This window comes from Eulemur rufifrons, chromosome 15 (assembly GCF_041146395.1).
Source record: "Eulemur rufifrons isolate Redbay chromosome 15, OSU_ERuf_1, whole genome shotgun sequence".
Lineage (NCBI taxonomy): Eukaryota > Metazoa > Chordata > Mammalia > Primates > Lemuridae > Eulemur > Eulemur rufifrons.
The window spans coordinates 83,423,687-83,495,775 of NC_090997.1; the positions used below are offsets into that span (position 1 = coordinate 83,423,687).

The 72,089-nt window shown below is 39.7% G+C and overlaps 1 protein-coding gene across 8 annotated transcripts; it reads left to right on the forward strand.

Moving 5' to 3' along the window:
- The first annotated feature begins 23,555 nt into the window (after positions 1-23,555).
- MYB (MYB proto-oncogene, transcription factor) lies at positions 23,556-57,249 on the forward strand. 8 transcript variants are annotated; one of them, XM_069487421.1, is made up of 16 exons: positions 23,556-23,792; positions 28,014-28,131; positions 29,928-29,999; positions 31,532-31,624; positions 31,873-32,093; positions 33,775-34,009; positions 35,406-35,486; positions 35,925-36,029; positions 37,336-37,590; positions 38,508-38,870; positions 41,071-41,213; positions 42,154-42,268; positions 42,360-42,485; positions 43,089-43,199; positions 44,359-44,466; positions 55,931-57,249. In XM_069487421.1, exons 1-16 carry the CDS (start codon positions 23,770-23,772, stop codon positions 56,045-56,047), a joined length of 2,286 nt encoding a protein of 761 aa, XP_069343522.1. In that variant the 5' UTR covers positions 23,556-23,769; the 3' UTR covers positions 56,048-57,249. The 8 variants fall into 8 exon arrangements, with proteins under 8 accessions (XP_069343522.1, XP_069343525.1, XP_069343524.1 ...); XM_069487424.1 differs by having other exon boundaries at positions 37,336-37,542; XM_069487423.1 differs by having other exon boundaries at positions 35,925-36,020.
- Positions 57,250-72,089: the final 14,840 nt, after the last annotated feature.

Below are 72,089 nucleotides of genomic sequence, written 5' to 3' on the forward strand. Positions count from 1 at the left end.
TCAGAATGGGAGACTGCTGACAATCTTTGTTAATTGTGCAGACAGTTCTGGCTGAGTACCCAATGGGTACAATTGCATCTGCAAACACATGTGGTGGTGGTGGTGGTAATAGAGTTGTCCTATGGTTCACTTAATTCCTGAGTATATAATTAATACCAATTGTAACTACAAAGAAGTACTGGAGCCACTCCTCTGCAGAAAACAGGGATGTTTTTCCCTTAAGCCCATTCATTACCAGGTCTCAGTGAGCAAAGAGAAGGGACTGGTAGGGTGGCCTAGGATAAGACAGCTTGGCCTATCCTGTGGCCAAGGCAATGCCTACGCACACCACCTCTGTGAAGAGATCATATAAATCTGTATTCAGAAATTTTCTTAAATAAAAACTTTTTAATTACTATGCATATTTGCAGAAAGTTATAATAAATCCAATCATCACAGTGTTTTATGTAAAACATAGTATTTATGTAAAATTGTTTCACTGTTCTGTATTACCTCTAGAACGAAATCCAAACTGCCGATATAAGGAAAGAACGTCTTTTATAAACCATCTCCAACCTATCTCTCCACCTTTATCTTCCTCCACTCTCTACCAGCCCTCTCACCCCTCAGAACACACCGCTGCTTTTGCTACCCAGAACTATCTTCAGAGTGCATTACTGGCCAAGACTGCCAGCTAGAGGTCCACGGGTCCATCCATCCTTCAGACATGTGTTGTTTGGGCCTTAGAGTATTTAAAAAGATTTTCGTTTGAACATTTTACAGAACTTGTATCTTTTTTGTGAAAAATGGAAGATTCCCCAACATGGGGCCCACGCACCTGCAACGCCGCAGCCAGTCGAAGCTGAGTAATGGCGTTCTGCTTTAGAGTGTGTGGTGTGTGCTCTAATTCTCCATAGTCCCCCACCCCTTTCCCCTGCATCACTCCTAACCTGGTCATTCATTTTCTTTATCTGACTTGTCCCTGTAGGACCACACACTTACACTTCCATATTTTTCCCTTATGCTAGTTCCTCTTTGGGGAATGTTCCTCTGAGTTTCTTACGTAGACTTCCACTCGTGCCAATTCAATGTCTCTTCCTCTGTGAAGTCCCTCATTTGTCTCCTTCATCTGTGATCCCTCATACACACTGTTATCATAGGACTGAGCACAATCTATTAAAGTTCATTATAAGCATCAACTCCCTGACTACTGGTCTCCCCAAGTATAAGAACCTGGTACTATTGATGTCTGTATTGCCAGTATTGAGCACAGATATTGTTGGATGAATAAATGTCCGAGAAAGTCATAACAGGGTATAGAAAAGAGTGAACTAACTCCCATGACATTGATAAGAGAGTGACTTTTTTTCTGAGTCAGGTGTCAGTTGTGTTAACAGAGGTTGAAAGTGGAGCAAAAAAGTAGGGTAGCAAAAAAGTTAAGAACGCAAGTAGAATCCTTGCTGAAGAACAAATTCAGAAAGCAGGACACATAATGATACATACTCTTCAAATACAGGTAGGTATATAAGAAGAAGAAGAAGAAAAAGGAGAAGACTAGGACAACTTGAGGCAAACTGCAAAGGAGACATATAGACATGAGAATATTTGTACTTACATTCTCTAGCTAGAAACATTTTCAAATGTAGTCACATTGTTCTTCCAATTAAGGAAGGGCAATTTCAGGAATTGTTTATAAACCTATAAAGAGAGGTAAAAGGTTCAAACTACTAAATATCTGTTGTGGAAGAGAAAACAAAAACAAGGAGAAAGCAACTCTCATTTTTTTTTGGTTTTTGTTTTTTTGTTTTTTTGACCCTTTCACTAAAGAATGAAGGTGGGGGCAGGGGAAGGGGGAAATAATGAATTCATTAACATCTGAAAGGTTTGACTCCTAGGGACACCAGAGGTCAACTGTATTTCTGCAAAGCAGCAATTACCATTACTTGGCCTTTAAATCTCTTATCCTTGTATCTTAAGTTAATTCTGGGGAGCAGTAAAAATATAGAGAAACAGTTGAACAGTTTTGACTGAATGAGGCATATGAAAAGTAAACATTATTTACATATATCATAGCAGCAAAACTAATACCCTGTGCCAATAACAATAGTCTGGTTTGTGTAAAGAAGCATCCTTTCTTACTATAAGAGGCACACATGCTCTCTTACATAATTCTTGGAGCACCACTTCCTTTAGCTTCTGAGGCACTCTGACAAATGTGCACTTGCGTGCGTTTACATTTACCCTTTATATCACCTACTGTTAATCTACTCCTACTTATTTTCTATAACATTAACTGCTTAAAAAGGAAGAAGAAACAAGCATGTAGCACTTGACCTAGAAAGACAAGTTGCCAATTTTTAAATGAGAGAAAGGAAGTGTAGTGTCTGTAAGATGACAAGTTTATGTGGGAGGGTTATTTTGAATGACTTCAAGGAACCTCATATTTTTCTGGTATAACATCAAGTTAGTGGTGTGCTCCTAGTTTTCTTAAAAAAGTTTTCTCTCTGTTACAAAATCCTGTTGAAAAAAATATACTCATCTAAGCATAAGATACTAATTTCCTCAAGTATCTTCTATGGAGTTACAAAACTCATGATGAAATAACAGCCTCTTTAAACACTGTGTTTAATATCTCTGATTCAGTTTGTGCCGTTAGAAGGTCCCCAGTGTCTGAACATTTGTTCTCAATCCTATGCCCCCTGCCCCCAACACCTTTGCTCTATAAGCAAATAAGAAGGTAGAAATGTAAGAAGAAGAACTGAAATGTCTTCTGGGAGGAAGAAAGTATGTCTCCACATTATCATTCTAAACCATCTATTATCATGGTCAAATCCTTTCCTGTCACCAGTTTTTAAAATGAAATGTTTTATTTTACTTGAATGAACAGCAAAATGTATAGACTTCCAAGTCAATAAACATATTAAAAAACTAGTTTCTTGAATCCACTTTCTTGATCCTAGGGAGTTAAATTGCTTCCTTTGGAGAAAACTAGCTAAAATTTCACCAGGATGGTTAAGACAAAGTGACATTAATTATAGCCTTATCTCTTAGAGTTATAGTTTTAGAGTTAACTTATTAGTTATAGTCTTCTTTTTCTGTTCTTTGCCAGAAGAGAAATTGACCTTCGACTTTTAAGAGTACAAAGTCCCTTATCTCTTTTTCAGTAAATTAGTCAGTGTGAGATCTCACCTATCATTTTCCATTGAAATGAACCACCTTGCAAGTATAGCAGTGCCTACCATAATTCAACTTTCCTAACTGAGCTTGTGTTTTTAATAGAATGCTTTGTTTTGTCTTTGTAGCTTTATTCTGTATTTGGGCTCATTACATTGCCTGTTAACATGTGGTCTGAACCATTTGCAAGTAGCCCCATTTTTACACATGGATATATATCAAATATAGATCTCATTTATCTTTTAAGAGGACCGTTCTGGCTGCTGTGTTGAGGATAGACTGAAGGCAGCCAGTTAGAAGAACAATTATAATATCATAGGTGAGAGAAAACCGTGGCCAGTAATAACAGGAACAATGGACATGGTAGGGTGTGGTCAGATTCTGGATATGTTTTAAAAGGTAGAGCCAACAAAATTTCTCAATGGATTATAAAGAGAGAAATCAAGGATAATCACTAAGTTTTACAACTGGAAGGCTGAAGTTACCATTTACCAAGAAAGGAAAGACTTAGACGGAGCCAGGTGAGAGAGAAGGGGTGAGAGAAGTGGACCAGGCATTTAGCTATGTGAGTCTAGAGTTCAGGAGAGAGAAATCATAAGTATATAAAAGGTATTTTAAGCCATTTGTAAGAAGCTCTAAAAAACGGGGTAAAAACCTACAACATACTTTGAGCAAGTACAGCAGAGGCTCACAGAGGAAAAGATCATAGGAAAGGGCTGGGTAATGATGGTGCGCTGTCAGGGGCTTTGGGGCCAAGGGTGCCAGGCACAGCCCCCTGTGACAGGAAACTGGTCATGGGGGCAGAGCTGTGAAGGCAGATGAGCAATTCTGCCTCTTGGTGCAGCCCAGGGCCCTTACCGTCAGTCCTACACCTCAGCCTGCCCTCCACGGTCATGGGACACCTGCTTCACTACTTAACCTTAACTTAATTTTTCTATTAAAAAGATAACAATAACTTGCTAAAGGACTTACTGTATAAAAAATAATGTAAAAGTTTAGAAAGGAAATGTGTATCTACCCATTTCATAGGCAAAGAAAATATCATATTTAAATTGCTATTTGGTTGTGCATGTTAGGAATCATTCCTATGGATTTGTTAAAGCAGGATCTTTGAGTGGCCCATCCTCAGTTATCACAACTCATGGCCTATGCTCCTTGGGGACACCTGCGCTCCTTGGGCTTTTCTGCCCATACTCTGCCCTTTTCTAGTTTTGCCTTTCTCACCCCAGGAGCTCTGTTCTCGCCCCTTCCCCTTTCCATCCTGCACATTCTCTCTCTCTCTCTGTCTCTCTCTGGGAGCTCAAACAGCTCATGTGACCCCTCCCATATCTGTGGATGCTCCTCCTTTTGTCATTTCTTAGTACTAAGCCCATGAAAATGATGCTTCACCAGCATCTCCCATCTCTCACAAGCATCTCAGAAGCTACACATCTTAAACCATTAATTTTTCCTCAAACCTTCTCCTCCTGATCCAGAACTCCCTCCCCAACAAGCTGCATCATCATTTATGACATCTCTAGGGCCAGAAACCCAGAAGTGATCCTAGACTCCTTCATCTCCCTCCTCCTCAACCCAACATCCAATTAGTCTTGTCAATTCTACGATTTAAATATTACCACCTCCCTATACCACTTCTGTGTCTTCTGCATACTTTCATCATTTCATATATCAAAAAATTTAGCAATTATTTATGTATATGTCTGTGTCCTCTATAAGACTGTGAATTCCTTGAGGGGAGGTTATTGTATCTTATTGTGGAGGTGAATTGACTAATTCCAGATTTCAGCAGAGTAAAACCAATTGGTAAGGGTAAGGATATAGACATCAGTGGCTGCAGCAAGAGGTACTGGAGAAGAAAAAGGTGGATATTTTATAACAGCAAAAAGCCTTGCAAAGTTGGTATTGGATGGCACCCTGAAAACTCATGTATACATAGCCTGAACAACCATATGCAGAGGTCCTGTTAAACATACTTGAGTTGGAAAGAATGTGCTGTATGCCTGATATGTAACCAACACCGTGATAGGCACCGGTGGGGAATTAAGAAGAATCAGACACAGCTCCTGCTCTCCAGGAGTTTCCATCTAGCTGGAGAGAAAGTTGGATGCACAATACATGAGAGTATAGAATGGATTGATTTTCATGGTAACTATAGACCAGCGGCCCCCAAGCTTTTTGGCACCAGGGACCGGTTTCATGGAAGACAATTTTTCCATGGATGGGGGTGGGAGGCGAGACAGAGCTCAGGTGGTGATACACTGCCTGGTTCCTAACAGACCGTGGATGGGCACTGGGCCTCAGCCTGGGGTTTGGGGACCACAGCTGTAGACAATAGCCTGGAAGAGAAAAATCAACGAGACTAGTGGCAAAAGGCTTCTTACAGGAGATGAATTTAAGAAGGTCCTCAAAAATAGGTACAATCCAGTAGAAAGGGAAACTGAGATAAGTAAATAAACACATGGGTTCAGGAATGTGTTCACAGGACAGTCAGGAGTCTGGCCTGAGTGAAGGAGCGGCTCATGTTGTAGGATATTGGGAAATAAGGTAGAGCAGGTGAAAGACAGAAAAGCTGGGCAGAGGATGAATGTGCAAGCCTATAAGAGTCATTGATTTGAGCAAACTGTAATTAAAATTTGAGTCTACACTCTAACTAAGGTTGATATTTCTTTTGGCCAGTTGGCTTTCCTTAGGTCTTCCTACACAAGAAGCACAATGATATGAATCCATAATTGCAAAGTAAAGGAAGGGACAGCATGTGCCTGACGTCAATCAATGGAGACACACCAGCTGATTAAGGAGGTGTGTCTCCATCATTTCACTTTAGAACGAGGTTCTTGCTTCTTCCTGGGAACTAAAGGGCTGATCACTTCAATGGGAAAGGCAACACCAAAAGGACTTGAGCAGTAGGCAACCTAAGTTAGAACTCCACAGTAGAATATCAATTACAGAGTCTACAAATATGTATTTAACTGCAGAAAGAGCACTTAGAAGCTGGTCCAAAGAAACATCTTTGTGCATGAGTGTGATAGAAACAGAAGATATCAGTTAAAGCAAAGACAAGAAAGGAAATGAAAGAGAGGTGTGAGATTTGTCAACCTTTTCCCTAAGCACCCTCTCCAATTCTCAGTGAAGTGCAGTGTAACTACCCAACATTACAAAAAAACTCATCGTGAAACTCGAGCCAGTGGCAAAGCAGAATGAGCAGTTTCATAGCACAACAACTGACATGAGGTCTGCAACAGAACTACAAAAAACAGAGAAAAGTTAGCTGTTAAACCTCCAACAGTTATGTTCTGCCTGGCTTAGGAACAACAAAATTTAGAAGTCATTAGAGTCTGAAATTTAATTCCAAAATGTAAATGTTTTCCTTTATAAGCTTGCTTAGAAACTGAACTCCCCAGACTACAGGAGACTTTTTTTTTCTGTAATTTGTTGTGCATTATCAGCTATTTACATAATTACTCTAATTAAACTAGTTACAGCAGTTCCTGTAAATATGTGAATGATCACTGAAACATGTAATTATGTCCTTATATCATTAATTAAACTATATCAGCTGGGAAAATTACTATAAATATGTCTGGAGGTGTCATTAGTCTGTGTAATGGAGACATAGAATTCTTTATTGAACTATAATAAAGTGCTCTGCACTAATAATTCATTTAAAACACCACTTGTGATTTTTAAAGTTCCAGATCTCAGTGTAAAAGAAATATGTATCTTTCACCCCACAATAGTTTGAAAAACAAATACAGGTTTTAGGCTTTATTATAAACTTGGATAGAATGCAAGTTGACAAGCGGGCCCAGCTCCCTAGTGGTCATTCCTGGCATTGCAGCAGGAGCAGGTAGTGCCTGTGCTGTGAGGTCTTCCCTCCGGGAGCGGCAAAGCCAAGGTCCATGCAGGGAGGAGTCCAAGGAGAGCATGGCTGCCCCTCACACTGGACCGGCCCCAGCGGCTCTCTCCTGGGTTCTCATACACCTACCAACCAACCTCATGTCTCAGCATTTATGTGTAAATAGATGTCCCAATGCCCCTAGCCAACATATTAGACTTATAATAGCAGCATTTCCAGGTGAGACTGCTTTTTAAAGGACACACACATTGGAAGAGTAGAAAAATCTCAAAGTAATACATTTTTAAAGACAGAGTTTCAGACACTGAGTCTAAGCGCGACTGAGAATCTAGTGTTTCATCCCTTCAGACCAGTCAGTTTCTGTCTCCTCCTGAGGCAGGCCCTGTAGTCAGCACTTGGAGGTACCTCAAGCCTCATGCCAGGAAACAGCGCCCTGATTCAGTCAATAAAAAAATGCAGCTCCCTCTGCCAGGAGATGGCAAATGGTGGCCGCAGAAGCCCTCATTGGTTCAAAGGATGCTCACTATAAAGGAAAAGGTGCCTAGGACCAAAAAGATGAGGGGATCCCCAGTGCTTCAGAAAGACACATAGGAAACCCCCTCCTTCAGAAAATAACAAACAGAGAAAGCTTTCAGTTCTTCAAGTGCAAAAATAAAAGCTTATGACTAGAATTCTGATTCTGCTTAGTTTAGTGTGTATTTCTGGGGAGAGGAAAAGGTTAACTTTGTTCTTAGACCAAAACTTTACACAGGTTTTCATCTTTTTTGGAAAACAACGTCTACATCTTAAAAGTAAATTCTTTGAAACAGAAGTTTCTAAGTTTTGGAAGAAAGCACATGATTTTATTTTTAGTAATTATAAAATACAATACTTCATTTGTCTCTAATCTTTGTATGTACCAAATAACATACTTGACTACAGTTCCATCAAAATCATATTTATGAACCAAATAGTTCCTTAAAAACTAGACTGGGATTAGAGTTTCTGCCTCCTTTTAACTTCATTTTGTAAGGCAGAATTAAACTCATTCTGTAAAATGACACATAATAATATACCAGTGACTCCTCAATTTTGGGGTTCACCAATGACTTCATGAATCTAATGAATACTATGGACATTCTCTCCCTTAAAAAAATCAAAACTTGATTATATTCATTGTATTTTATATACAATTTTAAACATTCCCTAAAGTCTAGTCACAAACCCGGGTTACCCCTAAAATACACTTTGAATTTTTAATTTGTATTAGACTGTGAGTGTTCTCCTCTCTGTCAGGAGCTCTGGAGTAGAGTGAACACTTAATTAAAAACCTTTAATGAAAGAAAATCATGACTGATAATAATACGCCATATAGAATACTGGCAAGATTTCAATGTAAGCACTGGTCAGGAAATTAGACAAACTTTTGGTACACAAACACTACAAATACTGCTAGTTCTACTTCCTTGTTCTTCCTTCCTTCAATTAATTTTTCTATAGGTTCATAATATTATACGTATATAAGACATAAGCTATTTCCCAACATATGCCTGAGTAACATTGTCTTTCCGATTCTGCAGTGTTGTCATCGCTGACTCCTCAAAGTGAAGCAGCCTCAGTAGATCTATCAGCAGGCTCCGGATTGTCAGGTGGTGGCTTGACTTCAGGATTCACCTAACTTCAGGAGCAATCTGGTCTTCTCAAGGTGAAGGATCACTCAGAAGGTAGGTTCCTTTCCACAACACCCTAGCAAAGGCAGATGGCGCGATGAAGAGAAAACAGAAAACGGGAGAGATCTTTCTTGTTCTCTGGATCCCTAAGCACATCATCCCCAAAGTTGCCACTTGCTACACAGAGCATCTCAGCAGGAGAGATGCTGCAGCCAGCCTCAGAGAAGGGATCCCAGTCTCTTGGACATGTCTGTTTCTTCTCTTTCATTTGGTGACAGGCAAGCCATGATCTCATTTGAAAGCTTTCAGTTAAGCTCTACCATGCTATTTTCAAAATCAAGCTTCTCTTAAATCTACACCGAGGTGGAGAAACAACATAAACATTGCATATTTCATATTGACCTGAAGTTTTATTCCTTCTGGCATGTAATCACTGGAGTTACTCTCTTGGTCAGACAGACTGAATAAGCCTTTAGGATCGCACACATGGTGGCAGAGTTTGTCCCAGGAGATTGGACTACAAATGGAGTACGTGATACCATCAATGGTTCAACCCACCTCATTTAGGTAGGTAGTGGCTCTCAGAGAGTAGTTTAAGTGGCCTTGGCATGACTATGTACCTTAAGGAAAATAAGAATCTGATACTATAATTGTAAAGACTTCAATGAGATCCAAAAAAGCATATGTCTTTGAAGAATTTTTTTTAAAAAACAAACATTTTACAACATGTTGAATATAACATGCATTTATGGATACTATATTTGTTAGAGGCAGAGTGAAACTATGAAAAAGCCTTCTTTCCCTGTCCACCAAATGGGATGCACTCACTAAGATTTATCTCCTACCTAAAGAAATTTTACTTTCAAGTTTCAGATATTTATTAATCAGTGTAATCCTCAACACAAAACATCAGCATGATTTCATGCATTTAGAGGAGAAATATTTCCCGGTTAAGTGGAAAATTGTGTAAATGGCTTCTGGAAGACCTTCATTCTAAGCAGCTTTATAGTGAAATATTTGGTTTAGAAATCTGGACCTTCTGTCTTTTGTTTGCTATAATCCACATTCACTGAGTAGAACTTGTATTAATCCTTGGGACCCAGTTTGTTCCAGGGTTCTGGGTTATTCTTTCAGTCCCACCTAACATATGGGTTGACCAGTGCCAGATGCAAGACATACAGCGCTGCTGCAGTACCTCCAGCTCCAATAAATACAAAGGAGTGGGGGGAGGGGGTCAAGCTCTCATGCTTCTTGGCCGGACCAAGGACCTGGAGAAGCATGTTTGTGGCAGATGCCTCCCATCTAAAAGGAGAGAAAAACAAACCTGCCTTCCAAGCCCTGGACTAAGTCTGCCCTAAAGAAGTTTTTTTTTACTCCAGTGCCTAATCTGAGCCTATTCTTGATCCAACTCCCAACTCAAAACTAACACATACTAAGATGTAATGGTTAGACATAGATCAATGTCATCTAGTTCAAAACAACTGTCGGAACAGGAGTTGGATATCACCCTAAGGTTATTAAGTGTCAGGTGGCCAGGGAAAGTGTCTTTGTTCAGGACGGTCTACTGAAAACACATTAGATTGGGTTATACAGGGCAAGCCCTCATCTACGTCTTACCTGGTTGTTTTAGAATTAAGGATAACCTAAGCTCTCTCCCACAGAACTTTATGTACCTTGTATGGTAATTACTACGTGCTGGTATCCCCGCACTGAGTTCCTTCAGGGGAGGAACTTGCTCTCATCTTTGTCTGCCAATGCGTAGCAAGTGCCCACCACATGGTAAACCCTCGCTGAAGGTTTGCTGGCCTCCAAAGAAGTAATAAAATGCTCTATGTATGTGACTATGGTATGTCCAACACAGCGCTAAGCCAACTATGAATCTATTTTCTAAATCCCAAAGGAAAATATAAAAGACAAATACATTTCTTTCCTACTATACCAAGACAACACACATTTTCCAGGGTCATATTGGTAGAGCTGCCTTGCATCCTTTTTGGTATAAATGGGGGATCCAGAGGATATCTATATATGTAAATATAATTAAAGTCCTGACTGCCAAAGTCAGCATAGGTCAACCCTGATAGTTTGAGTATTTGTTGTTGATTCCCTTTATTTTCTGAACATCAGGTCATATATTTCATAAAAGAAAAGCTTTTAGATTTTACACGAAACCTGACCACAATACTACTAAAGCACAGTTATTTTTTTTTAAATGAGTGTGTGCCTAATCATTGTCAACTAATTCCAATGGCTCCAGGCATGACTCAAAGCCAAGAAATTCAAAAATTACCAACCTCAGAGGGTCATTTATTCCTTTGGAACATTATCTGGAGTAAATCCTTATTCAAAAATCTCAAGGCAGGTGTGGTGGCTCATGTGGGTAGTCCCAGCTACTGGGGAGGCTGAGGCAGGAGGATCACTAGAGCCCAGGAGTTTGAGGTTGCAGTGAGCTATGATGACACCATTGCACTCTAGCCTAGGTGACAGTGTGAGACCCTGTCTCAAAAACAAAAAGCAAAAAACAAAAACAATAAAATCTCTGTGGAGCTAACCCTCTTAAAGTCCTGGAATAATTCTATCAAAATGAGTTACATTCTCAGTTCATTCATTACTTGCAATACTCATAAACAGATTACCTTATTCTCACCTTTTTTTTTTTTTTTTTTTTTTGGAAAGCCCCTAGCAAGACCCAAAGGCTTTGGGATCAAAAAGGCCTAAATTCAAATCCTGGCTCTGAACTTTAAAGGTTGTGTAATTATTTTCACAAGTATTTAAACTCTCAACTGCTCTATTTCCTTCTCAGTCAAATGGAGATATTATAATACATACCTGGCAAGGACACTTTGAGGGTTAGCATTAATGCAAAAAGTGGCTGGCATAGAGCAAATGCCTAATAAATAGTAGCTGTTAATCTGTTGTTTCAACATATTAGTTGTAAACCATATTTGTGTTCTTATGTACAGTTTAGGAAACACTTGGACATGTATTATCCACCAGATCCTCACTTTGACTCTGTAGGGTCATGCATAGAATAGGCACCATCACTATTGCATAGTTGCATTTGAAAATATTAAGCATCTTGTCCAGTTACAGTTTGTTGGGGAGTGCTGGGACTCAAACTCAGGGTCTCTGACTCCAAATCAGTTACACACTTCCTGCCCCCAAGCTGCCCTGCCTCCGGTCACTGATCCAGTCAGCTTGTTCATCTATTTAAGGTAAAATGTTAACTGTTTCAGTAAAATTCTAATATTGAATAACCTAACTGGAACCTATTGGGATAAATTTCCTTATTTTCAGGATTCAGGAATTTTACAAATCTGATTCTTAAGAAAATGATGAGGATGAGTATGAATAGCTTGAAGGTAGCTTGATAGCTTTTTATTTTCTTGACAATATTTTTTTAATAATTTTTTTTAAGTTTCCAAAATCAAGTTTATGATATGATTTTATTTACAGTATGACTACCACAACTCACTTTGCAATGTTCTGGGTAAAGGACGGACTCCTTCAGTGAGATGACTACAAAAATTCACTTAAGACCTTTCTTGCTCTTCAGGGAGCTCCGCTTGCTGCAGGCACTGGCTCACTGAGCATAATGCCTTATTAAGTCAAGGTATCTGATCTGACCTTGAACAATTCCATGACCTATAGCTATACCGCCTAACAGAGTAAGCAACACTACAAATAGCCATCGAGCAATTAAACTGTGGGACTTGTGTGCCTGAGGAACTGAATTTTTTAATTAATTTACTTTTAATTAACTAAATATCAATTTAATAACTATTGGTTATTAATGCATTGAAAATTAATGACTAATTTATTTATAGTTAATATTAATTGATTAGTTTAATATTAAGTTTAAAATCTGACAGTTGCTTTAGTTACTGGAAAACTCTGAAGTATGAAAAAAAAAAAACCTTTTAAGTATGTTTTAAACAACTTGGGTACATGAATCCCTTTTTCAACCGTACATTTTACAACTTCTAAATATAAAATTTTCTGATGAAAATTTAGCATCTGAACTGAGTTGTGCTGTAAGTATGATATATACACCAGGTTGCAAAGATTTAGAACCAAAAAAGGATGCAAAATATTGTCTTAATAATTTTTAGTATTGATTGCACATTGAAATGGTAACATTTTGGATATATTAGTTTAAATAATATATATCACCATAATTAGAGTTGTCTGGTTTTTTTTTTTTAATGTGGCACAAAAAATATTTTAAGTAGATCTGTGGCTCAAATTAAATTTTATTTGGCAACACTGTCCTATAGGAAACCCGATTATCTGTGTAACCAGAGAAAATCATAGATAATACCACTTTCCATTTTATTAACCAGTTTTCATTTTTGACTGGCTTAAGTCTCAGAGTCTCCATTGCTAAGGTTTTTGAAAGGTGCTACTTTCTCTGAGACAGCCAGACAGAAGGCAACAACGTGGGGTTTTTTTTGGGTGGGGTAGGAGTGGAGGAGTGGAAAGGCCTAAAAAATTCTGAAATTGATATAACTCTTGAATTAAAAGCTGTATTCAGTTTAATTCAGTGCCTCAAACATTTATGGAACATCTATGAAGTGCAAATGACTTGTTACATGAAGGTTTACAGAGCCCCAAATCCCAGCCTTTGAGGTGCCTATACTCAAGTGCAGTATTTCTCAAGTTGTGGTCCCTAAACCACCACGTCAGCATTACCTGATTCGGCCTGGCAAAAACACATGTACCTAGATCTCAGGTAGGTGTATTGGACCAGATTTCTGGAGACAGTTACTCAGAAGTCTGAGTGTTAAATGGTAATTCTTATGCCACTAAAATATAAGACCCAGTCTTCCAGAGGGTGAGAAAGAGACACAAAATGAACACTGGACATGGTGTAAGTCCTCTTACACCATGCTAGAGGCAGTGAGGCATTCACAGTGTGTCATGAAGCACTGTTTTGAGCAACAGGTCTCTAAGCTGAGGCTACAATGACAAGCAGGAATTAGTCACTAAAGAAGGATGGGAGGAGAATAGCAAGCAGAGGGTCCGAATGAGCAAGATACCTGGGCACAAATCCTTGTGGCGGATGTGGGCAACCTATGAGCAGTGGACTGTTTGTTACCAGGGTGTGAGCATAATATGAGGCTATGAAGAATCTTAGATGCAATGCTAAGGATTTAAGAATCTTTCATCTTTAAGGTAGATTGTTTTTTAGGGTGAAGAAACATCAGTGGAGATAATAGGGGAGGCATGTGTAATTTGAAAACAGTTGCCAGATGACCCGGATTTTAAGCAAAGGCATATTCTGGCCAGGACTGTGTTAAGGAAGTTTTCTGTCTGACAGCTATGAGGAAAATGGCTTTGAGACGGCCAGCCCAGCATCAGGGAGTTGATTAAGTGCCTAAACTGATCAAAAGGAGGAAAACTATGGGATATATTTTAAAGAAGTGAACTTAGCAGGACTTTGTATTTTATTGAATGTTGGGGCAGGGAGAGTTTAGGGTGACTCCAGGTTTCTGGCTTGACTACAACTGAAAGAGTGGTAATGCCATTCACTGAGAGAGAACATCAACAGCTCAGCCTGTTCTAATTTCAAAACTTTGGTTGGCATGTTCTTTTGAATGAGTCATTCTATGCAAAACCTGTTGACAATCTTCAAAAGGAACCAATAGAGCCATAACATGGAACAAGATATATACCACTATGCAGGAACTGCATTAGTTTTTGCATTAATAAATCTTTAAGTGAATTATAGTGTGAGGTTTTTTTTTCATAGTTTCTATTTCTTTTTTTTTTTCTTTTCCATTTTTTTTTTTTTTTTTTTTAAGACATGGGGTTTCACTCTGTCACCTGGGCTTGACTGCAGTGGCATGATCATAGCTCATTGTGGCCTTGAACTCTTGGGCTCAAGTGATCTTCCCGCCTCCCAAGTAACTGGGACTACAAGTGTGGGCCACCATGCTCACTTAATTTTTTCATTTTTTTAGAGATGGAGTCTCAATATATTTCCCAGGCTGGTCTCAAACTCCTGGCCTCAAGTGATCCTCCCACCTCAGCCTCCCAAATAGCTGGGATTATAGGCACAAGCCACTGTACCTGGCTGTTTTTCAATTTTAAACACTAGTAACACCTACTTCATATATTCACATACATGTCAAATTGTTAATTAAGAAAAAAATGTAACCGTGAAGGTGAAAGATACATTCTTTCTAAAACTATTTTGCATGTATATTGCTCTTTATATATTCCCTAAGGATATCCTTAATTACCCATTATTTAAAAGAAAGAAAAAAGCATTGAAAGGGTTTTCAGAGAAAAAAAACTATATGTAATCTAGATTAAAATATAAATAGAACTTCTATATATATCAAAACATCACATTGTATGCCATAAATATATTCATATATACTTATTATTTGTCAATTACAAATAAATAAGAACTTTTATATGAAAACTTTGGTGTACCTGACATTTTTCAAACAAATATTGCCTTTCCAAGACAAAAGTGCTCTCTGTCAGTCTCTGAACTAAAATAGGATCAGATGATCCCCCTCAAGCTCCCAGCAGAGTTAATACTTTGGAACTTTGTCAAAATTTTAATACAAAGGATTATGAACACTTTGATATAGTTTCCTTAGAGATTGTTTTCATTACAAAAAGTAAAATGTTTTGCTTAACACTAATATTTAAACCAAATTAAGATAATTCCGGGAAGTGATATTTTTCATAAACCAATTGACTACTTTTATTTTTCTTAGAACCATTACTGTCACCAAAAGTAAATCAGAATAAGTAATTTCTATAGATGTCAAAACTTTGTAGTATTGATATTACACACTAGAATTTATTGCTAGAAACTTTTTATTTCTAGCAATAAATTTAAATGGAAAGAGTAGAGTTATGATATACTTTATCCTAACACAGTTAGCATTTAAAATTATGTAGTCCACTTGATGTGAGGGCCAAAGAAAAATAATAACTCCCTTAAAGCTGTCCCTTCTTCTTGTTCTACTTAAGAACTTCATTTTCTCAAACTCCTGACCTCGAGCAATCCTCCTGCCTTGGCCTCCCAGAGTGCTAGCCACCACGCCCAGCCATGAACTTCATTTTCTTAAGACTCTGAGTACAGATTTATTTTTTAAAAAAATGAGGAAAGACATTAGTGATTAGAACTAGTGATTAGAAAACATGCCAGTTCTTACCAAATGATTTTCACGAAGGCAAAGAATACTTCTCATAGTTGCTGGAAGTAAGCACTCATTCACATATTGATTTTATGACTAGTTCCAAAATGGATGGTTCCTGGAGGTAAATTCAATATTATATAAAGATATGTTAAAGTAAACAAATAGGTAAATATGCAATGACAGAGCAGGAGTGGAATAAATAAGATCCAGAAAAATAGTACATGAAACAACATGCTTTGAGACTAATTTGAAAGTCCTATAACCAAAAATATAGCAATCTATACAAATTTTAGAAATAAAGCACTAGTACAAAGTTTAAAATTATGATGTTGCTATAATTTGTAAGGTTATCAGCCTTTACTTGAGGACAGAATTGAATCCATGGGAAGCACTCATAATTTGAGAAGAATTACAAGCACATGAAGGCATAGGAATTAAAAGCTGAAGCCTATCATAGAATGGTAGGAAGAACTCAAAATTTGGAATAAAAAACCTGGGTTTACACAATCCTAGCTCTGCTATTTATTACCTGTGTGACCTCGGGTAAATTAGTTTGCCTGTCTCAGCCTCAGTTACCCCACCTGGAAACAGGGACAATAATAAATGGAGTGGGGGACGTAGACAGAAAGACACCAACTGCTGTGAAGATTAAATGAGGCAACATATGGCACAGCCTGTTGCAAATTCTAAAACCCAAATGTAAGACATTATTAAGTATCTTAAATAAAAAAGCAGTTCCAAATAGTTTCTCATCAATTGCCAACAGCACAACAAAGATTTATGTGCACACTTGTGCTCGAGAGCCCGTTCCAGGAACTGAGTATGTAGAAAGGTAAAAGATATTATCCCTGCTCTCTGGCTGACAATCAAGACTCCAGATGAGATAAGGCACATTAAAAAAACAAATAAATAGAAAGAAAGAGAGAGAGAGAGCAAAAAGAGGTAACATAGGCTTTATATTCAATAAGAGGCAGGGAAAGTAGGCATTCACACAACTCACAGGTGGGAGAGATGATTGTGGATTAGAAAAATCTAAGGAGCCAGGCACAGTGGTTCACACCTGTAATCCCAGCTACTCCGGAGGCTGAGGTGAGAAGAATACTTGAGCCCAAGAGTTGGAGGCCAGCCTGGATAACATAGTGTGACCCCCACCTCTAAAAAAATGAGAAAAAAATTAGTTGGGTGCAGTGGCAAGTGTCTGCAGTCCCCGCTACTCAGGAGGCTGAGGTGGGAGGATCGCTTGAGCCCAGAAGTCGAGGTTACAATGAGCTATGATGACAGCACTGCACTTCAGCCTGAGTGACAGAGTGAGACCCCATCTATAAAAAAAAAGAAAAGGAAGGAAAAGAAAAAGAAAACGTAAGAAGGCTTCAGAAGGAAGATTAGGCTTCAACGGGGCCTGAAGGATGGGTGGCCCTTATGTAAGCAGCGAGAAGGAAGGAAGGCATTGCAGGCAGAAGGCATGGTGTAAGCAAAGCCCTGGGATTGCCAATGGTCTTTTGGGGAGGAAACAGAATGAAAAGAGTGGTAGAAGATAAGGCTGGAAGGCAGGTTGTGTTGTAATGCAAAATGGCATTGGTCAGTGTGCTCCAGCTGAGCCTTGCAGGTAGAGCTGGCCCATTTTGATTGGTCAGTGCATAAGCCAATCCAGTTACTAAATGCTATCATCCCTGGGGGTGAGGTTGTGTAGGCACAGAGGCCAGAGCAAGCTCAAGGCAGGGAATGCCAAGTTAAGGAGTTCAGATCTTATCTTGTCTACACTAGGGAGCCAGTTATGGGTTTTTAAACAGATGACTAAACTGCCAAAAGTGGTGATAATGAGATTGAGCAGTGGGATGTAGCATAGATGGGGGAGAAAGTGACCACAGGGTAGAAAACTAATCAGGAGGCTGTTATAGCAATTCAGGGTGAAGTAGTAATAGCCCAGAAGAAGGTGGTGACAATAGGAATAGAAAAGAGGCTCTGAATGTGCAAGAATCATCAAGGAAAAGGTCCAGTTCTTTCTGTCTGAAAGCCAGTGCCTACCACCGTGCCTGACACAGTAAATACATGTGTTTACCACTAATAAGGAACTGTGGAAACACTGTCAGGGATACAGAGACAAAATGAGAGACCTAAGTATTTTAGGGAGAAACAGAATATTAAAGACAGGAAAAGCCTTTAAAGATCTCCAATGCAACCTTCATGGTTTGCAGATTTGGAATATGAGGCTCAGAGAAGTTGTGTTCTGCCTGTACATTCAATAAACTTGGCTTAGCCACCTTGTCATTTGTTATTCCTATGAGCCCTTAAATGTTATTAATCTTTTTTGTTGTTTCCGTTAGCATTTCTATTAATAAACGCTTTTTGTTTTGTTGACCGACTTTGGAAGCTGCTATTTTACATTTATAATGTGGGAGAAGTGGGAAGAAGGAGAAGGAATTGGCTAAGATCAGTTGTGAGAAGAGATGGGAGAAAAGTTACTTCTGTAAACTGGTTTTAAGGATTTTCCCCTAAAGCTTTAAAAAGATAGGACTGTCACTTGGGAAAAAGGTAGTCATTGCATAAAACAGATTTTCTAAAGCAGAAAGAGGTAATAAGGCCATCATCTTCTACAGCAATGTTTTCCAAACTAGGGTTCACCGCCTATGAACAGGGCACAAAAACAATGTAGCATCCTGGTCAGAATGTATCAATATTTAGAATAGAGTAGAATAAAATAGAATGTATCAGATTGCATGGTTGGTAGTAAGGAGTAAGTAGTGTTTTGTGAAACTTTTGTTTTTAGCTGGGGGTGTGTGTGTGTGTGTGTGTGTGTATGTTGTGATAGGATGTAAGATGTGTTTCTTATAGTGAATCACATACAAAAGATGTTTGAAAGCTACTGCTCAAAAAATTCTTTTCCTCAAAGTAAATTAAAGCCTTTCAAAATCAATTGACAAAATACAGAATTCTATTAAAAGAATTGAAAACATTTATTTATATATATCTAGAAAACTTTCTTTATCCCCCAATGGGTCTCTCCCTTTTAGTCTCAGCTGTGTCTTTTAACTTCTTAAATATTATCCAAAGACTTTTCCTTGGTCTTCTCTCTATATAAATGCATATTAGCAAATCTATGATATTGTGCACTTATTGCCTTTATGCAAACAAACTTCTAAATATAGTAGTTATTTGATGTGATGTGGTGCTGGTAAATGTTTAACAATCAGTTTTCCAGGGGGGGAAAAACCTTATTTGTAGCATTTGCCACTTCCTGTGGTGTAAATACTACAACCATAGCAAAATGCAAGCTACTAACATTACCTCACTAAATGTGAAATTGGAGAGAGATGCACAACAGCATACATTATATAGCATTTCCATTGTACAGATATAATAGACATAAGTAACCTCAAGTGCTTAGACAATAGGAAAATGTAGTAAGATAGGAAGTGATGAGTTTTGAATATTTATAATATAAATAAATACATTTTAAAATATATTTAATTGTAAGTTGATATAATTTACATTTTAATAATGGCATGTCTAACAACTGGCTCACAACATTTGGCTCCAGCATACTAGTGACACAGCTTGACCTCTCTGGCAGGCTCTGGTCCCATGCTATCAACCACCTGCTGAACAGCTCTTCCCGGATCTCTTCCATGAGAAACCACAAACTTAGCATACCAATATCTAAACACACTTTCCTCTTTGAATCTCCTAGTATACACTTCTCTTCCCCTATTGACTTCCCTATTTCTATTAATGGTGCCTTCAATATCCACTCAATCAGTTGCTAAGTCTTGAAGGCCCTGCCTATGCAGCATTCCTCTGATCCGCCACCTCCTTTTCATTCCACTTAGGGTTACTGTCCTAGTCAGGAAATTAACTAGTCTCTTCTCCTTCAGTCTCTTCTCACTCCAAACTATCTGCCAATACTGTTAGATTAATCTTCCAAACGCAGAGCTCTTATAATATACCTTTTCTATTCAACACACACACACACACACACACACACACACACACACTCTAATCTGGCCTTCAAAGCACTCTTTGCTCCAGGTAATTTGGACAGTTCTTTCTTCCCTGTGCTGGGAACATGTCTTGTGATTCTGATGGTGAGCTTTTGCTCACACTTTTCCCTTCCTCTGGAATGCCCTTTCTTCTTCATTGGAAGACTCATACCTTTTATTCAAGACTCAGTTCAAATGGCAATGAAAATATGTGGATTGGTTGTCATGGAAATATATAAGTTGATGGGAATCTGGAGAGTGAGCAAACAAGAAGTGCCAAATCCAGCAATCATTTAAAGATAAGCATTTATTTGGTCACTATCTCTTATGGAGGCTCTATGAAACATATTGCACTAAGGTAGCACTTAGCTGATTATTATTAAAAGGTTTGCTGGGAGCACCATGAGGTTTATCTCAAACCTATGGCTGTCAATTATACATGCTACAGCTGTTCTTCATTAACTGAAATGATCAAGAATTGTCTGTACTTTAACTATCTGGTGTTTACTATAATTATTTCCCTCTTAATGCCCTGAGCCAAATTGGGGTGAGGGGGTGGGCAGGTGGGTGGTAGAGACATGAAGCCCCTGAACTCTGGGCTGTCACTACCATTGATAATCCTCATTCATCCTTGGTATATTGATCATAGGTATGAAAGATCTACCCCATGCTGAGGATTTCCCAGGAGTCAGAAACAAAGAAGCTGGAATGTGTGTCTTTTATACATCTTTCTTCCTTCAGCCCTTCCCCAGTTTTAGAGTAAAATAAAATGTCTCAAGCACTTGCTCTTTTGAGTGGGAGAATCATGATGATCAGCAAGTGAGCAAGTGTTTCATTTTCTTTCAAGTTGAAGCTACAGTTTGGTAGTCAAGGAAATAAAGGAAGAAGGAATAGGCTGCCACAGCCCTCTGGTCACTGGCACCAACTTCCTCATGGAGTTAAAGTATTGGGGGTTATGGAGAGCCTGAATCCTCGGCCCAGGGGAGGTGAAAAAGAACAAAGGAGAGGACAGTGGTAAAGGTAAAAGTATCTCGAACCAGCCTGCCTTACTCTGATACTGAGATTATCAACCAGCAGTCTGGAGACTTCTTCCATGAAAACAATTGTTACAGATGCAGATTCTTGCCCACCACCCCATACCCACCTGCTAGCTAAATCACAGTCCCTAGGACAGCCTGGGAATGTGTGTGTTTCATAGGTACACCCAGTGATTCTGATACACACTAAAGATGGAGGACCACTGTTCCAGTGCTGGCCAACCATGGCCTGTAGGCTGGATAGACTTCGAGCTAAAAATGGTTTTTAAATTTTTAAAAGAAAAGAAAGAAAGCAAAGAAGGGAGGCAGGAAAAGGAAAGGAAAGAAACAAGAAAATACAATACAGTTCGCAAAGCCTAAAACATTTATTATCTGGTCCTTTACAGAAAAGTTTTCTGACCCCTGACTGGTGCACTGCAAATAAAAGACCATATCCGAATTTAGCCCCACCCCAGCCCTGCCACAGCTAAAATGATGTGGCAGATATTTAAAAAAAAAAAAGTGATGAAATATGTAAAGCTGTCATCTAAAAAATGCACTTGTAATAACTATAAGTGGAGAGAAAAATGTATAAATATATAAACATCCTATGTCTTTAAAAATATAGTTTCATCCATACAAGAATTTTGATAACTCTATTTGATTCTATCCTTCCATATACTTGTCAGATGGCAAAATATCACAAATTAGCCCAATAAAATTATTGCATGTATATTCTTTATTGGACTATGCATATCCCAAGGATATTATTGTCACACATGAGGGGAAAATGTAAAACTGTACTCCAAAATGTCTGGGGAATGAAAATATTATGTATTGTCAAAACAATGCACAGGAAAATGATGTACAAAAGAAATAAAGGAAAATTGAACTTAATAGTGCTCTACTTAAAAGGAGTTTAGAAATCACAGAGTAGTTCCACCTCCTAAGAATCTTGGGAAAGAGGCTATGAACCTCACTTCACAAAGGGTTAAAATATTTACATTGTGTCTAAGAGGCGCAGCAATTGGGAATCATGCCAGTTAGAGTCATAAAATAATCCTAAAGCCAGAAAGCAATTCCTTTTGGGATAGTTTCTAGATGTTTGTTCTAGATTTTTAAAAATTTGTTTATTTTTGATGTGGAGACACGTTACTATAGAATCTAGAAATAAATATTGGCTTTCAAAACTATTAACTTGCAAGTGACTTGTCTTTCAGAATTGTGAACTAAAATAGCTCACAATAATTTTGTTTCAGCAGTATTTTTTTCGCAGGAAGAAAGAAATGTTCAAATCTTACTAGCAATTCACATTTTTTAAAGATTTAAACTATATAACAATTTAAAGAAACAAAGTCTAACACACCAGATAGTCTTGAAACCTAGCATGCTTCACCATTTAATAAAATTATGACTCATTTTAGTAAGAACATGCTTTTTTAGTAAGAAATATGCTTTCTGAGCTAAGTATGAACTGCTGGGGCACATGGGACACCCACAAACCCAGTCAGCAGAAGACTCAACCTCCTAAAAGATTAAAGGAAAAATAAATTAGTGTGTACAGAGAATGAAAAAAAAAAAAATCCCCAATGGTACTAATCTATAAACGGAAGTAAAACTAAAACTCCCCTAAAATCCCCCCAATTATCAATCCTTATAAATTCAGCAGTTATCTTCACCCTTTACGTCTTCTCAAACCTCTAGTTAAACGAACACGAAAGTTTTAGCTGACTTTTATCTCGTAAAATAGAGCCTTCAAATTACACTAAGCACGGACACCGACCTCCATAACTGTTTAACTTCTAAAACCACGCATGCAAACGTGGGGTTTCCTGAGTTCTGCTAGGGGCGGGTTCTATCGGAACCCCGTGGATTTTTCTGCAGGTGTGCAATCCAGGGCGCGCGTGCTATGCAGGGAGGCGGCAGAGGTGTGCGGTGGGCGCTGCCTGGGCGGGGCCGGGTGTGTGCCCGGGTGAGAGTGAAGGACATGTGACAATCCGACGGTGGCGTGTCGGCTGCAGGATCGGGAGGGGAGTGAAAGCTCCGCCGGGGTGCCTCATTTGTAAGCACTGAGAGCCACAGCTCCACTAGTATTTAACTGTCCTTTGTCACCAAGTTAAATTAGGGATGTTCTTTAAGAAAGAAAGGAAGGAAAAAAATAAAAGACCCAGCCAGACATCCTATGCAAACATGCTCCCATCCCCTACTCCTCCACCCATTAACTCCCCCATCTCCAGAAAGCTGAGTTTTAAACCCTGCTGAAAATCCAACCTTAAAAGCGGGAGTTTCCCCCACCCGGTGCCGCCCCCGCTACAGTGAGTCAGAGCCGGGCCGGCTCGGGTTCGGATGCCTCGGAGCACTCCGAGAGGGGCGACCGTGGCGCGGCCGCCGAGAAGGAGGGGAGGCGGCATTAGCGGGACTTGGCGCGGACCGGCGCCGCCGCGGCCCGGGAGCGGGGTTTGCGCAGGAAAAGGCGCCGCCGCGGCCCCCGGCCGCCCCTCCCCGGCTCCAGGCTCGCCGCCCGCGCGCCGCCCGGGCCTCGAGACGCGCCAGGCGCAGCGCGGCGGCGCGAGAGCCGAATGGGAGCGGCGGCCCGGCCGGCCCGGCAGCCCCGCGGGCGGCAGCCAGGGCGACCGCGGAGGCGGCGGGCAGGGCGCGTGCGCACTGCAGGGGCGCCAGATTTGGCGGGAGGGGGAGTGTCCAAAGCTCTTTGTTTGATGGCATCTCTGTTTACAGAGTTTACACTTTAATATCAACCTGTTTCCTCCTCCTCCTTCTCCTCCTCCTCCGTGACCTCCTCCTCCTCCTCCTCCTCTTTCTCCTGAGAAACTTCGCCCCGGCGGTGCGGAGCGCCGCTGCGCAGCCGGGGAGGGACGCAGGCAGGCGGCGGGCGGCGGGAGGCGGCAGCCGGTGCGGTCCTCGCGGCTCTCGGCGGAGCCCCGGGCCCGCCGCGCCATGGCCCGGAGACCCCGGCACAGGTAACGGGGAGCCGGGCGGGCGGCCGAGGGCGGGGGCGCGCGGGGCGCCGGGCGCCCGAGAGCAGGTGGGAATTCGTTCCCGGATCATCTGCGGGGCTGTCAGATCCTGCGAGGACCTGGAGCCCCTGCCTAGGCGGCAGCAGCCGCTTGAGAGACTGTTGAATGGAAGAGTCTATGCGGGAAACGTATCCGGACGTTGGGAAGCACGCCCTGCGGCTCATTTTGCAAGTTGCACGGGGATACATTTTTCTTTAGGGGGAAAAGAAGCAGCACGTTCCAGGCGGGGGCAGAGCGCTGCCCACCAGCCCCGGGAAGCCCACCAGGTGCCTGGCTTGACGCCGCGGGTGTCGGCGAGGGAGTCGCAGCGTAATTGCTGGAAGCATTGAGATATGTTTGGACTTGGAAGTGCAGAGCATATGGCAGATATAGGGAAAATGCCGGATTGTTTAGTAGCTGCAGGTAGTTCATTTAAATTTCATTCATTCTTTGTGGGGGCGAGGATGAGTGTCAGCTGACAGGCGGCTGGAAAGGAGATTTTAGGGGAAGAAAGGGTCTCTACATTTGCAAATTGTTTTAAGCCCTGGTTTTGGAGGTTCGAACCCTTATTCTCTGAGAGGCTTTTATTCCTACTGCAAACATTGCACGCGCACCCACACGCGCCAGCGCTGCACATGTCACCGCACTTGGGGAGGCTGGCCGGGATGAGGGGTGAAGTCCCCTAACATTTTGGCTGGACGGATGGGACGAGGGAGAGGAAGAGGGGAATACTCGTCTGAACTGTCACTTGCGGGCTCTTCAGCTTCCACCGGCCTCTGGACCTCCCGGACTGAACGCCCCGGGGCTCCCTGCGAGCGGCCGGTTTGGTAGCCAGCTGGGCGGCCGTCGCGGTCGCCACTCGGAGCAAAGGGACAGAGGCCGGCGCAACCCAGGCCGCTGCTGCGCAACCGGGACGCGCTCCCCGCGGGCTCTTTCCTGGGCAAGAGGTCTCGGCGCCGCGCGCACACGTGGACGCGGCTGAGGTCGCCGCTCCTCCCCGCGCCCTGCTCCCACCTCCTTAGGTCGCCCCGGCCGAGGCGCGGTGACCCGACGGACCGTCGCAAAGGAGTTTTGGGAAGGAGTGGAGGCACAGCAAATCCCCCCGGTTTTCCTCGGGTTGTTTGATTTTCTGGTACTTATTTGTTGTGGAACCGGCGGGCGCGGGTCCCCGCGGGGCGCTAGGAAGTCGCAAAGAGCGTGGGTGTGGACCCTGCAGCAGCGCTCTCCCCCCAACCGAGGCGGGCTGGGCGCCGGAGGAAAAGGGGTACTTGGAGAGCCCTGGGCTCCCTAAGCCCGGGGTCTGGCCGCACGGTGCGGGGTGCTGCTGCTCTAGAGGTTTCACCTTTCGCCTCTGGGACTTAGGAGAGCAGCAGGGGTCACCTGTTGTTTTGAGAGCAGAAGCTGGCAGCAGGTGGAAGGGGTGCTGGGAGGAGGCGCGGCCGAGACTCCGCGCCCCGAGGTCTCGGCTGCCCCCGCGGGGCGGGGCCCGCAGGTTCCCCGCGGCTGCCAGGTAGCCCAGAGGGGAGGAGGCCGGGAGGGGCGGGAGCCTTGAACCTGTCTCAGGGGGAAGAGAAACCCGGCTGCGGGCTTGAAGCCGTTTCTTGCAGGGCGAGCGTCAACTGGGCAGGGATTATTAACCAGGTCAGCGAAATGAGTCTGAACCCCTTTTCTAGAATCACAGTAGCGGCCACAAGGCACTTCCTCCCGCTCCCCTCCCTCTTCCCAGCCCCCAACACCTCTTTTCTTTTTCGTTTCTTTGCACGGTTTGTTTCCTTGACAGAATGTAATATTCATAGTTGTACTCCTGTAACCACATCGGGTCTAGCAGGTGGGGAGTCGAGTGCATCAAGCCTGAAGTCAGCCTTTGAAAGTCCTCTGACTGTTAGGTCTGAGATCTTGTCAGAGCAGATAAAGGAAAAGTTATTTCAAGTCCCTAGTAGAAATTAATCATGCTACTGAGGCGACCCGGACGACTTAGAGCAAGGAAATCGCATGCAAAGCTCAAAGGCGAGCCCCACGCCAGGCCTGCTGGTAGACCCAGGAGCTGGCGCGCGAGCAGCCCTGGACTCGCCCTGCTGCCTCCTGGCCCCTTCAGGACCGGCAGACGTCACACGCCAGCTTTCCCCGAGACCTTGGTTTTGCACATGTCTGCCCCTGTGCTTAACTTTGAAGAGACGCGGAAGACAGGGGATCGTCCTTTATTAGCGCTGGAAAGTACCTTAGAAATAGAATCCCAGCCCTTACGTATAGGCGAGGAACTGGGGTTCTGAGAGAGAGGAAGTGATTTGTCCAAGTCACCCAGCTAGGTGGAGGCAGAACTGGGACTGGCACCTTTGCCTCCAGAACCCTGGTCCTGTTTGATTCCTGTTCTCTCTCACCTGACGTCGGCTGCCCCCTGCGGGCGGCTGAATTTGTTGCTTGTTCCTGGGGTGTTAAACTGTTGCCAAGACTGCTCAGTTACTAGTTTGAAAAATGCCGTCCTCGGTTCTGAAAATGTGACCAGCCAAACCTAAAAAGTTAATTTGAGTAAAATCTATGACTGCGCTTTCAGATTCCTCTGGCTTTCTTGGTGTCCCTCGTATTTCACAAGGGGCTACTTCATTTGGGGGCTTTAAGATGCTGACTTATAGCTCTGGGCTTATAATATTTTTTTCTTTTGTTTTATCATACTGTGTTTTATGTTAAAGAGAAACTATAGTAATTATTATTCACCAGAAGTTGTTTAGTACCTCCTGTCCATGGTGTGAAACAGAAGTAGGCTATTGTTTCAAAGTTAGACACTAAATGAAAAAAAATGATTACAGATTAATTATGAATATAGTTTAGTAGGACTTTTTTTTTTTTTGGTGGTGATGGTATTTTAAGTTTGGATCACATCAAGTCACCATACAGCCTGGACCATCAGATTGTTGCTGAAAATAATAGTATTAAATTAAAACCTCTAATTCAGGATTTTTGTAAGCACTTTTGCTTGACTTGCAGAGTTTGGTAATATACGCTTGTGAAATTAGTTTGGGAAGACAAAATCTAGTGTGAATATAAATTTTATTTATAAAAATCATAATTTGCATTATGATATTGCTTTATATCATTATTTGTTTTGGTCTCAGTTTTATGCATTTCTCAGTATTACAATGATAGACTTTAGTGAAGTTTCTAAGAGAGTACTTTTTCTACCTTAAATTTTATAAAAAATTATAATTAAAAGTAAACTCTGTCTTTAAAATTATTCTCATCTAATTAGTATATGATTAATAAACAAGTATAGAGTTACTTCAAGTCATCAACATTCTTAGGTTTGATCCACTAAGTAAAAGAAAAAAGCTCTTTTGAAAACAGTAGTATATTCTTTTTAAACCCATAGATTTCTTCTGGGGAAATCCTTCAGTTTTGAACATTTTGTAATATTTCAAACACTATTCAGTCAGAGACAGAAAAAACCAGAGTAAGATTCTATCGAGTAGCCTCATTTTTCACTTAGTTACTCTGGAAACTGAGAATTGTAAACATGGCCCCAAATTGGATCCACCAGGCCTGGAGTTTTGAGTAGTTTGATGTTAATGTTATTTACAAAACTGTATGATCACTTGATGGTCTTATCCTCAGATTTTAAAATCCTTTCCTCTTTGGTTCTCCTAATCTTCTAATCTTTCAGGGATGACTATAATTATGTTATTGGGCATATTGTTGATTTTTTTTTTTCTTTTAATAAAACACCAGCCCCATTGAAATCACATAATTGAATTATTTGTTGTGTTTGGGAAATATTATTTAAACAATATGACGTATGCCTAAGATTTTGAGTGTGTACTTATATGAAGGACATGGGCTCTTGTTCCTTTTCTTGTTCTTAACATTGAGTTTTAAACTTAAATCTTCATTGGTTGGAAGCTTGCCAAATGTGTAACTTGTCCCTGGTCTAACAGTAACAGCAGGTTTAAACATGCAGGGCAATAGGAAAGTGCCAGGTCCTTTGCTGTATCTGTGGATACCAATAACAGTAGAACCAGTTTACAATCCTAGAGCAACAGAATGCAGAAAACAATCTTGTTATGCAAGTTTTCAAAGTTTTATCTTCGTAACCTTTGAAAGGATTGTTGAGGAGTTTTTGTGTAAGTTTTGTGACCCAATAGTAGTCTAAATCCTCTTGTTTCAGCCCACATCTGCCTATTCTTATTTCTGCAGCATATACAGCAGTGATGAGGATGATGAAGACTTTGAGATGTGTGACCATGACTATGATGGGCTGCTTCCCAAGTCTGGAAAGCGTCACTTGGGGAAAACTAGGTGGACCCGGGAAGAGGTAACTAATCACCTTTACTAAAACATGGAAAAAAAGTAGTGTGTATAATTTATGAAAAACAAAATTTCAGGTAAACTGCAAGTGCTCAAACTTGTCAGCAGGCTCTTTAAGATCTTAGCCTAGCCTGCCTGTGCTCCCCTCTGACCACTCCCCCACATGGACACCGTACCATTCCTTTCCAAACCATTTGTTAGTTCTTTGAATGTCCTCTCCTTCTCACTTTAGGTTTCCTCTGTGTTTCGCTCTGCCTACCGAGTTCTCATCCTTTTACCTCACCATTTCTTCCTACTTCTTCCTTACCTATGAAGACATCAACTCTTCTGTGAGACTGTCCCTGGCTTCCCTGGATAGGGTTGGATACATCCTCCTGTGGCCCCAAGTATGGGTGCATGTTCTGTCTTGTCATTGCTATGACATATGTATAGCCTACCCCTACTAGACTGTAAGGCTCTTGAGATCAGGCCTCAATGTCTGTTCATCTTTGTGTTTCCTGAACCCAAAATTTCTTGACACAAAGTATGGTATTAATAAATGCTCCCCTGAATAAGTAAATGAATTGCTATTTCCAAAAAGAAAACAAAGAATAAAGCAAAACACTCATAGAACTCATTGTTATGATGTATTCATTCAATATTCTTGATATGGTATTTCACAGAGCCATATACCCGAAGGTGGGTCCTGAAAGCATCCAATAATTGATGGAGATGTATCTGCTTCCCTTTCTTTTTCCACTAGCTTATCAAAAGCTTGATCTTTGTAGGAACAGGAAAATACTTCAGAAGTAAAATTATTAATGTGAGAAAAAGTTTCTTTAATGTTCTCAAACAATTTTACAAATGATGTTAGAGGACTTCATGTAAGAGCAAATGACATTAACTCTTCTTTGGTTTCACTACATTCTGCTTCATTTAAACTAGAGCCACTGTGGACAGACAGGATTCCCAGGGAGGCCCATAGAAGATGCATAGTTTACCAATTGAGACTGTGCACTTGGATGATCCTTAGAACATAGAAGTTCAGTTGTTAATAGTGGTTTCCTAATTCCTGTGTCTGTATTGTACCACGGACCGTCATTGTGTGTGAATGTTACCTTTGCAGAGACATAGAAGGAACACATTCATAAAGACACCTGTTAACTGGTAGGACTGTGCACAGTATGTGAACCAATTGCCCACAAATATTTAGTGTCTTCTGTGTTCTAATACATTTGCCTTCATTTAAACTGTGAATATATTGATACAAAAAAGAAATGATTTTCTTACATTATACAAGTCTTTAAGTTTAATTTAAAAAGTGACCTTCCATTTTTGTCTTATAAGAAAGAGGTTGAACTGACTGGAAATATTGTTTATTATTCAAGATCCTATCTATTGCCATAGTTAAATGTCTACTGAATCTAAAATTTGAATTCATTTTTTTCCCTATAAAGTAAAACAGTTACCATATATTAAATATTCAGTATGTGCCAGGCATGATGCTAAATGTTTTGCATAATTAGCTCATGTAATCCTCAAATAACCCTGTTGATATTAGCATTTCCATTTTATAAATGACAAAACTAAGGTCCAGAAACACAATTGATTAATAACCAAGATCAGATGCAAACTCTGGTTTGACTCTAAATAAATCTGTGTTCCCAAACCAGTATATTATATTAATATCTGCTGTGTTTGGATACTTTTGAGAGAATTTTTTCCCTATATTGTGTTATTGGATTGGTTTCCTTGTTCATTCTAACTTGAACATAGTTATACAGTAAATGACTGATATCCTAGGATTGCCTTTAAATGTCTTAGGATGAAAAACTAAAGAAGCTGGTGGAACAGAATGGAACAGATGACTGGAAAGTTATTGCCAATTATCTCCCGGTAAGTTATTGATAATTTTTTCATTTTGTAAAAGGAAAGTTCCTCCCAAAGATTTATATAAAATCCTTTAGGAGAAGTTATTACAATATTACATATTTGCTCACATATAAGACGTAGGGAAAGAGATGTTTCATTTATAACTTGTATTTTTTAATGTATACAATTAGGGTTTTTAAATAGATTATTAAAGGATTTTGACAACATTTTAAAAACAATTGCTTCTTGTTTTATGTTTTCCCTTATTAGGATAATATAAATTAGCATTTTGATGATTTGTTACATAGTAGATGATGAAACTTGATATTTTCTGTAAATCAGTTTCTTCTAAATTCCCTATTTTTGTCAATAGCCATACTTTTGGTTTAAGATTCTGGAGTCCTTTCTTGACTTATCCCATCCTCCCATCACCTACATTTAAGCAGTTACTAAGGACCCTGGAATTCCTCTGTAGTTTTCATTTTCTTTTTATTCTCATGGTTGTGTGACAGGTTAGGCTTCTGCCTCCCATCTGGACTATGGCAATTGCTCCTAACTGGCTTCCCCACTTGTAGCTTTCCACTTTTCCATCCATCCCACACACCACTGGCAGATGGAGTTTCTTAAAATGCAGCCGTACCTTATCTTTTCAAAACCAATAACAGTGACTTAGAATCTCACAAATTAAGTAAACTGCCTCAACCAGGCACTCAAGGGCCCTCTTCTCTGGCCCCAACTTACAGCTCCAGTTCTGTTTCGTACTTCCTCTCCGTAAGCAGGTTTGCTTGGATTCATTTCTGCTTTCCCTTCTCCTCCTGGGGAATCCCACCTCCTAGAATGTTCTCCCTTTGCTTTACCAGTTAAAGTTCTGTCCATCCTTCAAAGTCCACATGAGGAGGTTTGGCAGACTCCTCCCAAGGAACAATTTCTCCTCCTAGGAGATGCTTGTCTGCTCCCTTCAGTGTCATTATACTTTGGTCTCTTCTTCTGTATAAATCAAATTCAGCCTTCTGTCATAGTTAATTATATATTTGTTTTTTCTTTCTTATAACATTACAAGCTTCTGTAAGGTAGGGCCCATCTTTTATTTATCTTCGTTTCTTGTACAACATAAATACTGTGGTCCTGAGTTGAAGCACATCTCTTAGTTTTTACGGGAAACAAACTTTAGTCATTGAGGGTGAGTTTCCATAAAAGCTTGACAATATGGAATCTCCAACAAGTCTTAGGCCACCTAGGTACTTCCACATGCAGCAAGACTGAAGTTAAGTTAAATTGACAGTCACATGTGTAGTGTGATGGTTCTTTAGTGTACACAGCAGGACTATTTTCCTCAGGAGGCAGAGCTTCTAATTTTAGATGTAACTTTGATATATTATTTGTATGTTCTGTAGTCTGTAAGTAATGAGGGGTAAATGGGCTCTTAAACATGCCCTAAAATGTTCTTGAATGTTTTCACTGTCTATTGTCTATGTATCATTCATATTACAACAGTCTTCATGTGCTTATCACATCATATCTTTATGCTGGTACATACTTTTATTTTATTTGTCTAGAATCGAACAGATGTGCAGTGCCAGCACCGGTGGCAGAAAGTACTAAACCCTGAGCTCATCAAGGGTCCTTGGACCAAAGAAGAAGATCAAAGAGTAAGTGCTTTCTTCATTGGTGTGTGAATCATAATTAAGAATATTCCCAAACGTCTTTGTTGGATGTTTCCCAACTTGAGGAAGCAGGTAAGTGGGCAAACAAGAGATAGAGGACTCTATTCCCATGTTTCCTATGAATGAAAGCCAATTTTAGAAATTTTCTAAAGATCTTGTAACACTGAAGAATGATTACACTGACTCATTACATAACATTAAAACATAGGTTATTTTTGTGTGTTTATCTGAAGGTGATAGAGCTTGTACAGAAATACGGTCCGAAACGTTGGTCTGTTATTGCCAAGCACTTAAAGGGGAGAATTGGAAAACAATGTAGGGAGAGGTGGCATAACCACTTGAATCCAGAAGTTAAGAAAACCTCCTGGACAGAAGAGGAAGACAGAATTATTTACCAGGCACACAAGAGACTGGGGAACAGATGGGCAGAAATCGCAAAGCTACTGCCTGGACGGTAATAATAATGTCAAAAAATATATTGATTGGGAAGACTGAGGGAGTGGGTATTGAACATTCTGTTTTAAATGTATGGGGAGTGAATTACATTCCATCAGTCATAAGTGTTTCATTAGATAAACTAGATCCATAACTTTTAGAAACTGAATGTATCTTGGAGTTTATCTGGTTGGGGATTTCCAGGACCTACCCAACAGTGAGCCCTGGCCAACTCATTTACCTTTCCTCAGCCTCAGTTTCCTCACTTGCAACATGAATAATAAACAACTTCCCAGGGTCAGGGTTAGGATCAAGTAAAACGAATGTCAAAGCACTTTGTAAACTACAAATGTCTAAACACATAGAAGGAAAATAAAGACAGTTTGTCTCTAGTCTGAGTTCAGACAGCTGGTTTAGTGACTAGAAGGAATTCAGCTACCATTTTCCTGATACCGGCATTCATTTCATTATACCAGTTGGCTTAATTTTTTCTTCTTTGAATGGAAAAAAAAAATGTATTTCTAGAATTATCATACTGCTTCCAAGTTTTTTGAACAATGTCAGTGTAATACTTTCTTTTTAATAAACAAGGCAGGAAAATGACCTCATTATGAGGGATAACTATGGAAGCTCATTTTTGTCTCATTTTCACCGCTTAAATAGTATATAACAGATTTTGTTACTTTGGAAAATAATACTTTTTATTATAAACCTTATATAAAGATAATATAGATAGAAAATATTAAGAATAGTTTTATTCTTGAGCTTCATAATCCAGGAGAAAGGGTTGTTTCAACGATGGTTTATGTAGTATTCTCTTGAGATGCTCCAAAGCATTTCCATCCTCATGGTTCAGTATAAGCTTAGAAAATTCAAGAGGTTGGTAAAAAGAGGCCTTTTCTCCCCTATGGGCTAAGAGAGAGTACACTGTTGATTTTTCTAAAAATTAAAGGGGCGATTGAACTTCCTCTTTCTTTAGCATACATTTCCCCCACCCCCAGCGAAATAGTAAAAGGGAGGCTTAAAACGGTTTTTGTGAATTGAGAAACTGCTTTCCTGAGAATGGAAAGACTTTAGTAAAAATGCTTTGCAGTTTGAAAATATATTGGGGGTTAGCATCTTTCCCTTTGGGATCTCATTTTCTATTCTCACCTCTGTCTGGCTGCAGGAACAATTGGGTGGTTTTCAAAAGGTGGGAGGTTTCTTTGACTCCAAAGTTCTAGCTAATGATAAGGAGTGAACAGCAGGGCAGCAGCAGCAGCATTAGGATCCCCCAACTCCCCCAAGGCCCTGTGGCAGCCCCACTATGCCCCAGTCAAAGCAGTAGTTTTTCTAGGATGGCTGGAACTTTAAGTTGTATTAGAGTCTTGTACCACGAATAATCATAATAAACATGAAGGGTTACTAAATTGAAAATACTCCTTTACCAAGGAAACAAAATGGTTAAAAGATACCAGAATTTATGGAAAACCACATAGATTCCAGATGATCTAAGAGTAATCTATGGATTTCAGATTAGGCAATAGGGAAAACATGATCTTAGGTGGTAGAGAAGACCAAAACAATTAAAAAGAGAAAACAACTTTTAGTGGACCCAAAGAAAAAATAGATCTCTGTTAGAAGCAGTTTTCTGTCAGTTCACTAGCATATGAATTGAAATTTTTGTTTGTGAACTTTCTATGTGATATATTTCTGTGCAGAACTGATAACGCTATCAAGAACCACTGGAATTCTACAATGCGTCGGAAGGTCGAACAGGAAGGTTATCTGCAGGAGTCTTCCAAAGCCAGCCAGCCAGCAGTGGCCACAAGTTTCCAGAAGAACAGTCATTTGATGGGTTTTGCTCAGGCTCCACCTACAGGTCAACTCCCTCCAGCTGGCCAGCCCTCTGTTACCAACGACTATTCCTACTACCACATTTCTGAAGCTCAAAATGTAAGCCGTTCCTGAGAGTTTAGTTTCATGAGAGAGGTGGTTGTTTTAGCTCCAGGTTAAGAATATCATGCAGTTGTATACTTTTCAGAGAGCTTTCATAAACACGATCACAGTCAATCTTCATCTACCCTTTGAAGTAGATAGAAGCAAGGTGGTGTTACCCTTGATTTATGTCTGGAGAAAGAGGGTGGTAAGTGATTCGTCCAGAGTTCCACAGCTCATAGAGAGAGCGCCGACTGGAGTCCAAGTTGTTTGATTCTAACTTGCTGCTTCAAATATAATTTGAAGTGAGCTTTTGAATTTGAAGTACTTAAGTTTACTTAAAGTACAGCTAAAGAATAGAGGAGTGGAGATACCTTTGTAGCCTAATATTTTTCTCTTCCAAATGAAAAGCGAAGGTAATGTTACATATACGAGGGAGATAGTTCAACACTGAAATTCAACAGTTAACTGTAAGTTCAGTTCTGGTAGTGATCTAGCAGAAATGTCTTTATTTACTCGATGAATGTTTATCTTCTTACTCTGAGATAGGAGCAGAGCTTTGTAACCTTGATTCTCTGATGTCTCCTTTTATCCTCCTTTGGATACACATGATTCCTTCGTAATTTCTAGATATTTATATTTAGAGAAAGAAATAATTCATAATGGGTGGGAAAAGAAGACTTAAAGAGGAAAATACCAAGAAATTTTAATCTTAAAACTAACAATAATAAATGATGAAACTTACCCAAGAATACAGAGCTCATATGCAAATTCTATGCAAAACATATACATAAATAGGTTCTACTCTTCTCTATCTGTTCCATGCATTTGACTACAGACTTTACAGAAAGGTCTCAGGTGATTGAATTATCACAAGAAGTTCTGTGTTTTTTATTGAAACTCATAATTATTCCAAGAAAAATATTTTTATTTATGAACAGCTCGTGCCATCAGTTTTTCCCATCAAAACTTCTTTCATGCATTCATGAATGTATTTTAGATTATATTTTTGGCTGGGCACAGTGGCTCACGCCTATGGTCTTAGCACTTTGGGAGGCCAAGGTGGGAGGATTGCTTAAGGCCAGGAATTTAAGACCAGCCTGGGCAACATAGCGAGACCGTCTCTAAAATTTTTTTTTTTTAAATTATTTTCCATGTGTTTTTTTCTAATTAAAGAATACTTCCTGTCAGGATTGAGAAGCACTTGAAATTTCTTTCACTATGTTGCTTTAGCTATTTAGCCAATTTTAAAGGCCTGGCTAACTTTCCAATTAGAGGGTTTAAAAAAAATTGTTCAGTGAATTTTATCAATATTTTTTTCCCTCGGTCCCAGAGCAAAACCTCAGGAAGCCAAGTCCCCTGAAGCATATGTAACCATAAATGACGAGGCCTTTGTTTTGCCTTTTCGATCCAGGTCTCCAGTCATGTTCCATATCCTGTAGCGTTACATGTAAATATAGTCAATGTCCCTCAGCCAGCTGCCGCAGCCATTCAGGTAAGATCATCTTATAAAATTCATTTGCTCTTCAAGCCACTGCTTTTAAGAAATGCTTTATTTCTTTCGTCTAAACACTTAACTTTTACCTGACAAACAGAAGTAAAAAGAAATGGGAGTGTGGCGAAGGAGAACAGAGTCCCGGCAATCTAGGGATCTTGGCTTCTAGAGTGCGTTTGCTCTGCAATTCTCTGATTCTCTGATGCTAAAAGATGAAACAAATCCTCAGTCAGCACCTGCTCTAGCCTCAGATTTCACATCGCTCCCTTAAGTCTGAAATAACATTCACAAAGATCTCTGTAGTAGCCAAATTCAGCTGGCCTTAGTGGCACACCGTGGCTCTTTGGGCTGCGTGCGGTACCTCATGACTACAGGCTACAGCCCTTGTGGCTACAGCTTCCAATCGGACCTTTGTCTTCTTTTCCCTTGTTATTTCAGAGACACTATAATGATGAAGACCCTGAGAAAGAAAAGCGAATAAAGGAATTAGAGTTGCTCCTAATGTCAACTGAGAATGAGCTGAAAGGACAGCAGGCGCTACCAGTAAGACTGATTATCATGTGCTTAAACGGGGGTCCGGAGGCTGGGGGGCAGCAGCCTTGCCTCAGTGTACCTCAGCGCTCTTCTAAACATTACACTCACCGAGGCTCTATGTATCCAGTCACAATGTCTCAACACTAGCAGTTACTTGTAATAAAATGCGATTGGTATCAGAATGTATGTTGACTAAATTGGAAGGAGTCTTTTTGCATTGCCATAGAAACACAATATCCACTTGTGATTGTCATCATTAATTTTTCTTCCCCCTCCGGAAGGCTTATAATCGATCTAAAGATTAGCAAAGATAAAATGAATGAAAGTCTGCATTTTTTACAAGCCGTATATCTGCAGGGTACCAATTTGTTTGATCTTTTCTTTTCCTATTACTTTTTTAACCTATATTTTCATCTTTTATCATTTCAAACATGATTTGATGTATGTTCAGTATCTAAAGTTTTATATAAATACCTTTTCACAAATAACATTAGCTGCTCTCTTTTGTTTGCGTGCATGAAAGCTGTGCATGCCATTACTGAATCCTGGCATCTTTTGTGGTGATTGGACAGCAAATAGAAAGCTGCTTGTACTCTGTAACATATGTAGTTCACCAACAAAGAGAATAAAAGAGAAGTGATACCCAGTAGGGATTCTTAGGGGTAAATTTCTTTTTTGCTAAATAATAAAATGATTGTGTGCACATGCTAGCTCGACCACTTTTTTACTTTAGTTAATGTTTTGCAACTTCTCCTGTTGTGTGGTCATGCTGTAAGGAGACTTCTGTTAATTTGCTCTTCTGCTTTCCTGACCACGTTGATCTGGCAGCCCCTTTGCTGCCTCCGTGCAAGCTATGGCATTAGAAAGGGACAGAAGCAACAAGAATATGAGCAGATAAAAGCAACTCTAACCCCTGGATCTTCTAGCCTTTTTGTAGGTTAGGATACAAATAGGGCAATTCTTAAATTCACAACAAACATTAATGGACCTTTGGCAAATTATATTAAAGTGGATTTTTAAGACACTCAATCTGAGAATGGTACTCTGTAACATAGTCCCATAATTTGAAGTTTTAGCAAATGATAATTAAGGTAATCATGTGGGTGCAAACTATAGCCCTATTAAAAAGTACAGTCTTGCATTGGTAAAAAGGAAACATCTTGACAACTGTTTCATAGGCATAAGTTTTCGATGATGCAACTACTTTTATCTTTCTTCCAACAGCATCTGATACCTTGTGCAACATCATTGCTAAGTTCCTTCTCCCTTCTTCTCCCTCTCTTTCTTTATTTCTACACCCTACCCCCTTCCTTAGACACAGAACCACACATGCAGCTACCCCGGGTGGCACAGCACCACCATCGCCGACCACACCAGACCTCATGGAGACAGTGCACCTGTTTCCTGTTTGGGAGAGCACCACTCCACGCCATCTCTGCCAGTGGATCCTGGCTCCCTGCCTGAAGAAAGTGCCTCGCCAGCAAGGTGCATGATCGTCCACCAAGGCACAATTCTGGATAATGTTAAGAACCTCTTAGAATTTGCAGAAACACTCCAATTTATAGATTCTGTAAGTAGAATTGTTAAGGCAAGTTAATGTTTCTGGATGAGGAATGAGAAAACCCGTTTCTTAAATCATTGCCATTTTCTATAGCAAATATGTTATTAGCCTACATTAATGTAAAGGTAAAAGGATGATTTTAGACTCGGTGAATATGTTTTTTCAAAGATCTGATTTTCTAGGCTACCCAGACAAAAGGTAGCTTTTCACAGTTTTCCTTCAAAAGTCATATTTTTTTTAAATGGTGAAATTGATGACTTATAAAGTAGGGCTTGGATTATGGGAATAATGCTTGAGTTACTTTTAACTTTTTTTTTTTTTTTTTCACTTTTCTTACTTCTTTGTGCTTCCCTATAATTTTGCTTTGCTTTTGGACAGCACATTAAGAATTTTGTTTAGAGGAAGAAGGGGGAGGAATTTTGTTTACTCAGAGCTTAAAGCAATCTTTCAATGTATTTGAAGTGATAATCAGTTCCTTGGTAGTACAGGGCTTTCTCCACTGATTATTGATTACTTATCCCATTAGTTCAATGAGATGAATCGTCTTTAGTGAAACAAATTTGAACTCAGCATCTCCTCAGCAGACACTTGGTTCATTTCCTTGGTTTCCCCGTTGGTTAAAAAGCATTTATTGCACACCCATTGGACAGGATGAATATTGCCATCATGTGCCTTCTAAAAAAGGTTTTCTTTGTGCTGCTCTCCCTGCAGCACACTCTAGGACCAGCCTTGAGGCAGCACAGTCGACCACTCTAATGCAGTGTAACAGCAGCTGTTAATCCTGAAGCTGTTTCTCAAGAAGTCAAACAGATGGGCCCAGGGTTTGCTTTGCATGTAGCATCTCTGTCTCAGTGCTGTGTTTCAGGTGATGATGGCACACCATGCACACACTGTCTCAAAGTTCTGTGCCTCCCACGTTGTTTCAGGATTCTTCATCATGGTGTGATCTCAGCAGTTTTGAATTCTTTGAAGAAGCAGATTTTTCACCTAGCCAACATCACACAGGCAAAGCCCTACAGCTTCAGCAGAGAGAGGGCAATGGGAGTAGACCTGCAGGAGAGCCTAGCCCAAGGGTGAACAAACGCATGCTGGGTGAGGGTTCACTTGACCCACCCAAGGCCTTACTTCCTGCAAGGCACAGCACAATTCCGCTGGTCATCCTTCGAAAAAAGCGGGGCCAGGCGAGCCCCTTAGCCACTGGAGACTGTAGCTCCTTCATATTTGCTGACGTCAGCAGCTCAACTCCCAAGCGTTCCCCTGTCAAAAGCCTACCCTTCTCTCCCTCACAGGTAGAGCACGATTTCTGCACAGCTGCTACTAATTTTCAACACACACCTGAGCCTTAATAATCTAGAAACTAATCCTTTGGAACAAATGACTAATTACTGTTACCCTAGCTGATTTCACTCCGTTGTCAAATCTAGCAGTTGCTAAGTCATATTGCCTCCTGAAGATTAGGCTGGCTGCAGGCCGACTGATGATTTTGTCATAATTCTCTCTCTTTTACTTTTATGGTGGTTTGAAAGATAGATAGTTGCATGAGATGTGCTTTTTGTTCCTTTCAACACTAGAGTTTAACATTTCTGTCCCTTCCTTTTCTCCCATCTGATCTCTTCCTTTTAAATTTTTAACACAATTTCTGTCTCTTTGTTCATTTATTATTATGTGATTCACTGACCCAGGAGAGGAGGGAACCAAATTGTGTTTATATAACATTTGGGTTGCAACTGGAAAATTTAAAGGTTCCAATCCAACCTTAGGTGGAAATGTTTAGGAAGAGGATGAAGAACAAATGCTTAAGGAAAATAACTTATTTTTAATTTCAATTTCTCACCATTCGTTCTTTTGAGTTGTGTCATATTTTACTAGTGCAGTTTTTGCCAATGAATATTCTTATTTCATGCAGTGTTTTTAAGGCATGGAAATTATAATTCTTATCAGAGATGTGTATTTCTAAATTATTAAAATCATTTAAATTAATAGATAATTTGACACTGTAAAACATTTTTCCAAATTATATTCATTAAGAACAGCTTTAAGTGCGAACAAATAATGACCTCACCAAAAAAAAAATTATCTTGTTTTTTTTTTTTGCCTGTAGTTTTCAAACTGTGTTCTACAGAACATTAGTTCTGCAAGACTTTCTTAGATGTTCTAGAAAAAAAAAATCTAAATATGTAGGTATATATGTTTGGGAAACACTGAATCAAACAAAGTTGAAAATTGGTTTCTTTACTGCAGGACTTCTCAGAGTTATTAATATGCCGTATATTGTGAATTTCCAGGAGGAGATTATGATATGCTGTGTTTCCCAAATTTATTTTACCTTGGAGTTGTTTAAGGAACACCTACTGGTTTCCCAAAACTTTGGTGTTCTGAGAGACATAGTTTTTTATTCAAGAATTGTCCACATAATGTAAACCTTCTATAATAATAGTTTTGCTTCATAGATTATTAATGAGAGAAAACAAAGTATGAAAGAAAAATATGAAGTATTTTTCAAAAATCACTGTAACCTCTTAAATGTTAATAAGAGCACATCTCAGGCTGAGCACAGTGGCTCACCCTGTAATCCCAGCTCGCTTGGAGGCCAAGTCTGGAGGATCCCTTGAGGCCAAGAGTTTAAGACCAGCCTGGGCAACATAGTGAGACCCCATCTCTAAAAAAATTTTTTTTTTTTTTTTTTAAATTTGCCAGACATGGTGTTGAACTTATAGTCCCAGCTACTCAGGAGACTGAGGCAGAAGGATCATCTGAGCCCAGGAGTTTGAGTCTGCAATGAGGCAGTGAGCTATGATCGCTCCTCTGCACTCCAGCCTAAGAGAAAGAGCAAGATCCAGTCTCTCAAAAAAAAAAAAAAAGTACATCTCATTCTATTTAACGGCAAATGTTCTTTTGTGTGTTTTTTTTCTTTTGTTTTTTGTTCTTTTTGAAACAAGAATCTCTCACTCTTTTGCCTGGGCTAGAGTGCAGTGTTATCATCATAGTTCACTGCAACCTCTAACTCCTGAGCTTCAGCAGTCCTGCCTCAGCCTTCCAAGAGCTGGGACTACAGATGCGCACCATTGCGCCTGCCTAATTTTTCTGGTTTTTGTAGAGACAGAGTTTCACTGTTGCTCAGGCTAGTCTCAAACTCCTGGCCTCAAGCAATCCACCCACTTCGGCCTCCCAAAGTGCTAGGATTACAGGCATGAGCTACCACGCCCTCCTGGCAAGTGTCATTTATTGAGAGTATTTTCTTAGGATTTTATAAGTTTTTCAGCACTGAGCCTAGATTTTATTTCTTGTAAACCACACTCCAAATCTTGGGTGCTCAATTGAAATAAAACAATATCTTTTCCAACATTACATGCTTGTTAACATCTTTATTATTATATATCGTGGGTCAGTAAAACATACTTGCTTGTTATCAAGGTATGGTTTTTAAATTGGGCAGAATAAAGAATCACTGGCTAATCTAAGTAATTTTTTTTCTCTCTCCATATTTAGTTCTTGAACACTTCCAATAACCATGAAAACTTAGACTTGGAAATGCCTTCTTTAACTTCTACCCCTCTCAATGGTCACAAATTGACTGTTACAACACCATTTCATAGAGACCAGACTGTGAAAACTCAAAAGGAAAATACTATGTAAGTCTTTGGTTCAAGAATAAAATTCTTTATTTACTTACATAGTCCCCAAATATCTGATCCACTTGTATGCACATAATATTATTTACCGCTTATGTGTAATTATGTATGTTCCTATACTGAATACTGGACATGTTACAACTATCTAGAGGTATAAGGTGGGAAGATAAACTAAATTACCTTTTGTAGTTCTCCTCAAAATTTTCTATATATGCAGTTAGTTTTCATATAACTTTTCCATTCAGTTTGTTCATTCAATAAGGCTTTTCTTCTCACCAAAAACAAGAGCTTCAACCTCCTTTCCTCTCTGATTATAAGCTTCAGAGTAAGAACAAGTATGGTTCTTTAATTAGTTCATATTTTTTATTTTGGAAATTTATATGTAAATAGGACCTCTTCTGACATCCCCAGGAATATCGTATAATTAGAAGCTAAGGGGTGATTAAGCAGTCATTTTTATTGAATAAAGCCTTAACCAGTACAAAGAAATGGCAGACAAAATGTGAATAAGAAACCTTTAAAAGAAATGCACTCTTATTATTTCTGAGTACAAAGAAAAAAATTTTAAAGGTTAACATATGTTTTCTAGTGTGGGCTCTATTTTAATAAATAGATAAAATTGATTTGTAAATGACATCAGATCTACACCAGGCTCATGGTCATCTTACAGAGCAAGGGGCACTACATGTATCTTCAAAACTGCTAAGGAAATAATAATATTTTAATGCTCTTAGTCTTAGAGGTATAATATTTTGAAATATTTGAAAATATGTGATATACATATTTTCTTAATGAATAATATGATTACTCAGCATACTCAATTCCATATCAATAATAGAGTTTGCTGTATATAGTGGGAAAATATTAAATGTAGCAGGTAGAGCAATGTAGGGACATATTTTCTTTTATATTGAGCTACTGCTTGTTTTTTTTTTTAAAGTTTTAGAACTCCAGCTATCAAAAGGTCAATCCTAGAAAGCTCTCCAAGAACTCCTACACCGTTCAAACATGCACTTGCAGCTCAAGAAATTAAATACGGTCCCCTGAAGATGCTAGTAAGTTTTAGAAAAGTTCTTGGGTTTCGTTGGTTTATCAGTATAGATAGGAGTTGTCCTCTAATGCATAAATACCTGTTCTTCCCTTTAGCCTCAGACACCCTCTCATCTAGTGGAAGACCTGCAGGATGTGATCAAACAGGAATCGGATGAATCTGGAATTGTGGCTGAGTTTCAAGAAAACGGGCCCCCCTTACTGAAGAAGATCAAACAAGAGGTAAACACGAGATCCTTTGGAAGTAACAAGCTGTGAACTCTGCTCCCTTTGTTCCTCGTGTGCAGTTTGCTGTGTCTGCCCTTGGCACTGTGTAACACCACCACTTTTCACGCAAGATTGTCATACAAGATGCAGTGGAAAGGTACTGCTGGAGTGTAGCCATCGGCCTGTCATTTGGGAAGGCAAGCCGTTTCTCTCCACTTCGTGTTTGGAGAGAAGACGTGCTAGAGAGGATAAGGGAAGAGAGAGAAGCAGCTTTTCACTACACTTTTTAAAATCACTGATAATAGATAGATGGATAGATAGGGATGATTGATGTTTCATTCTCAGATGTCATGGAGAAGTGGAATTTACATTAAAATAGTAGTAGTGGTAAAATAGTCTTTAATTCATGATACAAAAGAAAGGGAATCTAACCTGCGAAGATCGAAGTTTTAGTTTGTTGGCAAGAGGTATTTCCAACAGGTTGGATACAGCACTCTTGAATTTATTTTCATGTAAGAATAAGTGTTTGAAGGACTGGCCAGAAATGTACTTTTGAGTGTAAATGTTTCCTGGGAAGTTCTGGTTCTAGAAACAACAAAGCTCCTGGTTTGCTTTTAGGTGGAATCTCCAACTGATAAGGCGGGAAACTTTTTCTGCTCACACCACTGGGAAGGGGACAGTCTGCATACCCAGCTGTTCACGCAAACGTCACCAGTGGCCGATGCACCGGTAAGTACATGCTCGCGAGCCCTCAGTTGTTATGTGACGTTAGTGCCTCACCAAATCCTGTGTGTGGCATGAGGGGCCACTGTGGCTTCAGCACTCACTCTCTGATGCATTTTATTTCTAAATATTCTCTCGCACATGATTTTTTAAATGATTTTTAATGTAGAATATAAAATTGAGATTCTCTTTATGCATCGGAAACAGATTCTGTTCACTTCAGACTTTTTCATTATTTCTTTTCTTATTATTTGAGTGTCCTTGCCTTTTAAAAATTCTGCTTACATGGATCGTTCCATAAAACCATGTTAATCTTTATATTTTCCTTTATTTGTCTTCTAAATGTAATATTTCTTTCTTGTTCAGTTGTCTCATGTTTTATGTAGCATCTAGCGTAGTGCCAAACACGGTGTCTATAGTAGATGCCCCGTGCTGTACCCAAGATTGCATTGCTTTGGTTACCACCATTTTTAAAGTTTGCCATTTGTGAATGGTTGCCCTAATGTCTTATAGAGAATCAGAGCTAAGAACAATTTCTACTGTTTATTCAGTAGGTACTAAGTGGTAAGTACTATTCTAAGGGCTTTAGATGAATTAATTGATTTAATCCTCGCAACAGTCCTACAAGGTTGGTAACATTATCTTTTCCGTTATACCAACTGGGAGAAACTGAGGTTTACAAAGGCTTAGTCATTTGCTTAAGATTATATACCTAATAAGTGGGGTGCTGGGTTGGAACTAAGAAAATCTGGTTCAAAATTCCCTACTTTTCACCGTTTTTATCATTAATGTGTAGCTCTAAAATAGTTCTGTACCAACACATGAAATAAAGAGTTCTCTCCCAAGAGCTTAGTAAACCATCTATTTTTAATGTATTTACTAATTCATTTAGCAGATGGTTTTTGAATGTCTACCACATGCCTAGAACTACGAGGGACTCTGAAGAAGCATTTTGTTTTGATGATGTTTGCCACAGTGGGATTAGGATTAACACATAGTTGCGTTCTTTTAGATCATAGAGAAGAGAATTTCTGGCGGATACCTGCCTTTTTTCAAGCTAATGTGCATCATGTCATAGTATTCTACTCTCTACAGTGTTAGAATAATGTTGGCTGTCATATTATACAATCTCACTTAAATTTCAAATTATCCTCTTTCTCTTTAGAATATTCTTACAAGTTCCGTTTTAATGACACCGGTGTCAGAAGATGAAGACAATGTTCTCAAAGCATTTACAGTACCTAAAAACAGGTCCCTGGCAAGTCCCTTACAGGTAATTACTATTCCAACTTTGGTATCCTAAAATTCATTCACTAAAAAACTATCATCTAGTGGTGGTGGTGGTATTTTTTTTTTTTTTTAACATTTTAGACATAGAGGAGCAGTAATGCTTTTAAACAATTTCTTGATGTCTAAAAAAATCCTGTAAATTCCTTGTTGCTACTCACATGACACACGCTAGAAATTTCTGGGAGCAGATTCACAAAGCATGATGAAGTGAAACATTTCTTACTGTAACTGATCCTAAGATCATTTCTTACACATGTGTTAGTATTTCCTTTTCCTGATTTTAAGTATTTTATGAAAGCGTGTCTATATAGTTTGCCTTTTGTTCCAAAAGTTGTATGTTTTTCATGCTTTATCACTAAGCAACCAAAGCTCAGAGACTGTTTCAATTTTAAATGAAGGTCGAAATTAGCCAGACAGAAAATAATCACAGTGTATTTGACTATCAGAATAAGAAAGTCAACTGTCAGTGTTGTGTGGCTAATCTGTAGTTGGCCATCTGCAGTGAGGTTTTAATATCAAAAGAGATTTCCCCTGTAGCCCTGAAGTGCGTGTATGTTGATGAAATACAACAAATTCCAAATTAATCCTGAGCCAAATGTAAATAAGAATGCAAATTTGCTCCCCCAAATTATTTAAAGTAGTTCCCAACATTAAATAGCCCAATACCCAGCCACCTGCAGAGCCCTCCCCTCCTTCCGCCTGTGCTACTGAGAGGGAAACTTCATAAACCCCGAGGCAGGTGGAGAACCTGGATTCAGAAGCCGGAAGTCGTATTTCATGCTGTAAGTTCAAAGGGACCGTCATGGGAGGGCAGGCTTTGAGAGCTTGCTGGTTCCCTTAAAGGGCTCTCCCGTATTGCGATGTGCCTTCTGGCTCCGAATTGTGAGAATCTTAAAACTTCCTCTGTTTCAGTATTTGTGATACTTAGTATTTTTTTTTTTAACATATTACAAATATAGCTGGAAGGGTTGTAGGCACATTTTGCTCATTAATTCAGTCCAATTGCTTCCTGCACGGCCTCTGTCTGACAGCAGTTGTCTTGGCGAAATGGCTGTGGACCGGGGTGTGGGGTAGGGAAGGTCAGTACTTGTGGTGAATCTGGAGAAGTTCCTGAGTCGATCAGGCTTGGGTGGGCCCCGTGGAGGACACTCACAGTATCACAAAGAATTGGGAGATGAGGAAGAGAACGAGCTCCACCCAGGCATAGGAGGAACCCAGAAAGGGAGTTGTAAAGCCTCGAGTCCAAGGGCAGCCATTTCAAAACTTTCCCAAGAGCTGACCCTGGGTCCAGAAGGTAAATCCTTTCTTTGTTTTTCTTTTCCTCTTTCCTCTTCAGTTACTTGGCCCTTGGTTTCCACAGCATAGAATTTGACTACTGCTATTAGTACTTTAAGATAGATTTAAGCTTTATTTGTATCTTGTAACCTAGCCTGGGACCAAGCTGTATGTATAGTGGTATTAAAAAAGTGCATTTTAAATTTCAAAGAGCAAACATGTAAATATATTTGGGGACAGTTATCATTACATAAGCTGAAAAACCCTGGTTATTTTCCTAAAATTGAATTCTAATAGCTTTTGGACTAACTAAATAGTGTTTAGCCAAAACCATTTGGAATTGAACATGGTGCTAATATAAAATTTATGTTATATAAAAGTTGGCAAGAATGTCAGTATTTATGAAAAATAGGTCCAATTTTCTACCAAAAAGTTTTTAATGTGATTACATTTTAAAAAACATAATGAGCATGGAATTTTGTCAACATATTTGTATTTTCTTTAAAAGAAATATTGGTTATCTTTGAAACTAAAAATTCAGTAGTAACTCTATTTTATTAATCTGTATTTTCTAGTATATCAGTGAATCATATTGGCACTCTATAGATTATAACATCTGTATACTGAGATTGTCATCTATGCACATCACATGATGAAGGCAATATTTGTCAGTTCCACCAAACTGAATAATTGAGACTTAAAAGTTAGAGTTAATGCTTCTATCTACACTGTATGGTTCACTAGTTTACACTGATCAAATGTATTCTAATAATCTGCTATAATAGATAACTGATTGATTTTAAGAAATACTTGCCAAATGAATGAATGCTGTACACCAAGTATCTCCTTCATTTTGTGTGCTGGAGATCTAGCTTCTGATACCATAGAAATGTATGGTTTCTAAAATGTTTCATACTTGTTTGATAAATATTAGAAAATACATCAAGTGATCCTAATATTTAAACATATATTGCCAATTATTTCATATAATCGTGATTCAATAATATTTATAGATGTTTTTATGCAATTTGGTAGTTTCCTTTGTTTAAAACATGCCATTTTATATATTTCCATTGGTAATCCAATTTTACCTAATAAGGCAGATTTCTCACATATGGTATTATTGAATATACTGTGCATTTATTAAATGCTCTGATTATTCAACTTAATACTTAATAATACTTAATACTTAATAATACATAATAATCTATAACTTTTGTAATTTGTACTTACAATAAATCAAATATTAATGGGAATTTAGCCAAACTAGACATTTTTGTCCTAGTACTTTTAATTAAAACAAAGTACAATTCTTAAAATATTTTAAAATTCAGATGCTTCTAAAATGTAAAATATTTGCTACTTGTATAGGGCAATTAATTGTCCATTAATCTAATTGTCTAAATAACTTAGGTGCAAGAACAGTTTATTGAAGACTGTAAAAACTGTGAAATTCTGCATTTTGTCAGTTCAGTTTTAATCATTCTTGGCTTGATTATGGTAATAACATTTTAGACAGAGCATTCATTATTGTTTTTGAGGCCCATTTACTGGGCCTTTATGGTTTGACTTCAAATGTGCTTATAAATGCACATGCTCTACATAAGTATGTGTAAATTACATTTGATATTCTAAAATTAGAAATGCAACAAGCTATGAGTTTAACATTTTCTTATGATAAGTTTTAAACACATATAGAAGTACAGAAAATACACTATGCTCTAGATTTAGCCATGATTAACCAGGATTTCGCCATACTTACTTCATTTATTTTTATGAAATATTTTAAAGTAAATTCCAAACAATATAAAATTTTATTTTTATGTACTTCCAGATGTATCATTATAAATAGGCATTTTGATATATAACCTAATACCATTATCACACATTTTTATTAACAATAATTCCTTAATATTATCATTCTAGGGTATATTTAAATTTTCCCATTAATTCAAAAAATAATCTTATTATTTGTTTGATCCAAACTGAAACAATTCCACATATTGCATTAGGTTGCTAAGTCTCTTAAATCTCTTTTAATCTCTAGACCAGTGCTGTCCAATAGAACTTCTGCAGGGAGGAAAATGTCCAATGTGCTGCTGTCCAACATGACAGCCACTGATCGTATGTGGCTGTTGAGCACTTGAAATATGGCTAGTGCCTCTGAGGAACAGAATGTTTAATTTTTATTGAATTTAAGTTGCTTTAATTTAACAGCCACAGTTCCTTACTCTCTTCTTAGAGTCAACCATTTCCCCATGGTGCTCTGAATCCTTTTAGTGGGAAATGGTGTGTAGAGACCAAAGTCAGGGTGCTAAATATGCCCATTTTTATGTGGGTTGTCATTGAGGCACAATGAATTTTAATAATTCAGAACTCTGCATATATCCCCTAATCTATAATCTATAATGCTTAAATAAATTCTTGATCTTTTTTTAAAAGGAATTTGCAGCAGCTGCATAATCTTAAAATTGGTGGGTTTCTTTCTTTTTTTTTTTCCTTTAAATCGCATTAATTTTAAATTGTAAAAGCAAACGTTATTCTTGAAATAAAAATGTTCTGAGACATATTTCATATTTGTGTCTTTTATGTGGCTCAGAATATGTGAGATTTTCCCATTGTACTATTGTCAGGACTCAGCCTTTTACGCACGTTCTGTGGGGTAAAGGAGGACACTGAGAAACTTATAAAATGATCAAAAATGAGGGAATAGGGAAACATAAGGCCTAGAAAGCTTGCAGTTTGGGGCAAGAAAGGCAGATTCACTGTGGAACACTGCTTGATTCTGCCATTCAGTATTGACCCTGAGAGAGACCAGGGCACGCATGCACACACTGCTCCCTCCTCAGCAAGGAGAAAAGATCTGTTTTCCTCAGTGTGCTTTCCATTTGCTTGACATTTTGAGAAAAGCACATTATGCTAATAAACTTTTCTTAAGGTAGATATTTTTATTAGTAGATCCAAAACTATACTTAAGTTAAAAGCCTTCTAAACTTCTGTATTTTTCTCTTAAATTATAATTTCCTCTTATTCCTATTTAAAACCCAAGTGTAAAAGATGGGTTCATATGCTTTCTACTCACTCACTTTCCTCTTTTTTGTAACCACAGAGTGACAGCCTTAAATTTTAATTTCCTGACTTGGCTTCTCATGGCCTTACTTTTTTTAAAACAGGGAGTTTAATATAAGTCAATTTCTCAAGTCACTGTTACTTAAACCCATTTGGGTAGCATCGGAGAATTTTAAAATACCATGGCTAGCATGAACACTCACCTTCTCCCTCAGCTTCTTGGTTCGATGTGTTTTAGACTACTCCTATCTTTATGTGATCTGTTTGTGAAATTTGATATTTTTCAAAAAATAAGGCAGACCCTTTTTGCGTGATAGGCGTTGCCAAGAAGCGGGATAAGCTAGCATGGGAACAGCAGAACCTGGGTTCCAGTCTGGACTCCACCATTTTCAAATTCCATGACTTTAATTCACTCACTGAATTAAATTAATTGAATTAAATAGCTCTTGTCTATAAATTGGTGACCATAGCATGCCCTCCACTCATCACACGAGGTTACCGTGAAGATCCAATAGAAATAATGTTGCTTTCTAGAAGGCAGCACACTCAGCAGTGTGTGCGGGTGGTATTGTGGTTAGGCAGAGGCTGTGCTGAGTCTCTGTCCTTCGAAATGCAGGGCAGCAGCCCTCGGCAATGACCAGGTTTTCTCGCACTGTAGTATGATATTTCCTCTAGCATGCTATTCCCTGTTCCACCCTCGCAGAACTGTGTCAGTGGGTCACCAAAAGAGAGAGCTGATTCAACCAATTCCCTGAAATAAAGGTAGTCAGAGCTCTTGGTATTATGGAGATGAAACAACTGATTTACTGATTGTTCTCTGTTTTTCTGCTGCTTGTGTTGGAAACAGTCTACGTGTGATAGAGATCTTTCTGAGCTTTTTTAATCTAATGTGCTGTGCTGACCTGCTCCTCTGGATGTCTGAACACTCATTTGGTTCTCCCTTTTGGTCATTTTTTTCCACCTACCTTGGAAAAATTCACGTAGCTGTCGGTAGTATTTCAGTGACCTGCTTTCAATCGTTGTTATAAATGAAGCAAGTTTTCTGTGTACTGCTTTTGAGTTGAACAGAGAAAGGCTAAAGGAAGGGGAAGGTATGTTGAGCTCAGAGTCAGAGCGCCCTGCCCCAGACATGACAGGCAGTGGATTTTTAATTTGTTTTGTTTGATGACACTTAGAGAGAATAAACATTCTGAGATAGAATCTTCCTCGGGCGAGCCAACAAGGATAGAATTGCTTTAGAGTAATTGGGCACTGGTCTTACTCTTAATAGTTTGGAACTCATGTGTGATTAAGGAAAAGGATATTCTTCCACAAAATTGTGACACCCTAGGCTTGTTGGAAAGTCTATAAACATGTAAGATGAAGAGACCTGTAGAGACATCTGGGACAGACTTTGAATTTGGGAAGTGGAGCCATGGGTGGGTGAGACAACTTCCAGTTGCCATCTGAACTTTTAATCCCCTAACTTTTAAGATTCTTTTCTATGAAAAATCAGCAACATGGAAGTTGGAGGCATTTAATTGCTTTGTGCCAACAAAGGGAAGCATTTACTCGTGGGAAAAGTTTGGTAACCCTATCTTAGCAACATTTCAGCTCAAGTTCATCCCTGACCTTTGAGAGACAACTAGAGATTTCTACCTTATCTCTTATAACTGATCCATTTTAAAAAGATGCCCCTTTGGGAAGGATTTCTGACTTTTAGAATTTTAGTCCAGAGAGAGTATTTTTTTCAGATGAGTTGAACAGAATAATCAGAGAATTCTTATTTCATATTCTTCTGGTTGCCATTTATACTTAATTATTATTTTAAAACAAAACGTAATAAAAACATAATACCATCTCATGAGTTGCTCCGATTTTACAAATTTCTTTTTATGATTTATACAAGCTTCTTATTAGGTCGTCAAATTGTAAAACATAATTTGCCAAGGCTTTTGATGTCAGCAGATATTGTGTGAAGTTGCTATGTGAATGTAATACGAACAATAATAGTAGTTGTTCAGCATGATGAAAAAAACTGTTCATATTCTAAATGAAAATGTGAAGGTATGTCTAAATCTGACAGAAAACCACCTGTGGCCATGGTCTTGTTTCTTTTAATTCTCAATTTCTACAAAGGATCAGAATATTTATTTAAAGTGCTTTAACAGGATATCCCAGTTAAAGCTTTGACAGACTGTTTATAGTTCACTCTGCCCAGGGGCAATTAAACACACATTACGGCATAAGCAAGATGACTCCCTGGCCACAGGAGGAGGATGTGCGGTAGGATTATTAATGCTGATAGGAATTAGGATGGAGTGACACGTCCACAATAGTCATTTAACAAGAGAATTCTTACTCAGAAATCTGTAATGCTCATCGATTCCTTAGCGTAAATGAAACTAAAGTTTAAGGAAAGGGAAACAAGGAAGATGCAAAAGATAAGTGTGACAGTATTAAAAAATACTCTTCCAGTGCAAAGGCATTTAATCTTCTTTTGTGGAAACTGTTCTGTCTGCATGAAGAGCTGGTGTAGGGCCCCAGGGATGCAGGTAAGAAGGGTGAGAGAATGGACCTCGTTTTTTTACTGGAGTACTCAACCTTCTGGTCTCCCTTTACTTTCATGCCGTAAGCATGTGTCTGCTCTGACCAGTTCGTTTCACTGAGTGCTGTAAGTAAGATGTGCTTGCTTTGTGCTGTCCTGGTGCAGAAAAGGAGCTGCCCCACTCACGCTTGCCTGCCTTTTTCTTCCTGTACTCCGGCATCCTGGTGTTTGTCTACACTGGGAGAATCGTGCATTCCAAGCCAAATCTTACCCGCCTTAGGCTCTGAGCTTCAGGCCGTATATGCCTCTGAAATGCTATGCTTTCTGGAATTTGGATAGTTTGGTCATTTTGATTTGTTTCTTGGTAGATTCTCTTTTGACTTGGGAGAAGCTGATTATATGAAAAGGTCTCTCAAAATACTAATGAAAAATATATGGTACCTTATTTATATTAATCTCATTTTAATAGCTGAGCCTAGAAGAAGAACCAAATATGAATAAAGGGAAAAGTCAAATTTCAAGCTGAAACTATATTAAGTTGATAATACTTAGTATTAGAGTCTCCTGAACAGACTTTGGGAATTCTCAGTCAACCTAAGCACTATATATTTACAAAGGATCAGAACTTGACTTTTACCAGGAGGCATAGTGAAAAGCAAGTATAAGATTCTTTTAACATAGCATTTTAATATACTTAATTTATATATTTAGAAAATTAATCCTATATTAATTGAAGCCCAGCCAAGTAGAAATTTTTTTTTTTTTTTTTTTTTAAATAGGGTCTCACTCTGTTGCCTAGGCTGGAGTGCAATTACATGATCATAGCTCGCTGCAACCTCAAACTCCTGGGCTCAAGCAATCCTCCTGCCTCAGTGTCCTGAGTAGCTGGGACTACAGGCGCCAGCCACCACATCCAACTGATTTTTCTATTTTTTGCAGAAATGGTGGCCTTGCTCTTGCTCAGGCTGGTCTTGAACTCCTGGCCTCAAGCAGTCCTCCCACCTCAGCCTCCCAAAGTGCTAGGATTACAGGTGTGAGCCACCACACCCAGCAGAAAAGTTCTTAGCCAGAGAAAAACAGAAGGAATCCTTCCTTTTTGGATCCTTGCTTCTGTCTCCATTCTTACTTTCATTCCCCTTTCCCTTCCATTTGTTTCAAGTATTTTCTTTTCTGTGTGTATCTTTATGTAAATCTTAAGTTTACATACAGAATATTGGTATACTAAGAGATTTCATTCTGGCCAGGCGCGGTGGCTCACACCTGTAATCCTAGCACTCTGGGAGGCCAAAGCAGGAGGATCACTTGAGGTCAGGAGTTCAAGACCACCCTGAGCAAGAGCGAGATCCCTGTCTCTACTAAAAATAGAAAAAATTAGGCTGGCGTGGTTGTGAAATGTGCCTGTAGTCCCAGCAACTTGGGAGGCTGAGGCAGGAGGAGTGCCTGAACCCAAGAGTTTGAGGTTGCTGTGAGCCCCAGCGATGAAGCAAGACTCTGTCTCAAAAAAAAAAAAAAAAGATTATTTCATTCTGCTTCCTCTTTTGTCACTTGTTCTTTAAGATCCATGCTTCTAAGCACTGCACCCTACTTTGTGGTAGATACCCACCATATTGAACTATCCATCCTCAAACAGTAGTTTTTATGTGTCACATTGCTACAGTGACTACCAACACATGCTCAATAATTGAAAAGATAACATTAAATTTTATTTTTTTTAATTGTTTTCTTGTATCAATTTAGTGTTTCAGTGCTACACTGGAAATTTGTAGCATCAACATGTACACAGTCAATTCAACTAAAATGTGGGATTTGCATGGACAGATATACACCAGAGAAATATGCTAGGCAAACATCATTTATTCAGAACTATCTCAAATGCTATAATTAACCTGGTGAATTTGTTTAGGATAACATTAGCTGTGTTAGAAGTCAACTCAGAATATCTGTCATCTTTGTCTTATCATTTTTGTGAGACACTGTTCCTGGGAAATACTAGGATAATCCATCTTGCTGTGTAATATTTCAAGATATGTTGAATCTCTGAGCTTTCACAGTAAACGTTAGCATCCTTAGTGCTATTTACATCGTTGGGGAGATTTCTTAGCACAAGCTAAGAAACCCAGTTTGTGTCCCAGGATAGTTTAAAGATAGGACATGGCACTACAAACCTTATGTCACTGAAACTTTGATTCAGCCACTAGGTGAGGACATCCCACCGCTGTACCAAAGAGGAATTATCACACCACTTTGCTAAAAAGTCTGGTGACTCTCAGGCCCCATCGCAATACTTTTTCCTGGGCTCCAAGGCCCTGATTTCCTGGCCACACAATTTCCCACCAAGTTACTTGCTTTGTTCCTCACAAGAACTCTAATGCTGCGGTCCCCACTGCCCCAGGCTGTGGCCTGGTATTGGTACCAGTCCAGGGCCTGTTAGGAACGGTGGGGTGCATCGCTGCCTGAGCCCTGCCTCCCCCCGCCGCCCCCTTCGTGGAAAAATTGTCTTCCATGACACTGGTCCCTGGTGCCAAAAAGGTTGAGGACCGCTGCTGTAATAGAAGCAGCATCGTATACTCATGAGGGGTGTGGGCTCTCACGTCACATGGCCTGGGTTCACATTCTTGCTCCATCGTTTCTTAGCAGGGTGACCTTGAGTACATTGCCTAAATTCTCTTTCTTTCAAATGACCTGGTCTGTAAACTAGATGCAGTGAATCCTACCCTATGCCACACATGTTTTGTGTGAGAATTAAATGAGTTGAGACACGTATGACACTTAGAAGCGTGGATGGCACATAGTAAGGCTTGTTAAATGTCATTTAACTCTCTCTTTCCCTCCCTCTCTCCCACCTCCCAGACCCTCCCACCAGCAATGTACAAATTGCAGCCTCCTGACTCTTTCCTGCTGTCTCTTCTGCCCCCAGGATCATACTTCTGCTTCTCCATCTCTCCCCCTCAATCCTGCCTATTCCTGCCCTTTCTCTGCAGCATGGCCCGCAACTCCTCAGTGTCCCATCTCCTCTTCTACCGGGTGCCACCACGAACTTGCACACACTACCTGTTATAACTATTCCACCTGTTTCTCATCTGATACTTCAGGCTCTGAAGAGCAAAGGCCTTTCTTACTCTTCTTTTGTCCTATGGAAAATAATCTCTGTTAGATAGTAGTGCTTTTTCTAAACCACTGGTTTTTTTTTTTTTTTTTTTGAGCTTACAGGCACCAAATCTTCTACCTGCCTTTGTTTCTGTTTCCCTCTCTGCACTGATTGCTGGAGAGCTCAGTCAGGCTGGGGTTCACATCTAGCTGGGGCACTGTGCTTCAGGGCAAGCGTTTTGGGTACGTATTTCGCCCATCTTCATATTACATTTGTCTCTTGGTATCATGGGGGATTGGTTCCAGGACCCCCGAAGACACCAAAATCCAAGATGCTCAAGTCCCTGATACAAAATGGTGTCGTATTTGCATATAACCTACACATCTTCCTGTATGCTTTAAATCGTCTCTAGATTACTTATTATATCTCATACAATGTAAATGCTATGGACGTACTTGTTATGCTGTATTGTTTAGGGAATAATGACAAGGCAAAAAGCCTGTACATGTTCAGTAAACAGCAATTTTTTCTCCAAATATATTGGTTGAATCCAGATGAGGAACTCAAAGATGCAGAGGGCCAACTGTATTTATTTTTCTTATATTTGTTTCCCTGTGACCCTGCTTTCTATACTTTTTAAACCCTGTTGTCTTGTGTTGATTTTGTAACCATCTTAAATCCTTTTGGAAACCAAGTGGGGCATAAATAGTGCATATTTTGTTTGAGGCAACACAAAGGCACAGCCAGTGACAGAGCAAGGCTCAAAGCCACTGCACTACTTACCTGCGGAGTGGGCTTAGGCACGTTACCTCCACTCTGAGGCTCCATTTTCCAGTCTAAAGAGAGAATGAACCCACCTCCCAGAGTGGTCGTGCTTTTTAAATGCTATAACGTGTGTGACATGCCAAACACTGTCCCTGGCATCGAGATGCTGTCCTTAGATATTCATTCTGTCCTGTATCTTCCAGTGTGTCTTTAAAAACTAAGCTATACTAATAAACAGATATTTCTAAATTAATTGATGAAAAAATATATACGATGCTTAGAGGGTGTTGATAATTCCAGCACGTACATGAACTTCTTCGCTCATGTGGCTCAAGCACTCACCAGTTTGCTTAGTGAGTAGATGCCCACAGCTCACCTGAGGTGTCTGGAGAATTATGCTCATTCCTGTCTCCTGCTTCAAAATCACCTGATAGACAAGGCATTAAAGTATGAAGATGTAGTCATATCTTATGCAATTGATTGCAGTGGGTTTTCCCTCTTAACGATAAACAGCTTCTGATAATTAGTATCCCTTAAGAATGAAGGATTTCTGGATGTCAGGGAGTTAAGATTCCATCTGACGAAGGCTTCCTGGTGTCAACCACTTACCATCTGACGCTCAAAATTTCGTATGCTGGCCCCACTGGGAGTGGGGATCTCTTTCTGGACTACAGCATGTGCTTCCCGGTCTGACCTTGCGGTTGCCCTCTCTTTCCCCGTCAGCCTTGTAGCGGTGCCTGGGAACCCGCATCCTGTGGAAAGATGGAAGAGCAGATGACAGCTTCCGGTCAGGCTCGTAAATACGTGAATGCATTCTCCGCCCAGACGCTGGTCATGTGAGACATTTCCAGAAAAGCATTATGGTTTTCAAAACACTTCAAGTTAACTTGGGATATCTCATTCCTCGACATGAAACTTTTCGTGAATGGGAGAAGAACCTATTTTTGTTGTGGTACAACAGTTGAGAGCAGCACCAAGTGCATTTAGTCGGGTGAAATCTTCTTGGATTTCACCCAACTAAAAGTATTTTTAAAAATAAATAAATAATAGTCTTACCTAAATTATTAGGTAATGAATTGTAGCCAGTTGTTAATATCTTAATGCAGATTTTTTTAAAACATAAAATGATTTATCTGTATTATAGAGGATCCAACAGATCAGTATTTTTTCTTCCTGTGATGAGTTTTTTGAAATTTTACACACAAAAAGGTACTTCAGTATTTCACTTTTTGCAATCACTAAACATATGATAGATTTCAAAAAAAAAAATCAGTAAAAGCATTACTATAAATGTTGACTTAATATCATGGGACAATTAATCAGGATTGTAAATGCTCATTTATGGTTAATACCATTGGAGGTACATTTTTTGTGCCAAACCATTTTATGAGTTTTTTTGTTAGCTTGCTTTAAAATTTATTACTGTATGAAATAGTTTTATAAAAAATTATATTTTTATTCAGTAATTTAATTTTGTAAATGCCAAATGAAAAATGTGTTTTGCTGCTATGGTCTTAGCCTGTAGACATGCTGCTAGTATCAGAGGGGCAGTAGAGCTTGGATGGAAAGAAAAGAATCTTGGTGTTAGGTAATTAACTATGCACTAGTATTTCAGACTTTTTTTATATATATATACTTTTTTCCTTTTGTAATAATACATTGGAAAACTTGTTTGGGAGATTTTGCATTTTTTGTTGTGTTTTTTTTTTTTCTGTTATTGTTGGTTTATAAAAGCATGCATTGCACTTCTTTTTTGGGAGATCTATGTTGTTGATGTCCTGTGTTTTGTTTTGAGTTTAGCCTGACTGTTTTTTTTAATTCAGGGATTCTGAGTTTGATCAGCATCCCCCATGGTTTCTAAGTGTATGGTCTCAAAACTGCTGCACAGATCCTATGTTTGCAGCTGGGGAGACAGAAACTGGGGTCCATAGCCAGTTGCTGCCTTAAGAGCATTTGGTGCAAGATGGCCAGCACTGAACTTTTGATATGACAGTGTACTTACTGCCTTGTAGCAAAATAAAGCTGTGCCCTTATTTTACTTACTTTTGGCTTCTCTCTTTCTTATGATTGTGGACGATAGTTATTCTTTTAAGAAAATGGAGCAAACTCAAAGCACATTCCTTTCTTAATAATTTGCACACCATCTGAACTTCATGTGAAGAAGTCAAGAATCATTACTATGGAGAAGGAAGAACAAGCAAACCAAGTTAAATAGTTCACAAAATAATCACAATGACAACTGGGAGGAATCTTCCAGAATGTATTAATTAGAGTTCCAGTGACATCTGAGTTGGGATAATGCGAGGAGAATTCATTTACGAAGTACTGATACCACGGATGTGGACAGGGTGTAGGAGAGCCAGGGCTGTGCGTGCACATGGGTACAGGTTTAAAGGTATTTGGAAAGCCACCTGGAGGGGGAGTTGTAGAAAGCAGGAGCCCTTGAGAGGAGCAGTAACCTTTGCCAAGGTCACTGCCCAAGGTGACCTCATAGGGAGGGAGCCAAAAGTAATCCCTAACCTTTCTTCCCTGAGACTTTCCGTCTCCACCCAGGGGTCCTCACTGGCAGAACATCCATTCAGAACAACCCTAGTTTACAGATGAATCTCCACTGGCTCCATCTCTCAAGTCAATGATGTTTTCACTGTGTTCTAATATCCCTTTGACATAAATTCCTTTTAATTTCCTTCAGTCACTCTGTTCCAGCTCAGACTTGGAATTCTCATGTGCGCGGTGCACTTGGTGTTTATTGGTGTTTATACAGCCAAAGATTTGTTACACCTAAATTACTAGTCCTTAAGGCTGTTTTGTGTTCTTTTATTGTCCTGCTGATAGATGATAACACGTCATTCTACTGATAGGAAGTGTTTTATATGCATGCCCTCTCAGGGTATTTTTCCAGGTGCTGCCTGTGCCACTGACCAGCGGTTTGAACTTGGACAAGTCACTAAGCAAAGCACCGTACAAGTGTTTGTTATTACGTGTGCTTTCCGTAATTAAGTGGTGCCTGCCATGTGGTGTGTCAAATGTTCATCTGGCTGGAAATGTGCATTGCCTGTTACAGAGTTACACTTAGGGATCACATTATATAATAATTATTAAATTAATGGCAAGAGAGAACTCAACATTAGATAGAACTGAAACAGATATCTACCCTTCTAACAAGTATGTAACCCAATAACTAGAGACTGAAAACCTAAAGTATGAAAAGGAATCTACATATAGATGTTATGGCTGAATACACTCACATAACACCCATTTTACAAGCATTTCCCAAACGTGTATTTGTCCTGATCATTTTTTAAAATCATCCTTCTCTTTACAGCAGGAATTTAGGTAATAAAATAAATGGAAACAGTGTTATGTGCTACTCAAATGAAAGGTTGTCCTTGTGAGTCACTGTGTATAAAGCTCGCAGCTACACATTTATATCCAGAGATCAGGGGAGACACTGTGAAGACAGATGCGTCCTCCGACCTCTAGATGGGACTGACAGTTCAAGAGGAGAGAGGTGTCCGGAGAAGAACTTCCTTGTTTCTTTAGAAATTATACAATATTAGAACTGAAGGAAAACTTAGATATTATCAGGGGCTTCCCATAAGGGGTTCCCTGCATTGCTTTAGTGAAAGAAAATCAGTTTTGGAGCCCAACCAATCTTGGTTTGAATTCCTACTCTGCCCTTTACCAGCTCTGTGACTTTGTATGTGTTTCACTTAATTTCCCTAAGCTTTGTTTTACTTATATTGGAGATAAAAATACACCGCAAGGTTGTTAGCTATTGTGAAGATTACGTGAGATAGTAAATGCAAATTCTTGCATCTCTGTAACATGTTGCAGTGCCTGTTGATTAGATGAGTCACTGCAGTGACTTATGATCAGTCAGAGAAAACCATGTCTATTACCCAGCGATGGAACAGTGAATGCCTCAGAGGCCCAAGCCCCTGATTGTATGTTAGATCTATTCTGTGTATTAAAACTAACTTTAAATCTAGACTAGGCATGGTCACTTACGCCAGTAAGCCCAGTATTTTGGAAGGCCAAGGTGGGGGGATTACTTGAGGCTAGGAATTTGAGACCAGCTTGGGCAATATAGTGAGATCCGTCTGTAATAAAAAATTTTTTTAAATTAGTCTGTAGTCCCAGCTACTCAGGAGGCTGAGGTGGGAAAACCACTTGAGCCCAGGCGTTTGAGGTTGCAGTGAGCTGTGGTCTCGCCACTGCACTCTAGCCTGGGCAACAGAGAGTGATCCTGCCTCAGAAATATGCATGTGTTTAAAAAATCTACATTGTATGTTCTGAAAATATTCCTAATCATTCTAATATATTTTAATGTATGTTTCTTTTTCTTTTATGTGGTGTATATTTTTCTTTAAACATATTGGTTGCTAATCCAAAAAGAAAACTAGTAGGGAAAATGTGATGTACATGTTTATCATGCTACACTTAAAATACTTACAATTTTGGGATTTATTTTACTTTTTTTAACCATTGCTATTATAAAATAAATTCTTTGTTATTTACTGTTTTTAGAGGGTAGAGTTGAAGAAAGGAAGTCAGCTAAAATGCAAAACATCTTTTTAAAGGTGAAATTTACTTATATACAGTTATACATAGAAATTTTGCTATCTGTAACAAAAGAGAGCTGAACTATAATTGGCAAAAATAAGTAAGAGTTCTTTTTAATTAATATTCAATACAAATAATCTTGATGCTAACATGAAAATTGAAGAGCTTGATATTTGCCTTATGGACTATATTTCTTTAATGCCACTAGTATATGTTGAGCCAGGTGCTATGTTTGGAGTTGGAGTTAGATCTCAAAATAATGTAGATAAAAATCCCTGCCCTCTGTGAGCTTATGTTCTGCCAGAGGGAGATACAGATGACTGAGTGGTTAATTACAACATGGTCAGAATAGGGATGACAGAGACCACCGGACAGCACCAGATCTAGACATGGAAGAGCAAGGCAGGTTTCCCACAGAATTGGCATGTAAGCAGGCCTGGCACATAAAGCCAGGCTATGGCAGAGGCGGCATTGGACAGGGCAGTAGGGTAAGGGGTGACATCTGATATTTGCTGGAAAAAACCCAAAAATAATGACATGTCTTTGAATTCATCATGATGCATTGCACTTGGACACTCAAGCAATTCTGCCACCTGAGTAGATCCTCTAGTATTTTCTTTTTCTTATGCTCTGGACAACCATTTCATACTGCTTCTTTTCAAAGCCCTCCATCCCATTTCTACCCAGCTCCCAGCAGATAACCTTGACTCCGACATAAATGAGAAAATAGAAGAGAGAAGGTCTCTGCCTTCCCTCTTGTTAGTGTGGGTGAGCAGGGCTTCTGCCAGCCGACCCCCTGAATCCTCAAGGGCCTCGTCCTGCAGATACTGTCTGCTGCTTCAACAATGTCTTCCTCTCTCCCGGGTCATTCTCATCACATTAACATGTTCTCCAACTCCCGGCAGTAGAGACAGTACCCCCTTACATGCTCCATGATACCACCCCATTTATCTGCTCTTCTCAGCGACACCACGTAAGGGAATCTTGGACGGTGGGTCCTCACATCCTCATGTTGCCTCCCCTCAGCCCTCTCCACACAAAATTCCATTGCCCCAACTCCACCACACCTGCCCTTGTCATCGTCACCAATGACATCCGTGTTGCGAAACCCTGTGGTTGCTTCCTAGGCCTCATTTGACTTCATTTATCAGCAGAATTGCCAATCCCACTTTCTGGATCCATTTTCCTCTCTTGGCTTTTGGCATGACTCTCTTGGTCTTCCTCCGTCCTCACTGGTTTCCTCTGTTGGCTACTCCTCCTCAGCGTGGCCCCCAAGTGACCCTCTCCTCCTTCTGTCTCCGTCATGCTTCCTAAGGGGTTTCAACTGTGCTGTCACTTTAAATACCATCTCCACCTTCAGCCCTGACCCTGTCTGGAATTCCAGACTCCTGCACCCTATTCTTTGTGAACATCTTCCCATAAAAGCGTCTTAAATGAAGTATGAACAAAACAGAACTCATAATCAAAATGCTTTTGTTTTTCTCATTTGCAGTAATTTAGCCCTTATATCTTAATTAATTTCTTAATTTCTCAAACCAAAAATTTAAGTGTGATCTTTGATTTCTTTCGTTACCTTACACCCAAGTGTTTAGAAGGACCTGAATATTCTACCTTCAAAACATATCTTAAATGCATCTGCTTTTCTCCATTGCCTGTAATGATATTATTCATAATGACACAATATTTTTGAAGTGCTCACAATATGCTAGGGAAGAAAGGAGAGGGAGGAAAGTTTTCAGGCAGAGAGAAGAATAATGGTGATATCTCAGAGGTCAGAGTTTTGAGAAACCAAAAGGAAAATCTGGAGAAAAAGAAAAGATATGAGGCTGGAGAAGGAAGAGTGTAAATAGAGTTTGAACTTTGTCCGTAGAGATATGGGGAATTATTGAATGGTTGTAGGCAGGGAAATAAAATGATTAATTTATATCTGATTTATATAAATAATCCTGTTCCCTTTTTCATAGATAGTATAAAATTAAACCTCAGGTTAGCAGGGCCAAATGATTGCAGAGTCTGAATTTTATACTCAGTTAATTGGACTTTACATAGTACATTTCCTACGGCTTCTTAATTTCAAAGGAATGTGCTTTAATCCCAGAAAATCTTATTGAAAAAATATCTTTTGATCCAAAGTTCATAAAGGCAGTTTTCACATTTTATAGTCCATAAAGTAATTAATTCAGGAAGAATTGGTTGTATAAAACACTTTTGTCCTGTAAGAGCAGAATATGTTCAACCAATAATTTATCTAAAACTTTCCTTGTCATTTTCAAAAGCCAAATCTTCCACTGACTTTTTTAATGATGTCATTTTTTGTTATATTTTGATGTTTTTGGCTATTAACGAATTCTACCAACATTCATTCTTAAAGGTGTTTTCAGCTTAATTTTATATTTTATTTTACTCTTCAATCTAGAAGGCATTCTTATAGTCAGTGGTTCTCAGACTTTATTAGGAATCAGAAACACATTGGAAAATTGTTCAAAATGGAGATTCTTGAGCTCACCCTCAGGGAGTCTGATTTATGAGTCAGGTGTAGACCTAGGAATGTTTAACAAGCTTGCAGGTGATTCTAACAAAGGTGGTCTGAGAAGACCACAGTAGAAAACCCTGCCTTAGGAAAAAACTTACTCCCCCAACGCTGTGTTTTCTCTCTAAACACTCCCCAATAGCTTTCAATCCCTGTGGAGCCCACAATTTTTAATTAAAATGCCCATTGGTCTATAGAATATTAGAAAAATATTAAGACCCTAACCATAAGTAGATTTTCTTAAGTCCAGAGAATTATTATGTTCCAGATGTTGGTACTTAAGGCTGACCTTGGCCTTCTGATCCATCTTTTGTGTGATTTTTACAATATGTGGGGAAGCGTAGTTTTATTCACTGAATCTAAACCTCTTTAATAATATTGTTCTATTGCACATGATCTATCAAAAGGGAATTTATATCTCAAGAAGTTTAGCACATAAACAAAATAAAACAAAACAAATTTTCATTCAGAAGTCCTTAATTCTAAACCAGTCTTCAATCAACTTGCCGAAAACCTTCATTCAAGTCACTTTACACCTCTGTGCTTTGGGATTTCTGTTTAAATGGAGGAAGTATTTAATCCTGTATATAGTTACAAAGCACATGAAGGGCCTCAGATCAAAGACAAGCAAAATTCAAAGAAAGCTTTGGTAGCCCAAAGACATTGGAATACTTAGGATAGAACTGTGAGATTTTCCCGCTAGAGAACATCCTCGGAAATGAACTTACGAGTTAGTAAGTCACCCTTAGCCTGTATTTGGGGCAGATGTTAAGGCAGAGTCAGGATTTGTTTTCATTCAGTCACTTTTCTGGAGAATGTAAACCCAGCCTATTCTTTAATGATCCCAAATGTATAACGATGGACAGATACTCCCTTTCCTTCTTTGGTCAGTTCCGGGTCAGGGCGAGCAGTGCCCGGTGTCTGACCTGAAGCCTCTGGAACAGGGGTCGTTGAGTGGCTTGGCCTTACTCTGATCCTCCCAAACCCACTTCCCTCCCCTGTTTCAAATCTTCCACAATAAATATTCCAGTTAAATACAGTGAATTGAAGACATGCATTAATGCCACTCCATCAGGAAATTTCACCAAATGACAATGAAAGGGGAAATAAGGAACATAAATAGACAACTTATTTGTTATTTTCTTTGTCAAGAACTTAACTCATTCATTTACTCAACAAATATTTATTGAGTACTTCCCATGCAAGCAAGGCAGAATTCAATATAATTAAATACAAATATTATATATGTAACATATGTTTATATATAAACAAGTAATATATAACACAATTTTTATACATATATATTAAATTACTGGCAGAGTAATAGTTTCTTGACTATCACCAAAAACACTGAAAAAAGGCTTACATCAGATTTGTTTTTTTAATAACCACATTTCTTTAAAATCTTCATTTTCATGTTTTAACATTTCTGACATCAGGCTGTATCTTTAACATGGTCTGATTTTTCTTTCTTTGAAAACTGTCATTAAATCCGTAGAGTCTTACAGTTAGTGATATAAAATAAATGTAAAACTTGGAACTTAACCAGCAGACATTTCTGAAAGGACCCCCTAGCTTTTTATTAGTAATGAAACCAAAGAGTGTTCTGCTCCCCCAAAACTTTGTCCACTTTCTCCAGGCTTGTGCTTAACTATGGCTCATGGGTCAGTACGTGTCTGAACTTCTGCAGAGTAGAAGCCTCCTTTTATCTCCAGTGTCTAACCCAATGTCCAACATGAAGTAGATGCGCAATAAATATTCAGAAGATCCATGAAAGAATGTGAATTAGCATCCTGGAGTGGTCTCCCCTCCACCCTACCTGTGTAACTATGATCAACCTCTTCACCTCTCTGGGTCTGTGTTGCTTAGTTACACACGAGTCTGGATCTGCTCAGCCATAGATTCCTCCCAGCTCTAACCATCTTTGAGTAAGTGAAGTCATTAAGAAATTGGAAACTACAGTGGTTTTAGAGGATTTGTTTGAAGTGTGTATTGCTCACGAAGGTAATGCCTTTGATACCATTTGCTAAACACCAAGTAGAAGAAGGGAGGAGTTTCTACGCTTTAGGTCTACTCCCATCTCTATCCCCATGCCTCACAATTGCTGCTGAAATGGCAGTCCAAGGAACCCAACAATACTCTGTTGTGTCACTTAAAAGCCATTCAACATATGGAAGCTTTCTGCATATCTTATGGTTAATTTGTATCACAAGCCAACTAGCCAGCTGTTTCATCATACAAAATCTGAGATGACTTAAACTTACTTTCTAGTACTCTCATGAAACATCAATACCCTAGAACAGGGGTGGGCAAATTATAGCCCCTGGACAAATCTGGCCCACTGCCTGTTCTAGTAAATACAATTTGATTGGAACATAGGCACACCCTCTTATTTCCATATTGTCTATGGCTGGTTTTCTGCCACAGTGGCAGAGTTGAATAGTTGCAACAGAGACCATGTGGCCTACAAAGCCTAAAATATTTACTATCTAGCCCTCTATAGAAAAAGTTTGTGACCCCAACCCTAGAAGAAAAGTAGTCAAAAATCACAATGGCAGTATTAATGATGAAGATAATGGATTCTGCTTCAGTTAAACAGACTAGTTGAGTTTATGATTTCTCCATTACCTGGGCCCTTTGTTGGCTACACACCATGCCTGCTTCTGATTGGGAGCTGAGAACATGTAGTAGGTTTAACCATATGAAATTGCCTGTATTTGATGGATTTGACCTACAAATATGTGGTCAACTTCGTGTGACTCAACCTAATACTTTGGCTTCGTTCAGAGTGCTCAGTTTCAATTCCCCATTACCTTTCTAGTCTTCCAGCCACCTCAGTGGGTCTCAGTCTTGGCTACATATTAGAATCACCTGAAGAGCTTTTAAAACATGAATGCCCCGGCCACACCCAGGACCAACTGAAAGAGAAACTCTGGGGGAGAAACCCCAGTGCTTGGTATTTTTTGGAAAGCAGCCCAGGTGATTCTAAAGTGCATCAGGCTTGAGAACCCTCGTGCTATACCGTGGCAATACCCACGTGCTGAGTGCTATGGACTCCTTCCAGCTGGACAAGAGAATGCAGACAGTTGTAACAAACCACTACTGCAGAGGTTCTCAAACTTTAGCATTCATCACATCCTCTGAAGGGCTTGTGAAAATATAGATTTGGAGGCCCTAGTCCCAGAATTTCTGATTGAGACCTCATTATTAATGAGGATTGAGGCCTCATTATTAATTTTTTCTTTCTTTCTTTTTGTTAGAGATGGGGTCTAACTATGTGGCCCAGGCTGGTCTTGAACCCCTGGGCTGAAGGGATCCTCCCACCACAGACTCTAAAGAAGCTGGGGTTATAGGGCATGCACCACCATGCCTGGCTGATAATTTGTATTTCTAACAAATTTCCAGGTGATATTGATGCTGCCAGTGCAGGATCTACAGTTTGAGAACCACTGTGCTATTACTGTCTTCCACGGGCACAGTGCCTAGCTTGCAGTAAGTCCTTTGTAAATGATGGTGGAACAGATAATGGGAGAATTGTGGTAAAGTCTCTGCTGGGGATTAGTCTATGTTAGATGCTAGGATATAGCAGTGAACAAGAGAGTGTATCCTCGAGGAGCTCACACTCTGGGGAGAAATCCATAACTTCAAGGGTGTGAATACCACAAAAGGGAAGCATAGGCTACTATAGTGGCACATGGAAATCATCTACCTCAGTGGTTCCCAGCCATTTGAAAGCTCCCTCTAAGTACAGTGTTGACGATGTCTATCATCACCAGGTCATCTGGAATCTAAGGACAGAACACTCACTTGGAAAGATAGATGAGTTGGGTGGGAGCAGGAAGAGAGAAAGAAAGAAAAAGAGAGAGAGAAAAAGTGCACAGGTCAGTAGTAAAAAGAAGAGCACTCCCAGCCACTCAGGAGACTGAGGCAGGAGGATCACTTGAGCCCAGGAGTTTGAGGCCAGCCTGGGCAACATAGTGAGACCTTGTCTCAAAAAAAAAAAAAAAAAAAAAACAAAAAGAAAAGAAAAAAAAGGGCAAAAAGTGAGTTTCCCCACGAGTCACATCTAGGTTCCTACTTTTGTCTTATTATTGCTGACTATTAACAAAGTCCTGTTTAATCAACTATAAAATAATTTGTCTCCTAGTGAAGATCATAGCTAGGTGCTAGCACACCTTAGAATGGGAGAAGGCCTCCATTTCCAGTTATTTGAACCACTTAAGACAGCAAAGACCAAAGACACATTCAGACTTAGGTGGACTCAGCTAATGGGGCCTTTCACAAAGAAAAAGTGTGGATGAAACCAAAATGGTTTCAAGGGCAGCAATATTCAGGTATTGAGCTGGACGGTTATCGGGGATACCACGGCAATCGTGATGGCCCAGTGATTCCCAGGGCTCAGTTGCTGTCCCTCTGGCCACTCTGGTTGTCCAGGCCCTCCTACCATGAGTGTCCCCTCCAAGGTCCCACTCCTCTCTTTCAAAATGGTTATAGCCTCATATTGTCTCTTAAGGATGACATGATTATTTTTGACCTGAGATTAATTTTTGAATTTTTTTTTTTTTACAAATTATTATCAGAGGCCCTCATTTTTCAGGCCAAGGTCCAAGTAATCTTGTCCATGAGGAAATCCATGAACAGTGTACTACACCAATAATAGATTTCGGTGGAGTAGAATTTTTCCTGACTGACCCTACTGCAAGAGAGTTGACTAAGTTCCTGCACAATTCCCTCTTTCCCTTCCTCTAGTTGCCTTTCTCTGAGTGCTCTCCTGGTAGATGTTAACATTTCTAAAACATCTGCTTATCCCCAAGCAGGGTGGTTGTGGCTTTAGCAGGGTGAGGAGTCGTCGCTGGACTACATCCCACCCCATCTACAAAAATAATAGGTATCTATTGAAATCTGTGGGTGTCCCTAAGTCACAAGTCTCAAATTCATTTATAGTATCAATTATTGGTGCCCTTTGGTTCAATTCTTGTATATTAAGTGAGGAGGCTGAGATGTGAATTAGCTTGTGCTTGCGACGTAAAATCAATTATAGGGCTAAGTGGGTGCTATTCTAGGTTTAAAACAGCGGTGGAGTACTTGCGGGGCCTGCCCGCAGACCTCTGCGACATGTGTTGACTGTTCCTCCTCCTAACTTCTAGCTGCATCATTCTCCCAGAGGTATCCTGCCCCTTCTCTCCGTCACTGTGTGCGCTTTCTAGTTTTCTGTACTCAGTGGCGTTCACCTATATCCCTGACACCTGGGCCCTTTGGCAGAGCCGTGAGATAATCTGCCCATCTACATCCCCTGGGTCTGTGATTCCCTGCCTTGTCTTTTATCATTGTTTGTATCACTGTGGAGAGGAAAGTCTCAAGAGTTTGAAAAAAAAAAAGAAGAAAAGAAGAAAAAAGCCTAAGTGTGAGTCAGAATTAGAGCATCAATGCAGGAGCATTTTCTGGGCCAGGAGGCAGGAGTTGCATTCTTGCCAACCTCTTCAATGAGCAGGCAGGCAGTGCCTCCATTCAGACTGTGGAAGTCATTCTGAAACTCATTGCAGTTGGCGCTTTTATTGATGTCCTTCCTTTGAAGGTGACTTTCAGATCATGGGTGGTTTTGTCTGCAGAACCTGGTGCCAAGGTGAAGTGACAGACCTTTGCTCACAAAGCAATATTCTTAACAGTCTTTTGTCCTGGGCTACCGACCTGTTCCATTAGAGGTGAAAACAGATTGGTGGGTAGATACAAATGGCTGGCTGGAAAGATAATATGATGTTCATTGTAGATCTAGGCAGTGAGTGTATGGGTGTTTGCTTTAAAATTCTTTAAACTTTTCTGGGTGTTTAAAATACTCATAATAAAATGTTGTGAGGAAAGGTGAACGCAATGTAGCAGTGAGGTTAGTAGATTATAAATACGTGAAAGTTGAGCATACAGGTAAGACCGTGGAGGTGGTTTTTTTAAATAATTAAATGGCTTACTGTTATATGTCGATAATTTCTCTACTCAATCTTTTCCAAATTAAAGACAGATGTTGTGTATTCAAAATGTGATTAGCATTTTGAAGACCTTAAATGAAACCTACTGTCAGATTCCAAACCAGTGATCATTTATTTACACATGGAAAAAGCTTGGGTTTTGGTGTCAGATGGTGACAGGAACATGCCCTGCCTCTTCCATTAGGTCAAGTGACAATTTCTCCAGGCCTCAGTTTTCTCATGTGTGAAATGGTGTGGGAGAGAGGATAATAACTACATCTTTAAGTTACAAGGTTTAAATGCTCTGTAAGGGATAAAGTATCTTATAAATAATTACTTACAAAAAGAAATCGAGTATAAGAATTTTAAAAATAAGACTTTTTTGTCATCCAGATGTTTCAGACAGGCTCCCCCAAATCTGGCCAGTGCTGTGTGACCCGCGCCACGAGGGCATTTTAAAGGTTAGAGGTCCTGGAGACCCTCCATTCAATTCCCCTTTTTGGTCTGAAGTCTCTGAAACTTATCATACATTTAATTTTTTTTTTCACTCTTAGAAAAAAGATGGAAATAAAATACTGTGGGTTTTAACTATAGTTCTTAAGTAAATTACACAAAATCCATATGTACCTTTCACAGAAAGATAATTTGCACATTATTTCAACAAATGGAATATATCATGCCTGGAAGTTCCCATGAGAAATCTTTGTCTCAGACTACTATTTAATGTTGCTACTAAGAACAGAGGTGGGCTTGCTCTTTCGACCTGCCTCAGAAGAGAAATGGAACTATAATACTATAACAAACCAACCCAAAACTTAGTGTCTTAAAATAACAACCATCATTGGGTGCAGTGGCTGGTGCCTGGAGTCCCAGCTACTCAGGAGGCTGAGGCAGGAGGATCACTTGAGCCCTTAGAGTTTGAGACCAGTCTGGGCAACATGGTGAGCCCCTGTCTCTAAAAAAATTTTTTTAATTGAAAAATAAATTTCAAACAGCTATTAATTATTTCTTGTGAATCTACAGTTCTGCTGACCTCCACTGGGTTCCCTTGAGCAACTGCAATCCAGCCGGGCTTCTGGATTTGGTTGGATGGGTGCCTGGGCTTGTTTGTTCTCATGACGGCAGAGGTCCAGGGAGCAGGCAGGAGTGTGCCTGGTCTCTGGAGGCAAGGGCTCAGAACAGGCATGATGTCACTTCTTTTGAATTCTGTCTGTCCAAGCATGCCAACAAGATCAGCTGAGATTCAAGGGGAGGTGAAATAGACTCCACCTCTTGATGGAAAGAGCTGCAGAGGGAGCTGAATAGTTGTAGGTATTTTTGCAAACGGTCTAGCAAAGCAGTCACCACCCCAATCATCTTTACCCTGAAAGAGGCCATTAAACAGGTCAGCACACCTTCCCCTTTGAAGCAGACGTGGAAGCAGAGTCCGGTGTTTGAGGATTGCCCCTCTAAAGGTCAGAGGCCTGAAACAAAGAAATCCGGTGAGCCGATGAAAACTAGTATGAAAACATCTGAATATTTTATAATATTGCTTTTGATAAAGAATAAAATAGCAATAGATAATCTGTTGGCTAGTCTCCGAGTCCCTTGATATCATGAAATTGATGTCTGGATGTCATGGTTTATTTTGCTATATTCAAAATTAGATCTAACTCAGGAAGCAGGGTTACTCCTGCGTTAGATATGAAAGTACCTTTTCTATTTTGCCAGCACGTGGGCGTGCGTGTTTCAGAGGGAGTGACAGCAGGGTCTTGATAAATGGCTTTTCTCCGGCTGAGACGTGAGAGGCCTGGGATGCCCGGTCTTCAGGGGCCTCACTGCGTGAGCTGCAACCCCATGGAATCTTCTGGACTCCTTAACTAGATATAATCTTTTCTCCTGCTGACCTCACAAAGCAGTTTATTTTTATCTCTCTTTACCCTTTACATACATACTTCGTCTTCCTCACAAGATTTTTATGTCAGGCTTTCTTTTTGTACTCATCTTTGTGTCTCCTGCAGATTTAATACAACTACTCCTACATACTGGAGCCCAGCAGGGCTGCTGTGTGGTGGCAATGGGCATTCATAGCTGGTGTCCACGTTGATTGCTTAGTGGCCATGCTGTGTCACTAGTAAGTAAATAAATACAGACAGAGAAAAGGAGAGAGAGGCATTCATTTTGTTAATAAAGAATCCACGGACGTTGGATCCATCATTATAGGGGATTATATGCTCCAAAATGCCCTCCCAGTCCCATGTAACTAGATCCTGTATACATTTCAATAAACATACTTTTTAAAAGAATTTTTAACCTCACAAGAAAGTAGGAAGAATCTCTAAGCCTCCCATTCAAAGAAGACAAAGAATATAGTGACAGAAGCATAGCAGACAAAATCCAAACAGTAAGCTGAAAGTAACCCCCAAAGCTGGAGTCACCCTAGGAGAAAATAGACCAGCTCTGGAGTAGGGAGACATCCACATTCACCCAGGAACACTCAGAGGGGACTATGGTGTTTCCAAGTTGGTGACTGTGCTAGGCAGGATTCTAACGATGCCCCCCTACCAAGACCCTGTGCCCTACCTAATCTAGGTACTGCTAGGAAAGGATTTTACAGATGTAACTAAAGTCCTGAGTCAGCTACCCTTAATGGAGATCATACTGGCCACCTTGCCCAGTCAGCCAAGCCCTTTAAAAGCAGAGAATTTTCTCCAGACAGTAGCAGAAGAGGAAGTCAGAGACATTCAAAGTGTGAGGGGATTCACTTCCATTACTGGCTTTGAGGATGTAAGTGGTCTCATGCAAGGAACAGAGAGAAGCCTCTAGAAGCTGAGAGTCACCCCCATCTGACAGCCAGCAAGGAAATGGGGACCTGAGTCCTAACCAACGACAGGAATCTGAATTCTGTCAGCAGCCTGGGTGAGCTTGAGAGCAGTGTTTTCCCTGCAGCCTCCAGACAAAAGCTCGGCCCAGCCAACACCTTCATTTCAACCCTGGGAGACCCTAAAAACCCAGCCCTCTCCTCCTGGCCCTCTGACCACATAACCGTGGGCTAATAAATGGGTGTTGTTTTAAGTTGCTAAGTTTGTGGTAAGTTGTTATGCAGCAACATATGACTGTAGCTTAAAGGTGTGAAGTTGAAAAGGACTGTATTCAGCCTGCTCTGGAGAATTGGAAAAGAATGTCATCAGGTAAAACCAAGTCTCAATTAAGGTGGAGGCAACATTGAAGTTTAACATGTGCCTTGTCAAAACGAGAGGATGTTGTGATGGACAGAAAGATACTGACAAATACAGTTATCAAATGCAAAGGTCTTTCTTTTCTCCTATCCTTCCTTCCTTCGTTCCGTCTGTCCATCATGAGATATATAAATGGAAGTTTACATGTATGAACCTCTATGAAAAGCATCTATCTTCTGCTTTTCCTAAAGCAGAAAGTAACAGTTAGCTGGAGGTAAAGCTTCCTAGGTCCCAGAAGTTTCTTAAAGGGACATATCACTACAACTGTATGTTCCTACCATCTTAGAGTGAGGATTCTGCCAGGCATGAAAAGCTTTTTTGTCCCCTCCTGCCTGACGCTGCTGGAAGCCCTGCCTTCCTGCCTGCCCACCAGGGGCAAGTAACTAGTGCAAAACGATCCCAGCACGTTCCGGACTGTTTGCTCTAGGTGCGGGGAGATGAAGGCAATTGTCCCAAGAGCATCCCTGACCCATGGAGGTTCCTTGGTGACAGCCATGGAGGTTCCTTGGTGATAGCCAGGGAGGTCAGAGGCTCACAGAAAATAATATGAGGTGCATCTAAGCACTGGGTTAGCACTGAAAAAGAAATACGGGCCCTGGACATGTCTC

Coding starts and splice junctions, on each gene's coding strand:
- MYB (XM_069487421.1), top strand. CDS start 23,770: ATGGCCCGGAGACCCCGGCACAG. Junction 35,487..35,924: donor CAGCTGCCGCAGCCATTCAG/GTAAGATCATCT, acceptor TTGTTATTTCAG/AGACACTATAATGATGAAGA. Junction 44,467..55,930: donor CCCTGGCAAGTCCCTTACAG/GTAATTACTATT, acceptor TTTCCCCGTCAG/CCTTGTAGCGGTGCCTGGGA.